We start from the raw sequence: 69049 nt of genomic DNA, 5'->3' as shown, positions 1-69049 counted from the left end.
GATACTTGCAGAACAGGAACTGACTTAGCCAAATTGGAAATCCTCTAGAAATTCAAACCATGAAGAAACTTCTGGACAGTCTACATTAGAAAATGTAGGATGGAAATGAAGGCTTGAGCCATTAGCAATTTAAGTCTAAAACATGGTGGAACCACAGAAAAGTTTGTGAGTTAATATATCAAATACACACACTGGAAAAATTAAACAATCACATTAGTTAGAGTTGCTTCAGGTCTTTTTAGTTTTTTGTAACATTTGTGGAAGAGACATTAAACAGTTTTTCTCTGTAGTTTCCCAGAGGTAAATCCTTTCATAAAATTGGAGAATATGGTCTGATGTTTGGACAATAATATAAAAGGGCAAATGAAAAATTCAAAGCAACTTAAGCACCAAGCGTTTTTAAGGAAAATCATCAGCGGCGGAAGTGGAGAACTAAGACAAACTAGTTTGCTGTTTCAAAAGCAACAGAAAAATTCAGCCCTTGACCTACAGGCCTGCCCCACAGAACCAAGAAAGATAAATCAATTAGAATCACTGTCTCAGCCTCTAAAGCAACTAGCATGTGACCCGGGGTTTCCACCCCACCCCATCCAGGGACTCTCCAGGAATGTGTGGGAAACATTTCCTTAAGATCCCTTCTGGATCTCATACTTTCAGTGGTCAAGTCTGCACATTCTGATTCGGTCCAACAAAAATAGAGATAAAGTTTATGTAAGCTTAGGTCCTGGACTAAAAATAAGGGATCTGAGAAGAATTTAAATATGGAGTTACCAGCATCCTCATTTCCCCTTCTTTAGGCTGGGCTATTTATGCAGTTTAAGTGTATGGAGTTTTATATCCTATTTTAAAAACTCCCGAACAAATCATTCTGATGGGTTTTGAACCCATTGTGAAACATGTAAAAACACATCACTTTGGGGTAACGTTGAAAGAACAGCTGATTCTCCTCAAGGAGATTAGAACTTTCCATAAAAATTGTAGTATAATTGGTGGAGGAGTTTAAAAAATAAGTTCTGAATCCTGAGAAAGAAGAATAAAGTAGGGGGATCTCACTCCCCAACTTCAAGCTCTATTACAAAGCCATAGTAATCAAGACAATTTGGTACCTGCACAAGAACAGAGCCACAGACCAGTGGAACAGATTAGAGACTCCAGAAATTAACCCAAACATATATGGTCAATTAATATTTGATAAAGGAGCCATGGACATACAATGGCAAAATGACAGTATCTTCAACAGATGGTGCTGGCAAAACTGGACAGCTACATGTAGGAGAATGAAACTGAACCATTGTCAAACCCCATACACAAAAGTAAATTCAAAATGGATCAAAGACCTGAATGTAAGTCTTGAAACCATAAAACTCTTAGAAAAAAACATAGGCAAAAAACCTCTTAGACATAAACATGAGTGACCTCTTCTTGAACATATCTCCCCAGGAAAGGAAAACAACAGCAAAAATGAACAAGTGGGACTATATTAAGCTGAAAAACTTCTGTACAGCAAAAGACACCATCAATAGAACAAAAAGGAACCCTACAGTATGGGAGAATATATTTGTAAATGACAGATCCTATAAAGGCTTGACGTTCAAAATATATAAAGAGTTCACATGCCTCAACAAACAAAAAACAAATAATCCAATTAAAAAATGGACAGAGGAACTGAACAGACAGTTCTCCAAAAAAGAAATACAGATGGCCAACAGACACATGAAAAGACGCTCCACAGCACTAATTATCAGAGAAATGCAAATTAAAACTACAATGAGATATCACCTCACACCAGTAAGGATGGCTGCCATCCAAATGACAAACAACAACAAATGTTGGTGAGGCTGTGAAGAAAGGGAAACCCTCCTACACTGCTGGTGGGAATGTAAATTAGTTCAACCATTGTGGAAAGCAGTATGGAGGTACATCAAAATGCTCAAAACAGACTTACCATTTGACCCAGGAATTCCACTCCTAGGAATTTACCCTAAGAATGTAGCAATCAAGTTTGAGAAAGACAGATGCATCCTATGTTTATCGCAGCACTATTTACAATAGCCAAGAATTGGAAGCAACCTAAATGTCCATCGGTAGATGAAAGGATAAAGAAGATGTGGTGCATATACACAATGGAATACTACTCATCCATAAGAAGAGGTCAAATCCTACCATTTGCAGCAACATGGATGGAGCTGGAGGGTATTATGCTCAGTGAAATAAGCCAAGCAGAGAAAGAGAAATACCAAATGATTTCACTCATCTGTGGAGTATAAGAACAAAGGAAAAACTGAAGAAACAAAACAGCAGTGGAATCACAGAACCCAAGAATGGACTAATAGGTACCAAATGGAAAGGGACTGGGGAGGATGGGTGGGTAGGGAGGGATAAGTGGGGAAGAAGAAGGGGCATATTAAGATTAGCATCCATAGGGTGGGGAAGGGAGAAAGCGGAGGGCTGTACAACACAGAGAAGACAAGTAGTGATTCTACAACATTTTGCTATGCTGATGAACAGTGACTGTAAAGTGGTTTATAGGGGGGACCTGGTATAGGGGAGAGCCTAGTAAACATAATATTCATCATGTAAGTGTAGATTAATGATAACAAAAAAAAAGAAAAGAAAAAAAGAAAAGGGGGTTTACTCCCTGATAGGATAAAAATAACTGTAAATCAATGATTAATGCATGCTTTAAATATCCTTAATTTTGATCACTTAAAGGGAGTCAGATGATTGGCTATGGAGGTACACTATTCTGATAATATTCCTTTCACTTAATAAAAAAAAAAAGCAGTTCCTGTGTGGTGACCTCCAATGAGTTCTACACGATGGTATAAAGGGCATATCAAAGTGTGGGCAAAGGGTCTGTTCATGTTTATACAGAGGATCAAAGCCTAATTTGGCTACCCAGAAAACGAATTAAGATACGATATGAAGAAGAACTTCCAACATCAGCACTCTCTGGAAGACTCATGCCAGAAGATGATCATCAAAAAACCTCAACAAAGATCCGGGCAATGCTGCAGTTGTAGCTGCATTCATCCCACCTGTTCCTGGACTTGCCATTGGAATGAAGAAGGAGATATCTAAGCTGGCCTGTGCATACAGTAAAACAACAAATTTGACTGGATCTATACTGTTGGAACTCAACCAAGAATTAGGAGAAGTACAAGTTGTAGCACTTCAAAATCTTACAACTACAGACTATCTATGGTGAAAAGAACATATGGGTTGTGAACAGATCCCAGAAATGGGCTGCTTTAATTTGTCTGATTTCTCTCAGACTGGTCAAGTACAGTTGGACAATATCCATCATATCATACACTAATTTTCACAAATGCCTAGGGTGCCTAAATGGTTTTCTTGGCTTCACTGGAGATGGCTGGTAATTATAGATTTGCTTAGGTTGTGTCACCGTATTCCTATTATGTTAATATGTGTGCACAAGTTAGTTAGTAGTTTAAAACCTATACATGCTTAAGGTACTCTACAAGAAGATATGTCAAAGAAATAATCAATCCTCCCATGTTTCCTTCCATATGCTACATCTATAGCTTTTCTTCTTCCTTCCTATTACAACACTTAAATAGAATTTGTGCCTCATATCGAATTTACCGAGTATCATAATTCCTCCAGGTGGTAAAGATACCTCGAGACAAGTGCTGGGCATAGAAGCCACAGGGCATAAATCTGCAAAGAAGTAAAAAGCTAACCTTTTCAAACAATATGGCTTCTCTCTCACTTACCAACTTTACATTTCCCTGTATGGCCCCAGAAGATGACTGGTTAGCCAGAGATGGGTAAGATTCCTCAAGGGAGGAACAACCTAAGACAGGCACAGTCGCAGGGGGGCCATCAGGTGAAAAATTGGGGAACAACAGTGGTGAAGCTTAGAACCTCACCCCCTCCTGTTTTGAGAGAAAGCTTCTGCATCCATGGATGTTTTATTGCCCTTGTCTAGCTTGGATTAACACTTAGTCTACAGGCACACACCTGATCATCTAAATTTGCCCTCTTACAGCACTAAACTATGTTTTCTGCCTTTATCTTGCATCTACCTACCTCTTCAGCATTTTATTAAAAATAGTAATAATAATAATAATAAGGGAGAAATGTGGGATTCACATACAAATCAAGTATAGAAATCAAATGAATATTCATATTTGACCTGATTGTTTATAGTTCATAATGCGTGATCAAAACTGAAAGTTTCTGTGATGACTGCACTTGTACTGTTCACCATATAAGAACTTATTCACTATGTAAGAATTCATTCACCATGTAAGAACTTGTTTGTTATGCTTCAGAAGATTCGATACTGATGAGTGTCGCGCGCCCCGTCCTCGCCGGCAAGAACAGCACGCAACAACAGCAGGATTCTTCTGCAGAAAGCTTTATTCTTCAGCTCTTTGTGAAACAAATGAGTTGGGCAGGACCCAGAGGGGAAGGAGAGGCTTGCTTATATAGTTCTCATGCTCTGACCTGGTTGGTGCGGCTCCATATGCCTTATTAGCATAACCATTTGGTGGGTCTCATTGGTCCTTATGCCAAGGCGCAATTAGCATGTAGTTTAGTGGTGTGGGATGATTTGTCATTAGGAAGTTCAGGGCCTTCCAGCTGCCCTGCATTGGGCGCTATTTTCTGAGCACGGCTGCCAACATCTCCCCCTTTTTTGTCTAACAGAAGCTCAAGGCGGAACTTGCCAGCAGAGGCGGAGACAGAGGCCTGACCTCCATCATACTTCCTGATGCCCCCTTTTTGGAGAGGGGTTCTGGGCATCTACCCCTATGCAGTCAGGCATGCCTCTCAGAGGGGTCCAAGACCTCTTGCAGTGCTTTGCCTCGCATCCTCTGGCTGGCGTTGGGACCGCTTGGTACAAAGGGTTTGGACCCTTTTTCTCAACCCTCTTGCACCATGAGCTTCTTAAAGAAAGCTGTGATTAAGCATTGAGGTACTCGGGCCTGGTGCAGTGCCACATGGGCTCAGGGTGCAAGAGCTACCTCAAGCTAAAGCCGAGCTTCTTTCTTAAGCATGTTGAGCCACACTTGGGGAGAGGCGCCAACGTCTATCGCCATTAGGGCTTGAGCAAGGATCACCTTGTCCTGCTTATGTTGGTTGCGGAGTCTGCATAACAACCAGAGTAAGAGCATGAGACCTCCAAGCAGGAACACGCCCATCCCAGCCATGCCCGCCCACTCCTTGACGTGGGAGAGAGCTCTGAGGAACCAGGAAGAGAGTCTTTCCGCTACGGAGATATCTAGACGGGTGGAGTTGATGTGGATAATTTCTCGCCGCAGCTCTTCTAGTGTCCCATCGAAGTCTTGGGACCAGTTTCCTGAAAGATACTGGGACAGGTCTCGTGACAGATTAGTGAAAGCATTTAATACTTCTGTTAGTGATCCTGGCTTGTTTGTGGCTCTAATATGGCTGCAGCTAGGCCCGCGTTGGTGAGTGGTCCTCCTATTTCTCTACAGGCTTTCAACCAAGCGTGTATCCCTTTCTGTTTCCAGGGTGTTATCGCCTGTCTGCATTCCTTGGTACATTGTTCAAATACTAATTGCTCCACTAGGGGCATTGCTTGTTCCTGATCTCCAAATATTCTGCCTGCGGCCTCCATCATACGAGCGACAAAGTCAGAAAATGGCTCGCTCAGCCCCTGAATAATTTTTGTCAAATTGCCTGATACTTCTCCTTTGTTGGTGAGGGCTTTCCATGCCTTGGCGGCGCACGTGTTTATTTGTGCGTATACCTGTAAGGGGAAGGCGGTCTGGTTGGCTACCCACTGTCCTTGGCCCGTCAGCATATCATATGACCACGCAGGCTGTCCTTCGGCCGCGTTTGCGCGTGCCTGGGTCATACTGATATCATGCCACAATGCCTTCCATTCTATGTATTGCCCCATACTAGAAAGGCATGCCTTAGTTACATATTGCCAGTCTGCGGGTGTCATGGCTGTCTCTGTTAATCTCTCAACTTGTGCTATGGTATAGTTAGCACTGACTCCATAAGCCCGAACGGATTCTGCTAACTCCTTAACTTGTTTATGGCTCAGGGGCTGGTGAGAGCGTACGCCATTATCCTCAAATACAGGAAACATTTGTCTAATTGCCTGAAGAGTATCTGGGTGGCAAAAGGAGAGTGCGCCACTCACGTAAGGTGGCGGGGCAACGGGCATCCGGGGACACCCTGCTTTCATTTTTTCCTTGGTCCGCTTTTCAACTTTGCTGGTTCTCTTACTTCTGCACTCTGCGGTTTTATTCTCTTCCCCTTCCTCTGCGGACGTTAATTCCTCCTCAGATTCTCTATTGGAGAGTTGGAGGTCCCTCAACTCTTTCCAGGGGTATTTACTATTTTCTCCGAGGTGATCGTCACTCGCTTCTCGGGGCTCTTTCGCTTTTGCCCTAGGCGGGCTTTCTCCCTCACTCTGAGGTTTCTTTACCTTCGTTTTTGTGGCCTTTTTTCGGCCGCACGCGCTCTCTGTTTCCCGTTCCGTTTCTGACATGCTCTCTTGGATATCTGTCAATGCTCTCTGACCTTCTTTTATTACCTTTTCACATCTCTCATCTTGCAGACAAGCTCTAATCAGTTTCCAGAGGGGCCTGGTGCCTCCCCTCAGGCTACCCTCCACCTCCTCTCTATCAAGATCTTTCCCCAGTTTGTCCCAGCTCGGGATTGAGAGGGACCCTGAACAAATGAACCAGGGGGCCACACGGTCTATCTCCTTCACAAAAGATCCTAAGACTTTGCTGGAGACCTTCAAGTTTTGCTCTTTGAGAGCTGTCTGCAGCGCCATGACTAATGACGGTGCATTCCCCATGGTGCCTCCTTATTTACAGAGAACCATCAACCATCATCCTAAAAAGCAGGGGCCTCTCGGAACTTACCCCTCCGGGCTTTCTTCTGACCTGCAGTTCTGAATCCTCTCCAGATGTCTGAAGGGTCCTCCCTGTGCCGGTGATGTTCTGGTTCCCGGGTTTCGGCACCACTTGTCGCGCGCCCCGTCCTCGCCGGCAAGAACAGCACGCAACAACAGCAGGATTCTTCTGCAGAAAGCTTTATTCTTCAGCTCTTTGTGAAACAAATGAGTTGGCCAGGAATCAGAGGGGAAGGAGAGGCTTGCTTATATAGTTCTCATGCTCTGACCTGGTTGGTGCGGCTCCATATGCCTTATTAGCATAACCATTTGGTGGGTCTCATTGGTCCTTATGCCAAGGCGCAATTAGCATGTAGTTTAGTGGTGTGGGATGATTTGTCATTAGGAAGTTCGGGGCCTTCCAGCTGCCCTGCATTGGGCGCTATTTTCTGAGCACGGCTGCCAACAGATGAGAATTAGGCTTGGGGTGGATTAATGATTGTGCATTGAGCATTGACTCCCCTATACAGAATTTTATTGTTGTTAACAAACCATTTGATCAATAAAAATGAGAGATGCCCAATCAAAAAAAAAAATAAGTGCTGAGCTTCAGTGAGAAACACCAAAATAGCTCCTCATATTTGTGTTTTCTTAAGTGAGTTTTAAAAAAATTAATTTACTTAGCTATTACAGCCAGAGAGAAACTGAAGCTAGGGAGGGGTGTATGGAGGGCCAGAAACAGGGAACCAATAGGAAAAGGTCAGAAACTGGTCTGTAAGTTTTTGGGGACAAGAGGAGGAAGAGGAAATTCATAAAGGTGTCAGAAAAGCCAGGGAAGGAGTGTAGAACAGGAAAGAGTGGTGCCCTCTGAAGGGCCCCCACCAGTAAGATGGCAAACTTCCAGCTTCTCTCCAGGGTGGGGGGGTGGGGGGGAGTCCTCGGTTCCCGCCAGCACCACCTAAGGCCAATCACCTCTCACCCCCTCTCCCAATCCCAGCACCTAGCCAACAGCCACCAGCCACGTAGAAGTGACACCTCAATCAATTCATGCCCCTTCCTATATAACCCAGCACCTTTCCCTAATAAAGCGGAATTCTCTGGTGAATTGCTGCTGTGTGTCGCTCCTTTCCTTTCATTGGTGCTGAAACTTGGGAGACGGGACACCCCAACTGGGCCCTGTCTTCCCCCGACACCAGCAGCAGCTTGCCCTCGTCCTCTTTTTCTGGCTCTGGCTCATCACACTCACCACTCCTCTCTGGCCTTTAGGTAAGTTTTCCCCCCGGAGTGGGCCACTCTTCCCCGAGCTATTGCAGTCCCATTGACCATGATCGTCCGGCAAGGCCCTGACGCTCAGGGACGAGAAGGGAACTCTCCCCGCCTCAGGCCTTCACGGCTGCGGAGGACCCTCAGGCCCCTCCTCTGGCAGCCATAAATCCCCGCCTCAGGCCTTCACGGCTGCGGCAGACCCTCAGGCCCTTCCTCCAACAGCCATAAATGAGGTGACTCCTTTGCAGATGAGAACGCTCCCTTTTCCCCCCCTCCTCCTTCTGTTCTGTCCACCGAAACCTGTTCTGTCTGCCGAAAATTCCTAGTGCTAGGTACCTCATGACTCCAGCAAACTGCCTTCTTAGGGAAGTCTGGGTGACGACCCACACTTCCTAAGAAATTCCGACTCATATACGAGTTTCCGCAGACCACCAAGGATCATTGGGGATGCCCTTCGTCTCCTTGTGGTCTGCTTCCAGTCCGAGGATCTCCGTTCGTCTTCCCCTGTTTGTCTCATTCTCTGTCCTTTAGCCATGGGAGCCTCCTCATCCCTCCCTGAAAGTTCACCTCTTAAATGCCTGCTTAAGCATCTGGCTACCCTCTCCCTGATGCCTGATATAAAACCAAAACTTCTCCGTAAATACTGCTCCCAAGATTGGCCGACATACTCCCTAGACAATAACAACCAATGGCCCGCAGGGGGAACTCTTGATCCTAACATCACTCGCAATCTCTTTAACTACTGCCCGTGCCTGAAAAAATGGAAGGAGATTCCCTATATCGAAGCATTCCGCCTCCTCCTACCCCGCCCCCTCCCACATTCTCCTAGCCTGCAAGCCGCCGCCGCCGCAGAAGCCTCCCGTTCACTCTCTTCCCCTTCTTCTCCTACAACAGCCCTTCTCCCTTCCTCCCCCACCATCTCCTCCCCCATCTCACCTCCTCCACCTTCGTCCCCTGCAGATTAAGCCTGAGCCTTTCAGCCCCCCCCTTTAACTAGGTCCCGGGGGCATCCTCTGTCTTTGCCCTCATCACCTGTTTCTCCCCTGTTAGGGACCACCTTTGTCTTCTCACATGTTTGTAGGGAAAATGGGAAAGCACCTTCCCCCATGTCTGAACGCAGCATGGGAAAGCACAAGGTAGAGAACAACCGGTGCAGTCCTTAGAAGTTATCTGTCCACAAAAACATATCTTGTCCTCGAAGATGAGCCAAGACTCCTCACTCTGAAAATAGGGAGACCTTGAAGATGTGTAGAAACACCACCCCTGCTTCTAGCTATGCCCTTCCCCCACTTGCGGATGTGGCAGGAATGGAGAACAAAGAACATTCTGTTTACGCATTCCATAAGCAATTAACTGGAGCCCTGCTGTAGCTCAGTTAGTAGAGCATGGGACTCTTAACCTCAGAGTCATGAGTTCAAGTCCAACTAGAGCCGCAGAGGGAAACAGCTGGGCTGCTAGCTGGCGACACCTGGGTCCAATTCTATCTTTCTTTATTTTCTTTGACCCCCTTCTGCACTTCAGGACCTGCTCGACTAGGCGCAGCTAGACCGTGTCACTCCCCCACAGACTGAGCCAGAACCCTTCAGTCCCCCTCAGACTCGGTCCCAAGAGCCTCCCAAAATTATCGCCCCCCTCCGGGAGGTATAGCAGTATCCAAATGCATCGTGCGCGTTCACATCCCTTTCTCCTTAGGAGATTTAGCCCAACTAGAGAAACGCCTAGGTTCCTTTCCCACTGATCCCATGACATACATCAGGGAGTTTCAGTGGACCCTCCAGTCTTACAGCCTCACACATCATGACATTTTCATGCTCCTGGCCAATACTCTCCTCCCTGAAGAGCGTAGACGAGTTTGGGACTTCACCCAAACGCACGCTACCGAAACCCACAGGACTGACCCCACCTATCCCCCTGGCCCCACTGCTGTCCCTGAACAAGACCCACACTGAGATTATAACACCACTATAGGTCTCTGCTCTCGAGATATTTTTGCCTCCTGCTTAATAGCAGGTCTGAAAAAGATAGCTCGTAAAGTAGTCAATTTTCAAAAGCTCCAAGACATAATTCAAAAGAGAGATGAAATCACCTCCCAAGTTCTTAGACAGACTCACTCAAGCCCTATTACAGTATACCAGCCTAGACCCAGAAACACCTGAAGGAAAACATGTCCTTATGACATACTTCCTAGCTCAAAGCTACCCCGACATTAAAGCTAAACTCAAAAAGTTAGAACAGGGCGCCGCTACCCCACAGAATGAGATCCTAGCAGTGGCCTTTAAAGTCTTTCATAACCGGGAGGAGGAGAAAGAACGCCGTAAACAAAAGGCTGATCAGGCCAATTTCCAAATGTTGGCCCAGCTGATAAAACCACAACCTGGGCGCCCCTCTACAAACAAGACCCCCCCAGGACCTTGTTTCAAGTGTGAAAAAGAGGGACATTGGTCAAGGGTGTGCCACTTCCCCAGATCTCCTACCACTCCATGCCCCAGATGCCACAAATAGGGCCCCTGGGGGTCTGATTGCCCAACCACCCGAAGGGGAGGCTGGACGAACAATCCCCATCCTAAGCCCGCCATAGTGGGGCTGGCAGAAGAAGATTGATGGGGCCCGGGGGCTTCTCGCCCGACCAATTCCATCACCAAACAGGAGCCCAGGGTTACTTTAACAGTAGATGGTCGCCCCATCTCCTTCCTCCTAGATACAGGAGCCACCTTCTCAGTCTTGCGAGAATACCGGGGCCCTACCATGCCAGCCATTACTCCTAGAGTTGGAGTAGGAGGTAAACAGATTTTCCCATTAACCCCCCCTCTTTTATGCACAATCCAAGACAATCCCATACCTTTCTCCCACCCCTTCCTGGTTATGCCCCAGTGTCCCATCCCTTTACTAGGACAGGACATCCTTTCTCTCCTCCACGTTTCCATAACTATATCCACTCCCACAGCCCCCAGTACTCCCTTTCTGATGGCCCTCATAGCCAATGACCCCCCTCTACCCAATGAAAGCTCTGGTTCCTCCCTAATACACCCTGTAAATCCCAAAGTTTGGGACATTACAAGCCCCTCCGTGGCCCTATGTCCCCCTGCCTCTATCAAATTACGTGACCCTTCTCAGTATATCTCAGTCCCAATACCCCCTAACCACTACAGCCCTCATAGGCCTCCAACCCATCATTCAAGATCTCTTAAACAAAATTACCTCAGACCCACTCACTCCCCATTTAATACCCCCATATTAGCTGTTAAAAAAACAAACAGATCTTTCTGCCTTGTCCAAGACCTTCGCCTCATCAACATGGCCGTTGTCCCTATCCATCCCTTAGTTCCAAATCTGTACACCCTTTAATCGCAGATCCCTGCCTCAGCCTCCCACTTCTCAGTCCTAGATCTCAAAGACGCATTTTTCCTATCCCTCTGGACCCCTCCTCCCAAGATATTTTCACCTTCACCTGGACGGACCCATACACAAGACATTCTGAACAACTCACTTGGACAGTTTTGCCACAAAGCTTCCGAGATAGTCCCCATATTTTTATACAGGTCCTAGCTCAGGCCCTCAAACAGTTTCATCATGATCACTCCAAGTCCACCTTATTACAATACATGGACAATCTTCTACTCTGCAGTCCCTCGTGGGAACAGTCTCAACTTGACACTGCCTCCCTACTTAACCTTCTAGCTTCCAGAGGTTACCAAGTATCCCCCATCAAAGCTCAAATCTCTTCCCCTCCTGCCACTTACCTCAGATTACTTCTATCTCAACAAAGAAAGTCCATTACCTTAGACAGAAAATGGCTCCTCTCTGACCTGCCCATTCCCAAAACCAAGACAGAAATCCTTTCCTTTCTAGGCCTGGCTAGATATTTTAGAGCGTAGATCCCTAACTTCTCCCTGTTGGCAAGACCCCTATATGACCTCTGCAAGGGCCCCCCTGAAGAACCATTATCCTCCTCACCCCGACACTCCTTCATTAAGCTCCGTCAAGCCCTTGTGGAAGCGCCAGCTCTCCATCTTCCCGATTTGTTGAAGCCCTTCTCATTATACATTCATGAGAGGTCCAGTCAAGCTCTAGGAGTCCTAGGCCAATATTATGGCCCATCCTTTGCCCCAGTAGCTTATCTCTCCAAGCAATTAGACCCCACAGTTCAGGGATGGGACCCCTGCCTACGAGCATTAGCTGCTAGACAGCTCTTGCAGAAGGAAGCTCATAAACTGAAATTCAGGGCACCCCTTACCATTCTGTCCCCACATCACCTAAAAGATCTCTTAACCTACAAAGATTTACAGACTCTCCCTCCCTCCAGACTCCTGACCTTACTGTCTTCTTTCCTCCAAAATCCCATTCACCCCCTTTGCCATCCATACCCGAATCATGACTTTTTCCTCCTTTACTGCTCTCTCGCTTTTTTTCCCTCATTCCTATTGTCTTCCCCACCACCCCAGCCTCCTTTGTATGGTGATTCAAAGTCAGACAGACTTACACACAGCATCAAACAAAAGTTACTGCCCTCATTGCCACACCAGACTGCCCTCTGAAAAGCTGCTCTGAGCCTTTATACCTCCACTTTCCTCCCTCCACCGAAGTGTTCACTAGCAGCTACCCTTATTCTCCCTACCTCTGCTTCCTCTATGACCAAAAACAAGCCTATTGCAGGCGATGGCCAGACACCTACAGGAGATGTCCCTACTAGTCTTGTGCCATTCACTACATGGGTAACTTCCAGTACCCACAGTATTACTCCTCCAACCATTTCATGAAATATCCCAACAGCTCATTCTCCTTATCAATCCCAGATCCCTGGGACTCTTGATGAGCTGCCAGAGTCACAGCCTCAGTTTACTATGGGGCATCCTCGACCACCCACGGTACCCTTCATATCTCTCGAAAGTATGATCCCTCTCATTCCCAGATCTCTCAAGTTGCATCAGATATCATACATTCCGAAAAAGTCCTTATCCAAACTCTTGACTGCGCCTCTTCATCTTATCGCCTCCCCTCTTCCCATTTCTCCTACTCTTCATTACAGCTCATTCAGGACACCACCATCTTTCTCAGCCACACCCTTAACACCACCAATTGTTTCTTGTGTGCATCACTACAGCGCCCACTGCTGACCGCCGTGCCCCTTAATATTTCCAACTACTCCTTCCATGCAGAAGGACAACCCTCTGCCCCCTGGCAGACATACCCCTATGAGAACCAGAATATGCAGATAATCTCACCATCCACCACTGTGTAGGCCCGACTCCACCACCCTCCAGCGCACTTCACTGCCTCTCTATCTACACCCCTACCTCCGGCTCTAAGACTTTTATGCAACCAGGACACTTCTTTTGGTGTAATGGCAGTCTTTTCAACTCACTGCCTCTCAACTCCGATACACCCTGCATTCTCGTCACCCTAATCCCACAGCTTACACTTTACAGCATGGCAGAATTTCTTGAGTTCCAACCTCCCTTGCTCTCATGCACAAAAAGAGCTGCTTTCCTTCCCATCATGGTCAATATCTCTTTGATCACCTCAGCCATTGGGGCAGGGTTTTTGGGAGAAGCCTTGGGTCTCTCTCTATGGCAGTTAGAGATCTCAACACCAAACTTTAGGGAGCCCTGACATCCACTGCTGATTCCCTAGCCTCTCTCCAAAGACAGGTCACATCGCTACCTAAAGTCACCCTTCAAAACCGGTGGGCCTTAGATCTGTTTACAGCCGAGAAGGGTGGCACCTGCGTCTTCCTTCAAGAACAGTGCTGCTATTACATCAACGAATCCAGCATTGTAGAAACTGACATCACCAAACTCACCGACCTTGCCTCCAGCCTCCACTCTGCTTCCAATTCCAACCCATTCTCTTCAATACTAACAAAACCCCTCCTCACCTGGCTCTGGCCCACTGCAGGCCCCATAATAATCATTCTTCTTGCCTGTCTCTTCTTACCCTGTATAATAAAGTTAATCAAATCCCAAGTCGGAAAAATCTCTAATCAAGCTTTCAACCAGCTTTTACTCAGGAACTACCAGCTTCTGGCCACAGAAGATCCCTCACCCTCACGTGACCTCCTCACCACACGCGGAGATGGACCCCTCTCTCCGCTGGAAACTGTTCCTAGAAACAATGGCTGCAGATGCCTGGCTTCTGGCACCTGTATCCTCCTGGCACCACCATTAGAATCAACAAGTCCTCGACCTATAGTTACAGGGAACCTTCATTGATTTCCAACCTGAAGAAGTCCACATCTACTCATCCTTACTGTGGGGAGTCCTATTAACCCTTTCTTCCCAATCCTCAAGCCCTCACTCCCTTCTCTACCCCTGTTCAGCAGGAAGCAGAGAGAAATCAACGTCCACAACCCCATAGAGGAAAAAGGGGGGAATGAAGGGCCCCCACCAGTAAGATGGCAAACTTCTGGCTTCTCTTCGGGGTCCTCGGTTCCCACCAGCACCACCTGAAGCCCAATCACCTCTCGCCCTCCCTCCCAATCCCAGCACCTAGCCAACAGCCACCAGCCCTGTAGAAGTGACACCTCAATCAATTCATGCCCCTTCCTATATAACCCAGAACCTTTCCCTAATAAAGCGGAACTCTCCGGTGAATTGCTGCTGTGTGTCGCTCCTTTCCTTTCACCCTCCATTCCAAGAAAAGAGTTTAAAGGAGGAAGTGGTCATTAGGAATAAATCCTCCAGAAAAGTCAAGTAATGGGGACACCCTCAGGGGCGTGGTGGGGGTGGAGGCTTTCAGGGATTGAGAGGTCAACGCACTGATGAAATGCTTTCAAATGTTCAGTTATAAAGAGCTGGTGAGCATCAGACAGATGCTAAAGGAGGGTGTAGGCTGGTGGGGCTGTCTTGTTAGATGCGAGTCATCTGGGCACTGTGGGCTGAGGGGCAGGAGCTGACAGAGAGGGAGGTGAGGAGGGTACAAGAGCTCACGGCTGATGGTGCCAAGGATGAAACAAAGGTCAATCCCGGGTCCAGAAATACATGTTTTTTTTTTTTTTTTTTGAGAGGGCATCTCTCATATTTATTGATCAAATGGTTGTTAACAACAATAAAATTCAGTATAGGGGGGTCAATGCTCAATGTACAATCATTAATCCATCTCAAGCCTAATTCTCGTCAGTCTCCAATCTTCTGAAGCATAACGAACAAGTTCTTACATGGTGAACAAATTCTTACAGAGTGAATAAATTCTTACATGGTGAACAGTACAAGGGCATTCATCACAGAAACTTTCGGTTTTGATCATGCAATATGACCTATAAACCATCAGGTCAAATATGAATATTCATTTGATTTTTGTACTTGATTTATATGTTGATCCCACATTTCTCCTATTATTATTATTATTTTTATTTTTAATAAAATGCTGAAGTGGTAGGTAGATGCAAGATAAAGGTAGAAAACATAGTTTAGTGCTGTAAGAAGGCAAATGTAGATGATCAGATGATCAGGTGTGTGCCTATGGACTAAGTATTAATCCAGGCTAGACAAGGGCAGCAAGACATCCACGGATGCAGAAGATTTCTCTCAAAGCAGGGGGGGTGAGGTTCTGAGCCTCACCTCTGTTGATCCCCAAATTCTCACCTGATGGCCCCCCTGCGACTGTGCCTGTCTTAGGTTGTTCCTCCCTTGAGGAATCTTACCCGTCTCTGGCTAACCAGTCATCTTCCGGGGCCATACAGGGAAATGTAAAGTTGGTAAGTGAGAGAGAAGCCATATTGTTTGCAAAGGTTAGCTTTTTACTTCTTTGCAGATTTATGCCCTGTGGCTTCTATGCCCAGCACTTGTCTCGAGGTATCTTTACCACCTGGAGGAATTATGATACTCGGTAAATTCGATATGAGGCACGAATTCTATTTAAGGTTTGTAATTAGGAAGGAAGAAGAAAAGCTATAGATGTAGCATATGAAGGAAACTTGGGAGGATTGATTATTTCTTTGACATATCTTCTTGTATAGTACCTTAAGTATGTATAGGTTTTAAACTACTAACTAATTTGCACACACATATTAACATAATAGGAATACGGTGACATAAACAAAGCAAATCTATAATTACCAGCCATCTCCAGTGAAGCCAAGAAAACCATTTAGGCACCCTAGGCATTTGTGAAAATTTATCTATAATATGATGGATATTCAGAAATACATGTTTTATCCTAGTTCTATGAGGGATTTAGATATGTCATTGTTGCTTTCTCTGGATCACACTTTTCTCAGGAATATACCCAGTTATACACACTCGACTTCCCTGTGCATCTGTGTCTGTTTTAGGGGGTATTGTAGGTGATAGGAGACCTGTTTATACACTCACGTGAAGAGAGGAGTCTGAGATTTACAGTTAAAATGGTCACGTGTTGATTGCCACGCTGTCTGCCTTCCCAGATTTTGCTGGCAATAGGTCACTTAACTTTTAAGTTGTGCCGACTGCCCTGCTGTTGTGATCTGCCATGTCTTAGAAAAGCTTCATTGTTTGAAGCTATGCCTCAGTTTTCTTTCCCAAATAGAACAGGGCCCTGTAATGCTCCCCTGGAGACATGGATTTCCTGTGCATTGAGTCTGCCTGAGAAATGTGTGACATCCCAGGAAAACGGAGAATTGGATGATCCTTGAACTTCATGTGAACTTTTGGATTTTTACTTCACACAGATCGTCAGGAAGTGGTTTAATCCAAGTTATAGATCTTCCCAGAAATGGGACAAGACATTGGTTTATGTGACAGGATCTTAATGAACTCGGGTACAGAGAATGGAGGAGATTGAAAGATGCTTGGCTAGGTCTTACAGCAGTTGATGGCTGAACAACTGCAACTATGACCCCAGCCCACTGACATCTCACCCTGCATTTCCTCACCCTAAGTGGATGTTGTCTGTAACAGGACAGTGTATAGCTTCCATTACAAAACCATTACTGAACTAAACACCCTAGCACCATGAGTTCAGAAAATCAGTACACAGGTGACAGTTTTATTGGTTCCCAGACAGCCCAGAAATAATTTCTTCTTGTATCCAAACTAGTTAGGAGTCTATAACTCAAAATAGTTATGAATTTGCTCAGGTCCCAGAGGCAAGAGGTGTCACCGAGGGCTGGGGCCAGGCGCTTTCAGAGAGCAGATCCCCATTTCTGAATCTGCAGTTTTGTCACATGGCCTTATTATTTTCTATTTCTTCATTTGTAGTTTCTCTTTCCTGTGCATGTCATGTGAAAGTATGTCCTGAAGACTATGCTAATGAAGCACACTGAGTAATGAATAGGTTTCAATCGGGACTTTAGGAAGAATTTCTCAAGGACTGAGATCTCCTACTGAAAAAATATTTAAAGGGAGAATAGTCTGATTTAGCTTTATTTTCCTTGTTCAGAAATAAACATTATTATTAAATATTCATCTTCATTTTTCATAAACAGTATAATAGACAGCTGACATTAAATTAGGTAAATATATTGTAACTCTGGGGGGAAAACATGTTCCCAGCCTGGGGCAAATTACCTCTGAAGCCAAAATCATCAAAAGGAGAAATAAAGTGGGAGAAACTTGTTTATTGCTTGAGGCAGTCATCCACTTCTGCTTGCCCCTGTCTCACTATCCCACTGCAAAAAGGGCCCTACTAAACCTCTCCAGGTCAGATATACCTTTGCTCCGCCCACCCTTGTAATCCCCTATTAATATGTAGATGGGCTACTTCTCTCCACACTTTGGAAACACCTATTAATGTGGAGATGCACTAAGGTTAGATGAGAGATTCTGGAAATACTGTCATTTTACCCACATATATAAACAGATATATACAAAGAGAGATGTTTGAAATCACTTTTTCTTATTCACCAGGGTAAGAGAATAAGAAAACACAAATGCTTATCTTCAATACTTTGTTTCTTGAGTAAAGTATCTAAGTCTATGTATTTAATATGAATATATGCCCACTTACTCTACACTGCAAAAACTAAAAAGAAATACACCGGAAGATGCATTTCCTTAAGATGCCCTTGAAGCATTTATAAAGCAATAATGTGGATATCGTTGGTGACACTTTACCATCTCTCATTTGTATCTTGTGCCTTCCCTGGATCTCTGCATTGCTTATGAACTTGAGGATGGAAAGCACAGTGAAGAATCACCTTGGGTGAGATAAATTCTGGAAAATGTTACATGACTAGATTTGTAGCAAATTACCAAATACTGACTTTTTCAGGCCCCTGAGTCAGCCTGAAGAGACAAACGTTGAGGGGGTGGGTTTGCCTCATGATGAGAGTCCATGATGCTATGGAGACCAGGTAGATGGAGATGCAAAGCTGTGGGGCAAGGTAGGGGTGGGGGGCTCTGATACTGCTGCCTGTCTACAGAAGCTTGGATATGTGTGTCTCGTTTAAAGCCCTGGGCCATCAAGAAGCTAGTTCAGCAACTGCAGTGGACATCAACTATTTTAATTTTAATTGGAGATAAACATTAGGAATGGAACAAAATGATGTGAATAAGCTTAGCCATGTGTAACACAGACAAACCATGTACCCTCTTTTTGTACACTTCTCTGATGCGCCACGTCAATTTTTTCGGGTATCTTTTTTTTTCAAGACAAGATGTCAATCACACACAGACACACAGAAGGAATACAGACCAGGTAATTCACCCTTATCATTTCCTACTCAGAGATGGCACAGTCCATGGCCACTTAAATTCTGGAGCAATGTTTAATTGATGTTTATATTGTTGTGGAAAATGATTCAGAGGTGGTATTTTCATAACCACACAGAAGCACTGGGTTTAAAAAACAAGTCTGGCCTAATAAAAAAGACCTCATTCGATCCAGGTAAAAGACTATTATTTGCTAAAATCAAACATACTCCTGATGGCTTTCTGCTTACACAGCAGTACAGAATGAGATTGTTAATCACACAGCTGTCAGAATTCAATTCCGTACCATTTGTTGGCATGCTGCTGACCAGTACATTGCTTCCATTTCTCTGTGCAATGTGCTCCCACCTTCCTTGGCTCTCCTGACCTTCTGATTTTCCTCATGTCCTCATCTCAGCAGCAGGAGCACGGACCTCACAGACTCGGTTCCCCCACGTTTGATTCATAGGTTATGCTTGACGTTTCTCAAGATGGGGAGATACACATTCGTGCTAAGATTGCAATACCCTAGGCTCAGGGTCTATTACTTACTTATGCTCCTGATGTTGGGAACTGTATTAGGAAATAAATAATATGGTGATCAAGAACTGGCAAAAGACATTTAGTAAAATGTTAGTGAATGTAGAAAGCAACTGATTGTTTGGAACTAAGCTAAAAGCTGGGAAGCAACTAATCATAGTGAAGATACAAGATGGAGAAAAGTTCAAAACCATAAGGAAAAAGGCAGCCTACCCGATGTGTAGGAACATTATTTGTAGAATCCTACTGGAAAGATTTCACTGATGTAAGAAATATCTCACTTGATTAAAAGGAAGGACCATATGTGATGGCTTTAGTCAATACTAAGTAACAACAGGTAAGTGACTAGAACAGCTGTGATGCAGAAACTGAGATTCTTCCTTGCCTGGATGCTACTGGATAAAAGGTCGTGCCATTAACAAATAATCGAGACGACCTGGTATTCTCGGTCAGTTGCTTACATTTCGTTTCATTAAAGGAACTCGGAATGGAGCCCACAGTGAATAAGCGAGGCTACCGCCTCTTGCTTTGGTAAAAGGGGAGAGAAAGAAAAAGGTAAGATGTGTCTTATTAAATGAAGCTGTTTCCGAGCTATATTGTCTGTCAGGAGAAACGTGGCTAACAGTCAATAAATCCACGGTCTGTTAAACTGAAAGTAATATATGGACAAATGCAAAATATAATTTTATTTACCTGGTTTTTTTCACATATACTTCCAGTATAAACCATAGCGAGGCCTTCGCAAGTACTTCTCATTTTCAAAAAACGAATCCAAACTTACTGGGCTTTTTGTTAACAACAATGGGAATTTACCAGAATAAGCAAATGGTCCCAATCAAACCACTATTCTTAAATCCTCTTTAACACCTCTTATTTGTGTGTTCTCTGAAGGCAGAACTTTCCAGCAATGACAGTTACACTTAAATTACTTAAGAATATAGATCTTATTAATATTTTCATAAAAATGTTTAAATGTAAATCTTGACAATTTGTCCACTTTTCCTCTTGGGCCTGCAAAGCAATATCCTGTTTGGAATCTGTTCTTCTGACATTAAGTAAAAGCCTAGAAGGCAAATGGTACTGGGCTTCGTCCGTCTACCTCTCTGGTCATATGCTAGGTGTCATAGCCTGTATGATGTTCTGCTTTCAAAGTTGCTACTCCCCCGCCTCCGTAGGGCTGGACTTGAGAAATCCTGGCTCAGAAATCCTGGGCTAGCAATTCAGCAGTAAGCTGCTGATTTAATTTGACATGGAAAAAGTAAAGAAAGCCATGTTCTTATGGCCACACTGGAATTGCATGTCATGAATGTCTTTATTTTATGGACAGTGCACCTCAGTTTAAAAGCAGAGCAAGCAGTGCCCACATGCGGGCCTGGTAGGTTGGTAGTGCTGACTAGCTAGAGACCAGCTGCACAACAGCCTCCTGTTAGTTGATTCACTAGTGCATTTCAAGGATGCAGGGTGAGAAGAACCCTCAGGTACAGTTCTCAGCACAGCTTGTAAGTAGTAAAGCTGCCGCCAGAATGCAGTCCCAGCGGGCATTCGGTTGTGCCCTCCTTGCAGAAAGCTTGGCCGTTGGTAAAGCTGAAAGGCTTTGTAGATGTCATTGTCCAAGTGCTGTACTTTTTTATAGGTAGCCCACCAATGTCCAGTGAGACAAAACCATTATTAGGAAATTGGTTTCCCCATACTATTGCCAAGGGCTATTTTGTTCAGAACCCCAAGTTTAAGTGAACAGGAATCATCTGTCCACACAACGGACATGGATAAACTCTTGTTTTTAGGTTTGAAAATTGATTTCCTTTGATGTTTGTGCAGCAGCTGTTTAAACTTGTCCTTGAAGAGCTGGCTGTGAGTGTGTAGACGATGGGGTTCAAGGCACTGTTGACCAGCAGGAAGAAAATGACCACCCAGGAAGTGATTGTGCCTGGAGAAGGAAGCAGAGAATGAAAAGCAGAAGTTGGCATTTTAAAGAGACACAAAATGCACATGACCTTGTGTAGTCAGGGGTATTTTTGAGAAGGCTGCCTAGTTCCTTTAAGTTTTCTCTCACCTTATTGAATATTTATGGAAGCTATGAATTCAAGTTCCTACCATTTAACATCTCTGAATGTCAGTAACCACTTCGTGAGTTGTTGTGAGGCCAACGGAGAGGAAATGTGTGAATGCATTTCACAAACTATAAATTGGTATGTAGTGGTATTTTTGTTATTATTGCCTTTCCTTATAAAAAATAAGAAAATGAGGGAATCATTCTTAACCAGTGGAACAGTGTTCAGGAAACTGTGGAGCTGGGTCAGATCTGACCTTGACCCTAACTGCAGCCCTGAAGGCCTTCTTGCCCCCCTCATATTCCAGGGGTTCTGAGAAGACAGGACTCTGACAGTTTGAAGGGCAGAAAGGAAGGCATCTCCAAACTTAAGGAAGTCCTTTTATGTAGAGCCTCACAAATGCTAAAAGAATATTAAGGGAAAGATGCCACAAAATGTTCTTTGTGAGGATAAAATCTGGGATGATGCTGTACCTTCCGAATACATCATTTGCTTGGTTCGGAGGAAGTGGATTTCCCTGTTACGTGCAGCTAAGACGCCTCTTAGCTATGTCACTGTGGGCAAACTGTCTCAGCTCCCTAGACCTCCCCTGCCTTCTGTGTGAAAGGGGGCCCCCGTAACTTACTGGATGGACGTCAGGGGCCTGGGCCAGTGTCAGCTCTGCTGACATCCCTTTTCAGCATCAGTGCCTGAGGCTGATTCTCCACTCCACCCCCAGTAGGAGGCCTCCTCCCCCTTTTCAAAGAGCTCCAGATAGAAGCTGGATGGTGAGACCAGAGGTACTATGCCTCTCACTCTCTGTCATCCCCCCTGTAATTTTCTTACCCTGCAAACCCCGTGACTTGTTCCTCTTTGCCCTCTTCCTTCCTTCCAACCTTTCTGGTTTTCTCCTTTTTTCTGATTCTTCTCTGAGTGCTCACCTGACCTGTCCCCAGTCTCCTTTCTCTATGTCTACCCCCCTTTCTTCCCAACCCATCTTCTCTTTATTGTCCCTATTTATTTATTTTTAACTGGAAAGAATAGGGAAGAAAAAGATCTATATTTGGCATATCTTAGACTTATTAAAGTTTCATATTAGTATATTATTTGACTTTAATTTTTAAAAAAGGAGAAACTAGGCACAGTTCATGACTGAAAAAAAAACAGGGTAAGTTGCTTTTTGCCTGTTGGGTCCACCAAGGAACCAGCTCAGGAAAGAGACTTCCCACTCAGTGTCATGGGGACACTCTCAGGACTCCCCTGATATTGCAGGGCTAATGCTGGCTTATCTTTTTGGTCTGACCCCACTGCTGTCGGTGACATGAAGCCTCCACCAGAGTTCTTGGTGGAGACCAGAATGGGCTTAGGACAGTGGGTGCATTTCTGGCAACACCGTGGGAAGCCAGGCAAGGAAGAAGGGGCTTAGCCAGATGTGAAGAAGATTTCTAGGTGCACTGAGCTGTTCAAGACAAACCTCAAAGTACACACTATAAAAATAGAGAACGGCAGTGTGGTCTGATAATGTTTTCACAAGACATTTTTTCTGATTCCAGTTCCCCACCATGATCTGAAATGTCTTAGTCTCCCAGAGGATGATGACTGCTCTTGCTGCCATCAGATACCCTTGATCACCTATCATCTCCTGATTCTAAATCAGAGAATGTTGTGGGCTGAATAGCATTCCCCCAAGTTCATATGTTGAAATCCTGCCCTCCCAGAACCTCAGAGTGTGATTATATTTGGAGATTGGGCCTTCAAAATTTTAGGTTGAGTCCATTAGGAAGGGCCTTCTTCCAATCTGATGGGTGTCCTTATAAGAATGGAAGTCTTGGATACACACAGAGACACTGAGTATGTGCACCAGAGAGGGGACCCCATGAGGACCCCGTGAGAAGGTGGCTACACTGAGGAGAAGCCAAGGAGAGAGGCCCCCACAGGAATCTGCCGACACCTTATCCTGGTGCAAGAAATGCATTTCTGCTGTGTAAGTCTACGGTATTTGTTATGACAGCCCCAGCAGACTAGCACAAGGAGAGAAACCCTTAAGGAGTTAACAGATTCAAAGAACATTAAAACTGGGAGGCATCTGAGAGACCATCTGGGAACAGCCTGGGTGAGATGAGGTGAGGTCCTAAGTTCCCTCAGTGGCAAGGTCAGGACAGGAACCCAGGACTCCTGCCTCGCCCGGTCCTTCTCCCACCACACGGGCTGCCTCTTCCACAGCCAGCTCTGTGGAGGAGAAGGGCACTGAAAGGTGTAGAAAGAGGAGCCAGGGAGGATGACACCCCACCAGCCCGATCTACCACTCTCGGACCAACTCAGCATCTTTACCTGAAAAAGCATATATTCAATAACATTATGTGGAAAGACAAACCAGACGTGGTCTCTCCTCTCCCGAAGCTTATAATCTGAAGGGGGCAATGAATACACTTAGAAAGTACTACTGATCTGAGGCAGTTCAAATGAAGCTAGTAAGTAAAATGCAAACAGGATATAGCTGACATTTAAGCAACTGGATTGAATGGGAGAGGGGTGGAGAGAGGTCCGGAAGGGGGAGTATTTGGGGTGAACCTTGAGGGATGAGAAGGGGTGTTTAGGAGGCTATTTACTGGTTGAAAGTACAATCCAGATGGAGGCAACAGCTTCGGCAAAGGTAGAACATCAAGGAAAGGCAGATTTTTTAAAAGGCCAATAATTCTAATGGGCCTGGATCACAGAATTAATGAGGGTCAGGTGAGAAGTGAGAAATATTTTAGTGCCAATCCCAGCATTTGGACTTCACTCCATGAGGAATGGAGGCCAAAGGACATCTTGGTCCTGTTGAATTTGCAGTGTAGGATGTAGAAGTTGAGATGTCCAGGAAGCTGCAGTTGACTTGAGACTGTCCATTAGGTTCCTCATCTGGGACATGAGCACTTAATTAACTCTTCTCTTCAGGGATCAGGGATCTCACACACATTCTCATGGCTTCTGCTCCCACCACCCAGGAAGGGCTTTGGAGTAGCTAACCCTTATCAACCTCCTGGATCTCCACTTCTACATCTTCCATGGCTCTAGGTCCATCTCTGCCTTGTTATGAGACTAAGCTGACAGGTTAAGGGGATGCTGTGTGTCATTTTGCAGTGAGGCATTTGACAAGGCCTCCCATGACTTTGTGTACAAGCCAGAGGGGCATAAATTGTGACAGCTGTTACTTGTAAATTCATCATTCTTTTATAAGAGCTTCCGACATGTCAACCACATGCTTGATGCCAGGGTACCAAGACAAATAAGCACAATTTCTGCTCTGGTTGAACTCTCCAAGGAGATTTGCGATAGCCTGAAACAATGAGTTGAAGATGATCACAAACTCTGGTTCACAGGAAGGCAGCCGAGAGCTCTGGGTGGCCCCTAGATGGCTATGACTTCCAGGTCCCAGAAAGGGCGACCTGATAAATTTCTAACTAGTGTGAGGGTTTGCAAACATCTAGTACTCCACAGAGTGGAGCCCAGTGTGACAACCACAGGGCTGGGTCAGACACAGACTGGTGGTTCTTAACCAGAGGTGTATGTGTGCCTCAGGGTCACCTAGGCAAGTTTTCCACAACACCCATGTATATCCCTTTGTCCCTATAGGTTAAACTAAGAAGCTCAGGGTGGAACCTGCACATGTTCATTTTGATATTTTATGTGTACAGTTGGTCAAGAACCATTATATGTCTCAGGTAGGAGCAAGACACTAAGAGTTAATGTTTTTCTAGCTCCTGTTTTTTGTTATTCTTGTCTGAATTGCACTCCTACCCAGTTGGTATCTTAGAATACTGATTATAAAGCATTGAGGGAAATAACTGGTTGTACTGAAGTTGTACGTATTTATGGAGCATTTACTATACATAAGTCATTGTATTTTGACCTTGCCAAACAAAGAGCATAAGAAGGCACAATGTACTGCGGAATAACCGAAGGGACTGACCTGGTATTTCCACCTGGAAGAGGGAAAGAATTTTAATGACAAACACAGGAATCCAGCAGATGGCATCAGAGAACACTATAAAAAAGAAGCGATTTGCAACGGCCACCTCTCTTCCAATGTGATTCTTCACATCCGAAGTTTGCAAGGCAGTTTTTTGAATGGAACCGAACATGATAGTATAGGAAAAGATGATGATGAGAAAAGCCAGCAAGTTCACACCTGTTGGGAAAAGTTCACACCTTTTAACATTTCAGGTGCATAAATCAACAGGAAAAACATTGTATTACTTAGGTGTTCAATATGGTGCCTCTTATGCTGTATTTCTAAGGAGCATTCTTTTGTATAAGCCCAGTGTTAATCAGCTAAAACCCTAAATCCAGGGCTCTGTGCTGGGAAAAGCAAAAGGAATTGAGCTTGCCAGATCAAAAAGATACCTCAAATACAAAAACGTTTTATAAAGAATTATAGAACTCCAAGATTCAGAGCTAGGTATGTATCATGAGGTAAATTTTAACTTTTTTGAAACAGGGAAAAGCTATTTTTGTTTTTAGCTCTCTGCAAATTCAAACCTTAAGGGATTACTGTAATCATATATATATATATATATATATATATATATATATGTAAATAAAATAAATATGACCCCATTCCTTTATCTTACAAATATGAATAAGATGATCTTGGAATATCAAGAAGATAATAGCCCCAGGAACAGTATTACTGTTTTTTGGTCTTAAATGAAAGTACTACATAAAACAAAAATACATTATTGTTTTTCTTCAGATTGCTTACTGTACCTTAAACTATCATAACCTGTTAGACATGTTTTAGAAAAAAAGACACAAGAAAAAAAACTTTTAAATTTAACTATATGACTTCTTCAGGGTCAGATACGTTCAGAAGACTCTCACTTAACATCACCATCCTATTATGCTGACTTCTAAGTCACTTTGTTGTATTCCTACTACAATAAAAAATCCCAGGAGCGATCATATAATTCTTCATTGTGAGCATAATACTGGAACATACTTTCAAAGTTGTTTTAAAAAAATGTTCATCTGAATCTAGACTCTGTGGAAGATGGGCAAACTCTAAGGGAAAATTCTATAGATTCACGGTGGTCTGCTGTTTTTATCCAAAACCTTCATATTCCACAGAATCTCATAGTAAAGTCACACTATAGAAGTTTATAAAATTGGTGTATCTTGGGCCTCCTGTCAGGAAGTTTAATTAATAAATAAAAACAACTGTTAAGGAGAACCCTCTGGGACAAATTGTGAAAACAGACTTACAGAAAGGCTCAAAAGTGTATGTTCTGAAAACCCCACAGGTCCGTAAGAAGCTAACAACCAAGGAGCCTGGGGGCGGGGCGTGTGGAAACTACTCTCCTCGCAGCTTTCCTCTAAATCTAATTCTATTCTCAAATAAATAATTTAAAACTGTGTTTTCTTATGTTCTTCAGGCAGAAAAAAGGGCTCCAGGAGTCATCATCCAGGTGAGCCGTGGGTATAGAGATGATGATGTGTGCGCGCGGGGGGTGCGTGGGCGCATGAGTGCACGTGTGTGTGCACATGTGTGTTTGCATGCTGTAGGTCTTTGTCTGGAGCATATCCCCTCTTAGCCTCCTCCCTGCCCCTAACTGAGTTCCAGCTGCACCCAGTTTCTTTCGCCTTTCGTCTCGGCCTGTTCCTTGGCTTTGGGCCTTGAGATCCACTGTCTTTTCCTGGAAAGGACGTCACCTGGCTAGTGCCTCCTAACCCTTTGGGCTTCAGTTGGGAGTCATTTCTGTTGGGAAGCCTGTTGGGCCCTGCGATTTGGGGCTCCTAGAATGTCCTGCTCTCCTCCTTCGTGGTTTTGTCAGCCTGTGACGGAAGGATGTTGACTTGTCTTCATCCTCCTTTCTGGCTGTAGGTCTGTGAGGGCCCATCTGTTGTATCTCCAGTCCGCAAGGGAGTGCGTGGCCTATAGTAAGTGCTTATTAAATCCTTGTTGAATCAGTGAATGTAAAGGAGCATACGTGTGTGTCTGTGAATGTGTCTGGCATGCACCAATGCTGGGAACAGCTTACCATATCCTGGTGTAACATATCTCTGAAAAATAACTACAAAACAGGGTGGTATGTGAAGAGTGTTATCAAAATGGCACCAAAAAAGTGTATTTTTCAGAGAGGGAGGGGAAGGAATCACTGGAGAAGAGATGGGGACAGTGGTTAGAACCATTCTCTGATTAGTTTAAACTTGTTCTTGCAGTAGCAGGGAGTCATAGAAGGTCTCTGAGCAGAGGCACCCAGTCTTTTTGGCACCCAAGTGGTGAGCAGATAAAGAAAAATAAGGCCCCCTACAGGCGAAAAGACCAATAAGAGCTGATGTAATAATTCCAGGCTGAGATTGTCAGGTTTTTAAGGAAGGTAATAGCAGTAGGTAGAGACTGGAAGAAATAGAAGACAGGCATATTTTGATGTAAAATATTTGATGAAAAAGAAAGGGTTATAAAGCATATTGACCACTTAGCTGAGGGGAATTGAAATGCTAAGAAACAGAGGACATGAGAATGGCCTTAACTTGAAGCAGAAGAGATACCTGTTGGAAAATAAGAAATGTGTTTTTTTAACATTAAATGCCTGATCTTCTCATTCATCTGTTACAGAGAAGGTGGGGGCTTCTTTTCTAAAAAATTAGGAGAAATTAAAACCTTGATCACTCTTACATTGCCGACTTTAGAACTACACTCACCAAGATAATAAATCTTCTTGGTGTTTCATATAGATAATCTCCTGCTAGTGAGTTTCCATAATTTCATCATTATTATTTATCTAATTCATTCTAGGTTGTAAAACAGAATATGAGTTCGAATAACTTGGTAGGGTTACAGGACAAGGCGCTAAAATAGAATTCCTTCAGCTCATAGTCACTACGTGAAAAGCAAAGGGTCTTAGAGATAATGCAAGATCAGCCAGAGATCCAGACAGTGTTTTTGTTTCCCCTGCTGAATCTCTATAATAACAAGTTTAATAAACATTTCCATACATATGCAGCAAGAACTTTTCTTTAGGAACGCACACAGTCTTGTGTACTTTCTGAGATAGACAAACATGCCTTTGCTGAACTTTCTGCTATTTCTACTGCAATTCATTTGTCCAGGAAATGAAAAAATGTAATTTACCTAGGAAAATGCCCAGAGAATATCCTTTGCTCCCGACGTCTTCTGTTTGGTCATAATAAAGGGGGAAACAGACTCCATTTTTTCCATAAAAGTTTCCAAAATAATCCTCATTCCAAAAGGGAATCACCGCTATTAAAAACCCCACGATCCAGATGCCCAAGAGGATGACCGGAGGTCTGCCGTTTTCCAGGACGAAGGTTACTGAAGGGAAAGACAATGGCCAGGAACTTCTCCAGAGTCAAGTAGGTCAGCAAGAGCACGGAGACATTGGTGGACAGCAAGGCCAGGAACCCCATGAGGCGTCACTGCAAGCTCTCCATCCACAGCAGCGCGTACTTCTGATACTGCCCGCGGTATTTTATATGGGAAAAGCCAATGAAGAACAGATAGACGCCCATCAGGCAGTCTGCACCTGTTGGGGGACCAGTACAGAGTGTGTGGTTGCCCCGAATCTCTGGTGCTCCCACCTAGATCTACATCTTTCATCCTGTATTAAATAGACGTCAGTAACACCTACAACTCTACCTGGAAAGCAACGGACTTCAAGTAAATGTAATGCTTTTAAAGTACCACCTCGGATCTTTGTTTGATCATTTAAAAGAACAGTGGTGGTGGTGGGGGTGTAATTTTGTGAGGGGAGTTAGTTTTTAAACAGTAGATACGTATTACACAGTTAATCAAGGGAAATATTTTCTGGGCTTGAGGAGCATTGGTGCTATTATAATTGAAGGTTAAACAAAGCTTAGTTTTATGACCCATGACCTGTCCTCTGCATCCATCCTTGACTCATTGGTTCCTCGTGACCCCATTTCTAAGACATAACTGCTAGGAGTAGGTGCTCGATCACTGCAAACCTATGCAATATAGAACAGAGTGGCCCAAGGGAACAGTGCCTTCATACTTAGAAAAATGAATTGCCCAGCATATATAATTCACATTAAATGCCATTGCTGAAGGCCAATATATGTCTAGTCACAGCTCACAGAAGATAAAAAACATACTTACAACAAAGGATTTTGATGGACATAGCGTGAGTCGTATTTTCAGCTTTAATGATAGATCTCATGCCAAAGATAAAAAGATTTCCAAGGCAGGTTATGAAAGCTACAACCCAGACAAATATTCTGAGGATATTGTAAGCCAAGAGGTCCTCAAATGAAGAAATGCCGTCAGTCAAGGGCATACATATTCGGACATGGGGAGCATAGGAGCAGTATCAAAAGTTTTTAAAATAACTAAAGTGAAAGGGAAAAAAAAGAGTCACTTTACATGCAATGACACAATGAGCAGCTGCAATCCCATGAGCTCTGTTAGGTGTGTGACTTCACTAGATCTGTTTGTATTTGTTTAGTAGTGATAATGTAACTATAGAGCTCTTTATTCAATACTACTCTACCCTGGGTAATGTTCTCGTTTTAAAAATGAAGAACTGAAAAGACAAATGAATTCGGTGTCTTGTCAGAGGCAAGTCAGGGGAGGACATGAGATTGAAAGTGTCTGGGACCCTGTATTTTCCCCCGCATCATATTGGACTCTTCTCTAGGGTTTTATAAAAAGGAGATTGCTACTGCTAAATTCATCTTTACCAACAGTCAGGCTCTTGTGTTCGGGGTGTAAGGGACCCAGAGTAACTCATTAGGAGCATTCCTGCATTGCACTTAGTTTTAAATAGACTCACTTAAGCCAGGCCTCCTTTTCCCTGACATGGGCAGGAAGGGAGGGTCTCTGCCACTAGGAAAATTCAGTCTCACTGGGGCTGGGAGGAGAAGCAGCGGCCTTAAACACAGATTTCTGATCAGGGCCTGGAAAGACTTAAAATAATGTCTAGAGGGAAAGGTAGGTTTACGTGTGATCACTGTATTTATGACGTAGGTGTGTGCAGTCTCGAGGTGTTTGAACTGGGAGGTCATTTGGTTTATTGATAGTCCCCAAATATCTGTGTTTAGGATTTTCTCCCATAAAACTCATTCTATGAATTTTTTTTCACCATATTTTCAAGTTCATTTCTTTCCATCTTTTTTTCTGTCATCTCCCCATTCAGTTTCTGGACCAGCAAGTTAGACAAAGCTTTATCTGGCCCTGGCGGGACTGGCCCCTGAGGCCTCACTGCCTCCCTTCCTCACTCTCTCCATCCAGACATGCTGACCGTCTAATTCTCAAGCAGGCCAGGCTCATCCCCTGCCCAGGGCAGCTCTTGGGCTGCTCCTTCTGCCTGGAAGGTTCTTCCCCCAGATATGGGCAGGGCTGCCTTCTCCCTCCCTCCAGGTCAGCTCAAATGTCACGTCTCTCTGATACCCCTTCGTCTTGCTTTACTTTTCCTCACTGAATTTATGAACTTTTTGAGCATTGACTTCTTTACTCTGAATGGCAACTCCATGGGGCAGCCACTCGTGTCTCCTGTTCAGCCCCGTGTTCTCAGATCCAGCACAGAGCCTGACCCCTGGGAAGTCCTTAGTACTCAGCAAATACTTAGGTGAACAAAGGAATGATGGGTAATTTGGTTCTGGGCATGTCAGGTAGAGAACCAGGAGACAATCCCTGACCTTAAGTAACTTCCTGTCTAGAGTCCTGATATCATTTGTGCAGTTAAATGCATTTGACATATAATTCTTTTGCTTTCCTCTTCCCTGGAGCCTCCTGGTTCTTTCAGGATTCCACTGTGTCCACTATGTTCAGAGAGAGCCAGCCAGCATCTCTCAGAGACACAACCTCTCCTCCCACTGTGGCTATGGCGCTGGTTGGAAGGTGTAACCAACTGACACATTTTCTGCCAATCATTGGTCCTTCTTGACCTCATCCTCAAGTTTACATGTTAAAGCAGTAGCTTCTCCATCAAATTCTGAAGAGGTTGCATTTCTCTATTTTAAAACGACCTCACATTCTGAGTGCAACAAGGACATGACACCTTCCTTAACTATTTATCTTCTGGTGCCACAGAAAGAGGTGTGGTGAAAACCATGTAGTGTACATCAAATGCTTGTCTTGTAGCAATCCACCTGCTGCACAGATATAAACAAAATGTTCTCCCAAAAGAGCACCTTGGCACCAACCATTTCATCCACTGGCTGCACCCAACTTGTAATCTTAGATCAGAATCCTCCCTATTGTTGTGGATAACAAGGGTTAACTTTTGAGATTATGAACACATAGATTATGCAGTTGATAAAGAAATGATCATGTCATAAGCACATATATTAACACAACTTCCATAGTGCACTTTAGCCAAATCTAGTAAAGTGACTTATCAAAAACTATGATAAAGATTAATTACCTCAATTTTGCAGTGCACTTAGTAACAGTAACACCTGAAATTTATTATAGCACCTTTCTTCCTAGGGACTCAAACCATAGAGCAGCCGACTGCTCATTCATGTGAGGTGAATTAATGATTCCAGGCCTCCTGAATACCATTTAGCCAGCGACTTCATCTCATGTAATATGTGGCACTCTGGTACCCTGATCTCTTAGTGGGCCTCAATTGGATAAACAGCGTGTTTCCAGAGAGAACTGTCATTCGTGTCAGCACATCACAATATTGAACTCTATTTGAACAGGGACCAAAGGTGACAAAATTAAAAAGTTCTCAATAAAAAGACTTTTCTTGCATAAAAACACATTGCAGTGATACATTAGACAGTTTACACTAAAACACAGGTAACATTGCATCATACTTTCTTCTCCATTTTTTCATGCATACATACATGTGAGAAAGATTCTTCATAGGCTCAAACATTTGTGTATGTATATTTGGAATCTCTATCCCTTCCAGGTCTCTGGAAAATATGCACAATAGGTTGCATGTTTTTAGGGCTGAACTTTTTAGCAATTACATTCTGTCTCATATCAGAAATGCCATGTTTAAAAATCTCATGTTACCAATTCATATCAGGATTTGAAAATTTTACAGGTAGTCTCTTAGAAAATTGCCATTTCTCTTTATGCCCCCTGTAGTTCCAAGCTGATGTGTCCCTTACTGTGCAGAATGACATTGTAATAGAATGCACTTGTTCCTTTAATTTAAACATGGCAGATGTGATTTGTGTGATTATGAAATTGGCCTTATGGTTTCATTTTATAAACCATGTGCATTTAGGGTCTCAGACAGAAGCTGATATTTCCAACCAAAGAATATCACTGAAGCAAGTATTGTGAGGATGTGGATTTAATCACATTATAATTTCATGACAGGCCTATGTGTCCTTAGAGGGAACACCAGGGAAGCAGTATGAGCAGCTTCAATTCAGGATAATTGTTCTTAAGACAACAGTGTGAAGGGTAATTCCTTTCACTCCTGCAGGCCCCATCAGTGGCTCTCAGAGGGCTGTAAGGAGAACCCCTATGCTCCTCACTTATCCAGAAGCTTCTTCCAATATGGATGCTTTGAAGACCCTAGGACGGCATGAATTAAGGGAGCCTGCCATGTTCTCAGCAAACACAGGTGGAGAGAGAAAAATCTAAAAAGGCAGAGCCTTACCCCTTTAGGGTTTATTTGGAAAGATGTTTGATTCTCAATTACTTTCTTTTTGGCTAATCCAAATAAGGATTTCTTGGCATGGCTCTGAGTTTTCCTTTGCCCACTGTGTACTTCAGAGAGGAACTGCCCTGTTCTTTGGCAGTCAGGGATGAAATTTAGGGGAGAAATTATACACTGAATCATCAGAGGGTCAGTCCATTTGAAAGGATGCCCCCCTTCTCTCTTCTGTTCCCCAGCTTTCTCCTAGACTTGTCACCACTGTTAGCTTTACAATGGATGGTGAGATTATGTGATTACAAGCTCATAATTTCCAAAACTGCAGAGACCACTGTCTCCTGGGTGCCAAAGAGTGCTATGAATAAGTGGGTGGCCAATAAATATCTGCGAAGTCAACGTGTGAGTCTTTAGGAAAAAAGGAATGAGACAATAAAGAAAGGAGAAACATTGTTTAAGTGCGGAGTAGGTCATCGCTACTCCAACTTGTAGAATGGCCTGATGTGGTGACATGGCGTCTCAGCCTCAGAATTCAGTGTGTGCTGAGTGCAGGGAAGAGTCACTCAGCCTGCGTCCTGGGGTCTGTTTTCATATTTAAAAACAATGTGTCATTTATATTTTTTGCTTTTGTATTCTAACTTCTTGAGAGCTGGAACCCAGTCTGTTCCATCAGCAGATGTTCCCTAATATCTTTGAGAGAGAACCTAAATCTTGCAGTATTTTCCAATAGAAAATGATTTATCAAGAATAAAAAAAGTATGGTGTTAAAGATGGGTCTTTGGGATGAAATGAAGTCAGACATTAGGCTGAGATCGGGTCATGTAGTAGAAACAACATGTTTCTGTGCAGAACAAACAAGCAAGCTTCAGCTCACAAGGGCTGTTTGTGGGAAAGGAATCATGAAGCTCGGATGATGAATGGCAGAATTCTTGGCACTGAAGCCAAACATGTTTGAAATTCTAAAACACTACACAAAATGAATTGTCTGTTCCTATTTGTGGGATAGTTTTTTTCTCTACTGATAGAAGAGTAAAAAGCATGCTCTGTAGATCAAGATCAAGTGGACGGTTTTAGCAAAAGGGACAAGGAAAACACAGGTGAATCTTAATTTGTTCTTTTCCAACTGTTTGGTAGCAACACTATTGAAAATTCAATTCTTTGGGAAACTTTAAGATGAGACTCTTGCATATGAACCAGTTTTCAGGAAGGAATTATATCTAGCTTCAAAAGCAGAAAGGGTCTTCACATAATTTGAATGGTTAAAAAAAAGATTCAGTACATACTCCATGGTAACGTCTTTGAATACATGTTTTATGGTAACAACAGTATTTGCAACTGCCTGAGGATGCAGGCTCAAGTCAGAAGCCTTCATGTATATTAAATACACCCACTTAAACATAAATTTGGGTCTAAGTATATCCACTCAAATGATAATCAACATCCTATTAAATTTCACTTACAGAGACTGGAGTTGTTCAAGGTTTTCAAACTGGTTCTTATGGAGATATAAAAGAGGATTGGATGACAGATTCCTTTAGGAATTAGAAGGAGGAAGAAAGAAGCATGAGAACATTATTATTTCAAAGATCAAGATGTTGCCATTTCAATCTGATGAGAGTAGGAAAAACTTACAATTTTTGTAGAAGCATGAGGTTTTCAAAAATGTGGGGTGGTAGCTCCATTATCATATTGCTAGACAGGTCCCTGTGGGTGACAGTGAAAGAGGCAATTACATTGGAAATAAATGACATACTTATTACTCTTCATAATTATCATCATCCCATTTGACATAACAGAAAATATGCTCCACTTTACCCAACCTGATAACTGGTTACCCAACTAGCCAAATGGGTGTGGTTCTCCATCATTCTCAGATGTGATACTTTGCTCATCCAGTTCCTGCCTGGAATTTACCCTCAGCCCTTCTCCAGCACATTCCTAAACTGGCTTCAACATTTACTTTGATTTATTTCCTCTGTTTTATGTACCCTATGTACACTTTGATTTCTCCATTGTTTTTGTGATTTCTACTTGGTTCATGTATGATGATATCTTGTTTATCCAACTATACTGTAAGCTTTCTGAAGTTAAGACCTTCATCTTCAACTTATTTCTCATTCCAACTAAGATAGTATTGGCCACACAGTATCTGCCCAGATAACCTTGAATGAATAAATTCACACATTTTTAACTTATTTTAATATGGTACTATTTTTCACAGGAAACTGAGAATTTAGAACTGAATATAATAGGACTGTCCAATCTGGAAAGAATCATAGGGAAGTATTTCTACAGAATGTGGAAAAGAGATGTCTTAAGACCCAGAAGAAATCAGGGATCTTTAGGGGTCCAAAATATCCCTCTGAGTCAGAGAAGATGTTAAGAGTGAAACAGATGTGAAGTTGCCTAAGAGTCAAAGAAAAGATCCTGTTTTTTGGAGCTGCTGATATGTGGGAGTTACAAACAACTAGGACTTAGGTCTTTCACAGAGGGAGCTTACAACTAGGGTAAGCAACTAGACTATAAAGCTAGGATGGAACCAAGTGCTATTACAGAAGTACAGATAAACACCAAGGAAGAAGTCGTCAAAGTGGGCCTGGGAAATTAGGAAGTGTTTGGTCAAAGCTTGGTGATTTTTATGGGTGGAATAAAAGAAGAGGATCGTTCAGGTGAGGGTTAAGCAGGGTCAGAGAAACAGACATTGGTAATTCAGGACATCTGCAGGAGTCAGCAAATGGTCCAACGTGGGTAGAGGGGGAAATGTATGGGAAGATATGGAGACAAAATGGGAAGGCCAAGGGTACATTCTGAAGCAGGGTTTCCCATAGTATGTCCAGGCGTCAGGATCAGGGAGGGTGCTGGCAAAGAGCATATTCACGGTGTCCACTCCAGAAGCATTAGGCGAGAATCTCTGGAAGGGAGCCTGGTAATCTGCAATGTAAAGCCCATATCCCGTGTGGTTCTTCTGAACATTAACATTCAAGAACTGCGTCAAAGACTTTGCTCAACAGCAGGCACCAAGGAGCGAGGACATTAAACAGCACGGTGGCATATGTCCCATGTTCTGACTGTGGGATGATGATTCTTTCAGAAGCCTGAAAAGTCATAGAGGCTAAGGAGAGAGACCAGGCCGGAGTCTCTGGCCCTGTCCCAGGGGGGACCTGCTGGGCCTTCAACGGGGCACAGGCAGGGCTTGCGGTCAGCTAGGGTATGAGGAGTAGAGATGGGCAGAGGGAGACGGAGCCGCCTTCCAGCCGGCTGCTAGGAAGGATGCTGATAGCACTAGGACAGCAAGTCCGGGGGAAGAAGCTGGCAGTGGGGTAAGGGTCATGTACAAATTACTTCTGAGGTGCTGCTTTGACATCCCAGTGGAGACATCCTGGGAATTCTGGGAATTTTGATCTGATGCTCCAGATGTGAGGAGCACACCTGGGTCGTGTGCAGAAGGAAAGCCACAGGTATGCAGGTGGAGAGAGCGTGCCAGCAGAGCAAGAGGACGGTGATCTTGTGCACCCAGAACACGTTGAAGTGTCTATTGAAAAGTCAAGTTGAAAATCAAGGACAGTCTTTCGTGGGGAACAGACTTTAGTGGCCTCACCTAAGTGTGCTTATTGCTCTCTGGGAGGGGTGTCTTGAATTCCCTCCACCCGTGTAACCCGAATTCAAGTGTCCCTGTGAGGAATGAGTGAGCTCTTCTGAGGGAGCTGTGTGTAATTTTTTGCCATCGCATGATAACATTTTCAGTTCTAATACACGGTCTTGCACAAAGTAAGTACTCCTAAATATTTGTGGGTTTGACTTATGATACTTACTTATTAGATTGAGTTATCTTAATTATTTGAGAATTACTTTTCAAATTCTCTTACCAAGTTATTTTTTTCCCCAGCCCTTTCTGGATGTCAGTACAAGGCATACAGAATGGGGGAGAGATTAATTTAGAAATTATTTTCCATTTTTAGGATTTAGATCAAGAGAATGATTTCTCTACCTTAATTGCTATGATTTGTAATGTAACAGACTTAATTTTAACTTCCAGTGATACATAATTGCATTAGTAGCAATGAATTAATAGCAAGCCAGATGCTTTTTACAAGGCTCAGATCTACAAACATATATTTGGACAGAAAAAATTACACAAGCTCTCTGAATATTTTTCAGTGAACCTACTACTACTCTTCATGCTGGATATTTGTATTTTTTTCATGTACCCTAGAGGCAATAAGTGTCTTCATTCCTTTGTTCCATTATAATTCATATTATGTCAGTCAGTCACTTATTCATTAAGCAAACATTTAGTGAGAATTAACTATATTCCAGCCATTAGACATGATGATCCCTGAGTTTAAGGAGCTATGGAAAACTCATTTATCCCAAAGACACACACACACACACACACACACACACACACACACACACACACACACACACACACATATATATGAAATAACCCAAAGAAAATAGGGAAATTTGAGTAGGTTAAATCCATATTAAGCCCACTGTCCAATTTCCATTTGCTTTTGGTGTTAGGATAATGTTGGTTTTCTTAATTGATTTTGAATATCCGGTATTCTGCAGGATTTTGATTGCTGCTAGTGGAAAGGCAGTCTCACTTAGTCATTTAAGTTTATAATCTAAGAAGAAGCAATCAGATTCTTCTGGTAGACAGTGCTACTTACAGTTCTCCTAAATTTTTTAATGAGGCAAATGTCGTCTCTGGAACAAAATCAATTTGATTTCTAGGCAGAAACCTGCAAGACACGGTGAGAGTCAGCCCTGGTATTTGCGTCTGGCGTAACCGCCCGCTCTCACTGGGAGCTGCCATTGATCTGGGTGTAACTTAATGAGCCTCCTTTGAAGTCCTGAAGTGAGGCATGTTCTGTGGCTGAGCACAGGCAGGAGTTTCTCACAGAGGATACCCGGATGTCCAGGAACTGCTGCCATAACTAATTGGGGGTGCTGGGTGTGGTCTATAAAGTGGCACCTTGTTTGGATTCTCGTTACCTTAGAAAGTGTTTATTTCCTAATATTCCCAGGTGTAATGTCAAGTCTGGACATTGTTAATAGTTTTCAGAGAGGCTGTGAGACAATCCTTGCATAAGGAATGTTCCTGAGGAGAAGATCAGGAAAAGCAATGCTCGAACCAACCTCATAGCAGTTTCTGGGGCCACAGACAAATTTTAAATGTGGTGGGGGGATGGTGTTTTTACATTTCCTTTGTCTAGAAATGTACTCCTCCAAGCATAACAGCAAAAGGACGGGGTCAGCAGCTAACTGCCTTACAGAGGTGTTAACACATAAGATGATGAGTATGAAAGTGATGCAAAAGCTACATGGAGCTATCAAAAAAAATAGAAGCTGTCAATGTAATTTGTTTGGTTTCAGTGTTCTTTCTCGTTATCCATGAGAAAAATAAATAAATTCTGCATCTCCTAAGTGGGATAGCTTCTTTCCTCATTAAATATGCTAATCTGAAATCTCATTAATAAATACACACCCTGGAAGTAGCCTTATCTCTTCCTTTGTTGGAGAAGAGGGGTTAAACCACTAGGAATGGATATACTCTTATTTTTCTTTTCCAGCCATCCACCCAGCCAACAAACTACCAAGTGCTTACTACATGTGGACAACTAAGGCTAAAACAAAGGCAAAATTCTTCACTTTCTAAGCTTACCAGTGCAAAAGTTGCCCGTTAACTCATCTTTCCGCCTTCCTGACTCCATAGAAACATAATCAGTAATCAGAATCACCAATCAGAACCTTTGGCCAATCAGAGTACATTAGACAGTCTTCCTTTTAGAATAAAATTATGGCTTTCTTCTTTAGAAAGAGAGAGAGAGAGACATCAAGTAATCAGTGTGATTGGCAGTGACAACTAATTGTCGATTAGCTAACCACTTTCACACACATTATCCCATTTCCTTGGTGATGATGGGCTGGGTACCAGTTCATCGGAGAGGATGCACAGAAATGATGATTGCCCTCAGATAAAAGGAGAGCCGCTGGAGACTTAAATGGTGGGCGATTGAGCATAAGGCTCAGCCCCACCATCAGGATCAAAACCCATGTATTCATTTTCTAATACTGCAGTGTCAGACCAAGGCTGAACACAGAACACAACTTTAAAATTCCTTGTCAATATTTTCATGTGATTTCCAAATCCTTTGGTCTTCCCCTCATTTGCTGAATTCCATTGTGTACTTACAGCACAGTGAGTGAACTGCATGACAGAAAGGTGGAATTCGTAAGGTATTTTATTCCATTGCCTTCCAAATCCCTAGAAAGTGTGGAGGAAAAACATTTTTAATGTTTTTGCACAAATCATATATCTAGAGGCACCTTTGTTGATATAACAGCTCTGAGCTTTATTTTTAATTCATTCCAAGGTTTATGTCTATCTCCTAATTATTGTGGGGCTGGTTTAATGCACATTATGCCTCCTTTTCCCTTCCGATTAATATTAGAACTTAATAAAATTGAGGAAAAGAACAGCCGATCATTTTACTGAGCGTTTCTCTGTGCTGAATACCATGCTATTAATTACTATAATATCGCCACAATAATAGCAGTAACTATAATGTATTGGGCTTTGATGGTACCAGGTGCTGTTCTGAGGGCCTAACACAGCACTCCCCCTAAGCTGGTATCATTACCCCCCTTTTAACATAAGAGGAATTTGAGGCTTGGAAGTGCACTTTCCTTCCTGTCACATAGCTGATAAGCAGTGGGACTGACCTCGTTATCCAGGTCTGTCTGAATGTAAACACTGACCATGGCATCATAGACCGTTACCTCCCTCATTTCCCCCCAACATCAGGAGGATATTTTTGTATCTATTTTGCTGAAGGGGAAATTCAGGCCAAAGTGCCTTCCAAATACTGAATTGCAGAGTCAGGATGCGTGTCCCATCCTGGGAGGTGGAAAGCCAGGGCTCTCTCTGTGGGAGGCCAGGGACGCTGTTGCTGAACACAGTGCTGCTACCAGGGTGGCTGTGGGGGGCCTCTGTTCCCTGGAAACTTATTAGAAATGAAGATTCTGGGCTCCACCGCAGACCCTGGATCTTAAACCATAGGACTGAGGTCCAACCGTCTATGCTAACAAATGCTCGCCTTGTTTGTGATGCACGCTGATGCTGGAGAAGCCCTGGTGGAGAGATGACACTGTGCCAATGGCTCCTTAAACAGGGGCAGCACACGTACCCCGGGAACGCCCTCGGCTACACTGCTGCATTGCTGCTTCCTGCAGGGCCTCAGAACGAGAGTGTTGACTTTTCTGCCAACTTGTATTTATAGTTAGTCTTGGACAGTCTTCCTTACATATGATAGTAGCTATTTTGCTGCCTTTGAACCTTACTCAAGTTCATACTGAAACCACCAATCCATTTGTCATTTCCCTTGAAACCCTATTTTAAAGCCATTTAGGAGGTCTTGTAGGAGCTCAATATTTTTTTCACTGTCAAAATATGGATTAAAATAATAAGCACTGTAGCCTCTTAAAAGTCTGAATCTCGTTAAATGGGAAAAATGTTTTTATGTCCCACAAGTGTTAAGAGAGTGACATACTCACAGTAGACCTCTATTGACTTAAAAGCCTTTTGGTGGCAGGTGTATAAATAAATACAAAAAATAATCAGTAAATAAATACAAGGTATCATCTTATAGGTACCCTGATTTCGCAATGAGCGGAGGGGACAGTACAGTCACATGTCACAGGGCAGGGAGTCACTGGCTGTGACAGTATTGCCTGTCTCAGGAGACTGAGAAGGTGAATATGACAGGGAACGGCAGGTAGTGGTGGGGAAACTTTACATAAGCGAGACTTACATAAATGCTTTAATGACGTATTGGTTAAAAGCTAACAAGGAATAGAAATGGTTTAGCACATTCATTTAATAAGGATTTGTTGAGCACTTATTATGTGTTGATCATGGTGTCAATATCAGGATATAAAATCACAAGATAGGTTTCTGCCCTCAGAATTTACAGAACCCTACAGGGAAAACAAGTAAATGAACGATTCTATGCTGATAGTACTGTGAGATAGGGGTGTGGTGTAGACAATGGGTGGCTTGCTGGAAGTCTGTTCATGGTGTAACGGGAACATGGAGGCAGCCACGGAAATTGGTTGGTATGTCCGGGGTGGCTTCCTGGAGTGATGCTTAAGTGGACTTTTGAAGGAAATGTTGGAGTTAATCAAAGGAATAACTGAGTAAGACTGTCCAAGGTGAAGGAACAGTATGTGCTCAGGAAATTGATCAGAGGAGCTGTGGATTGGTGGCACATGAGGGGGGCAGGGAAAGAGACTAGATGGGGGGAGGGACAGAAAATGAGAGGTCCTGAGTGCTTCGGGGGGGAGTTTGAACTTTACCCTGACAGCTGTGGGAATTCTCCAAAGATTTAAACCAGGAAGTAACAATGGGATTTGGGGTCTGGAAAGAAGATCATGGATGGGCTTTTTTGGTAATCATGAATTAACTTCAGGATTACTTTCCTTAATCCAGTCAAATAGCAAATTAACCCCTAAATGCATACTCACATCCAGTTGAGGTGAGGCATTTGGGTGCACATCTCCTTGGGAAGGGCTTCCAAGTGGTTATTAACCATAGACCTGAACACAAATAAGACATTAGAAACACAGTGACCTGCCACTTTGCAAACAGTATTTTTACTGTTTCCACAAATTGAAAATGTGCATGCTAAAATCGATAAAGTAGGATGAAGAATAAAAATGTAACTGCCTCTTCAGAATGGCCTCTAGACATGGATATGGTGTCGGTAAGGGAGCAGACGTCACAGAAACCACAAATGGAAAAGTACGATCTACCACCTAGGAATAAATATGCACTTTAATTTTATGAAATGAATCAAAAGTATATATTGGGTAATAACTTTGAAGTCTATGGTAATTTTCCTTGTGAATTTCAAATTTACAATCATTTCCAGCATCGTACATCCAAAGTTTCTTTTTAAGGGAAACACTAATCATTTCTAATATTAAAGTGCTGCATTGGAAACTGCATTAAATCTAAGAAGTGAGAATAGGAGGCATTTGGGGAGAGAAAACAGCTCATCAGCATGTTAAGCGGCATGATTAATTTATGATATTGTGGCTCCATTTGACAAATGGAAAAATAATGAGCTATATGATCAACTGTAAAGGAACATAATAAAACCCTGCTGATAAATCATTCCAGTGTATTAATAAGCACGGAAAATGTAATTATGAGAACAGCTCTGTAGGATGAAGATTTTAGGATTTTCAGTGACTCTTGCTGGGCACAGGCACATTTTACTCTGTTAAAAATGTAGTTGGAGCTGACCCCCTGGGAGATTCTAACAGACTTATATGTAGTCAGGAGATAAACATGAATAGTATCTTTGGTCAAAAACTGCAGATAAAAACATGCCTGAGGACTAAAGGAAATTAAAAAAGAAATCAACTGGTAGACTCAAAATATACCTGGAGATACGGCCAGGAAGTAGCAACAGTAATATTGTGGCTGGAAAGACAGGAAAGGTTTTGAGTAATACAAATTTTAACTTGATTTTTTTAAAGCCCTGTGCGTAAGCTAGTGTTTGGTGTCCTTGCAATTTATAGACAGATGTATCGAAATGTAGAGGAATACTTACAGGAAAAATAAGGACTTCAATCCTGTAAACAACCGCTGTGAAATTCTGGCAATTGGATTGTCGTCTAGAATTCTGACAAAACACATCACAAACACGTCCAGCATCAGAGACATTTGTGGAATGAAAGCAGAAAAAAATAAAAGGCCTATGACGATCCTGCTTCCCCCAACACCTGCCCTTGATCTTGCTGCCCTTCCACACTCGGCACCCTTCTCTCCCTCAAGAGCGTTTCCGGCTCCCCATGGTTGGAGCTGTCCTTTGCTCCAAATCCCTACAAGCCCCTTGCCAGCACTTGTCAGGTCTATGCTGCTTGCTTCCTCTTCCTGCTTCCACCTCCCACTGGACTTAAAGACCCAGGTCATACCCTTCACCTCTGGATACTTGGGTCTGGCACAAGCTGCACTGATTGACTGACTGAGTACGGGCTCCATAAATGCTTAGACCTACTGACTGACCAAATGAAGAATGAATGGACAAAGGCTCAGGAAATCACGAATGGTTCAGCGGTCTCATGACGTTCATGTGATTATAACGTCTGTACAAACTCATGAAGGGCTTTGAAGATGAAAGACTGAAAATATTTAAATATTCAAATCTCTGGTTTTTAACTATATATGGTGTTTTCCTAGAAAATATTAGATGAAGGGGAAATTTGCCTTCCTTCCCTTTCCCTTGGAAGCTAGGTACCATTTCATCTTCCTCTCAGAATTCCTGATGTAGGATTTAGAGAGGGAGTTAACATGAGCACCTACTATATGCCAGGGGCTCTGCATGTGGCACTTCATATGTGCACTGTGATTTAATCCTCACAACAGGACTCTTCAAAAGTAATTAGGACTACAGTTTACAGATGAGAAAAAAGAGGTCTAAGGAGACTAAGAGCATTGCCTGGAACATTAAGCATGGGGCCACGGCATATCCAAGGATCTGCATGAAGCTGACGTCCTGGCTTTGCCCCCTAGACCAGGCCAACCTATGGAAACTGGGCAAATACAGAGAGCTCTGGAACTGATGGAAACAAACACAGGTATCTGGGCTGGAGCTGCGGGCTCAGGCTGGAAAGTGGTGAAACGCCAGGAACTATCATATTTTCAGACTTTTCTATGAATGCTCTGGAAATCACAAAAGTCCTGAACTGGCTTACTTTTCTGGTGAGTGGTTCTCAACAGATGGCATTCCCCCAGGGGCATTGGAAATGTCTGGAGATACTGTGGGTTGTCACAACTCTGGAAGCGAGAGCTGCTGGCATCTGGTGGGGTAGAGAGACCACAGATGCTGCCTACCACCCTAAAATACACAGGATATATTTTCCCCACACTCCAGTCAAAGAATTATCTGGCCCCAAATACCAATAGAGTTGAGATTGAGAAAACCTGCTGTGGGTAAACACCGATGGATGGGCCAAGAAGGCCCCCTGCTGGGCTCAGAAGGCCCCCTGGAAAAGCATGGTGCCAGTTTCCTCACACACAACTTTCATTCGACATGCCATTATCTGAATTGCTTGGGTAAAGTGCTCCAGATTGTATGACAATCAGAAAAACAAGATACACAAATGGAATTAAGACCAGGATCCTTTGTGGAGGAAGAAAGAGCTAGCATACTTACAGCCAAGTGAGCTGATGCAAGTCTTTGAATACTCCAGGTCTTAGAGCTGTAATGCAGTTGTGGCTGAGATACCTACAAACAGCATGGGTGAGTTAATTAGGTAAACTCTATACTGTCTGTCATTCACATATAATTAGAATATGAGCTTCTCATGATGATTATGAAGTATGGACATCTGTTTCTGAAAGCACTCTGCCGGCTGAGCAGAAGAGGAAAAATCAAAACACAACCAAGAAATACAGATATCCCCAAGCCTAGTGTTTGCAATCCTGGGGCCAGTCCTGGAAAGTGCCTCAGAATAGTGTGTGGAATATTACAGTATGTTAGAGTATGACTGTAATAAATATGTGGGGCGATTTTTGCTTTTGTCCTTTTGGGTCATATCCCTAAAAGTCTAGCATTTTAAGGAAGTACATAGGTAAGTTATCAAGGGTTAGAAAAAATAAAATGCTCAAGAATTGTGGAAATAAGCCTCACTTGAGAAGATAAGGTTAAGGAGAACCTTTGCATCCACCTTATGGTAAAACTAGGAATCTTTTAATAATTCCTTCAGGGTAATAACTAATCTAAGTACTTTGTGATAACCTGTTCCTCCTGTTTCTTTATAGTCAAATCATCCCTTTTAAATATACCATTCTACCCTTTAATCTATACTGAAAATTGTACTCATAATATAATTATAAAGAAGTTACTCACAATATTTGCAGATTATGTAATCCAAAATATGCTTTCCTGGATACGTGTCTAATACAGTTATGCTGCAGGAATCTGGTAGGAATAAGACAAATGCCATGTGATTACGGTTTTTGTACTTAGTAGGCTGTTGGGTGGGCTCTCCACTTTCTTTACCTAAAGACAATTTATGAAACTGGTTTATAAACTCCCAAACCCTATTCTCATGTTGAACCCAGCCAATGCATGCTGTCCCCCTAGCACCCCTCCAGTGAGACTCAGGCGTGCATGATTTGGACCATGGAACTCCAGTGCGATGTGTTGGTGGAGGGAACTAGTCCTGTTGCCACAAACCGGAAGTCTGGGGGCCTTCTTGTTCTGACTTGCTGGAGTCTCACACCACGTGAGACTGGCCAGCCTCTCACTGCTGAGCTGTCTTGCTCTCTCTGCTCAGAGTTCCACCCTGAACTCCTCATTAACTCCCCAAAACAGAGAGGGCAAGTCTTAATCATTTCTATTTTGAGATACAGAGTGAGAAGCACAAAGCCAGCTAGCGAGGTCCCAAGTAGCATCAGTAGTTGAACTGGGGCTAGTATACACAGGGTCATGCCTTGTTTAACCTCTGAAGCAATTTAGCAATATAGTATTGATTCAATAATAGCACTGTTGGAAGCAATCTAAGTAAATAATTTCCATTTCCTGTGCTCATTATACAATGGGAGGTTAGCCCTGAATTCATATTTTCTGAAGACCTTTCAGGACAGGAAATAATATCACTAATAATAGTAACGAATGGCACATAGTCCTTTGAATGACTTTCCTTTCTCTTTTTTTATTTGGTTTGGCTCTTGCTATATATAATATGTAGCATTTACTTGTTACGTTACTTCACTGCAAATCTATGCTGAAACATATGCTCATTCAGCCACCTGTGAATTTTGTTATGCCACAATTATTTCCTAGCAAAACTTCCCAGCCTTTGAGTCATGAATGTTGTACCAGGTATGCCAGGATATTGAAGCCCTCAGCCCAATAGACAGCTAGGTAAAGAGGAGACGAGGCTCCAGTTACCAGCAAACCCATTTTTTTTACCTTAAATGTTGAACAAATATTGTCATTTTATCTGTGTACTGCCACGTGGAAAGATCGGTACTACAGAGCACCTGCAATACACCCATAGCAGTTCAGAAAGCATCAATTTCTCTCCTACAAAGTAGACCGGAATCCCAGAAGACCTTGTGCCATTCATTCCAAACCCACAGTCTCTGGACGGTGTCTGTGAGAAGATGCTTCCCATTGCAACATAAATTCTGCCTTTGGTTTAAAGTTCTACTATGAATAAAATAAACCCATATAGATCATTATCCATTTCAGCATTTTCAAAGCCCTTGCAGTGATGTAATGAAAGTTAATATGATAAATTATGTTACAACAGCATGTGAAAAAGGGAACAGCATATATTATAAGAAAGGTATATTGAAGTTCCTCCTAAATATAAAATGTACTACCTATCTAGTGCTGTTTACATTTTATTCAGGGTAAGTAATTCAAAAGCACCATGCACATTTTACCCACATGTTGTCAGTACTGAAGGGATGCATGTAATCGTGAGTTCTGAATTTGACCTTGTGCATTTGATCTGCATGACTCATCTGACATGTACAGCCTAACTGCCTTCCTGACCGTGAGTTAAGATTCCAATGCCTACAATAATAAAGCCTCCAGTCTTCTATTTAGTCAGCTTGCTGGCACCCTGTTGAGAACTGGAGTCCCAGATATCTTGTCTCAGACTTAGGCTGCTGCATTTTCACTTGATCCCCTAGCACCTGCTTTCTTCTTTGTGGAATAGTAGCTAGGTGAATATAAGGGGAAACTCAGAAACATGACAATTTGGCAATGGTGTCCTCTTTTTATACAGAGCTGAGATAGGAGCCCATTTAATATACTTTACATGAAATGGCTTTTCTAAGAATAACTTACTAGTTCATGAATTCCTGCTGTTTCAGCTGTCAGGGATTTTCAAGCAGAAATGCCAGGAATTTATGTACCTGAAACTAGAGCAAATAAATGCTGTAATGACATGTGTGTTTATAGGCTATTTTTTAATCCAACATTTTGCATTCATGAGTCAGGCAGACTTGAATTACATTTTGCTGCCAATAATTGCATTGAATAAGAACCAGTTTAAGAAGGAATTCCTGGTTTATGTAAGGTTTATATTACAATGAGGAGGAAAATTGCTGTTGGTTTCCATGGTAGCAGTGATAAACTATTATAGTCAATCTCCTGAGTTATATTTTATTTCTCTGAAAGGTCATCTGAAATTGCTCCCCTCCATGCAATGTTAGAAAGGCTGGATATAGTAAAAGATTATTAAAATGAATAAACTGATCAGTAGTAAAAGCATTCAGATAAGTTGAGCAAGAGTTACCCATCTGGCAACTAGAATTTCATTTTGATTTAGGAATTTGTTTTTCTGGATGCCTAAATGACCTCTATTCCACTGTGAATATTTACAGCATTCCAGACCAGAGAGTTACTTAGCATTAAATATTAAATTTGGTGACCTCCTAGGATCTATCCCAATACAACTTAAAAATGAATATTAAGTTTATTGGTTCAATACAATCTAAACCACACCTTTGGGTAGGCCTTTTCCTTGGTCAAACAGAATAAAACTGAAATTCTTTAGCCAGGAATTTAAAGGTCCTACAATTATGATTCAATGATTTCTCCAGCATATGTTTCATTGTTTCCTATGGGAACCCTTTTCTCTTATAAAACTGCCCTTTTCTCTCTTGTCACAATATCCTTTGAGGGTTTCTGATTATGTTTTTCATTCTCCCTGCTGAAGATGCTCCTCACCTTTGCTTTAGTCCTGTGGGTTAGTTGTACACATCATTCCTTCAACAAATAATCATTGATCCTCATGTGTGTTTGACATATGCAACATTGAGGGGTGGTGGTACATGGTACTGGGAGAAATCTAGGACCATCCAACTCAGAAGGAGGTGGTCAGTGGGGGTGGTTCTTCAAAATTCAAGGTTTAATGGGAAGGGTTCATAAAAATGGAATCGTAGTCCAAATAATGATCTAAGTCATGTTCAAAATCAAGAGAGTAAAGAATACTGTGGGAAATGGAAATATATTTCTAGTTATACTTTATAAATAAGAAAATGTTAAGGAAATGACCAAGCCTAGGGTATGGGAACTGTTTTATAATATGATGAAATAATATATAAATATAAATGCTCAACTCCTACATTATTCCTGTCATCTCAGTCCAAGAGATAATCTCAGGATGGCAATGAATAGAGAGAATACAGGGTCAGGGCAGTTCAAGCCCAGACAGTAGAGTACATTCATCAAAATGAGTTAAAGCCCTGTGGCTTGGGCAATTTCTCCTAGAAATTGAGAAACACCAAAAATGAAAACACTGAATCATGACCAATTACTGAGGAATCTAGAAAGGAGAAGATCAGCTGGAAAATTAAAGATGGAAAGCATAGTTTTCATTTTTCAAAAATGGAAAAAGTAGATTTCACAAGCTATGGCTGGATGAGCTTGACATTTGTTTAAGGAGAGATCATAGAGCAGGCTCATAGGACACCGCTCTGTGAGCGCCTCAAAGAGGGAGAGAACAGGGCATGTCAGATCCTCCTGACCTTCTTCTCTGAAAGACTGATCAACAGAAATGCTCAGTATAATGTCAACCAGACACTGATCATGTGTTTTCATGATGTGTTTATGGATGAAACAGAAGACAATACTTATTGTCTGAAGGATGATGATCACAGGCCCTGGAAAGGTGACTTGGCCACATCCTCTCTGGTATTTCACACCAGATCTTGGGTAAAGATGGGTCATCTTATTTTCAGATGACAGAGTTTCTGGGAGGATAGTGAGTAGGTGGAGTTTTGCTACCTTGGTTACTTGAGCTGTTGTAATGCAGAATTTGGAAGAAAAGGTAATGTTTAAGGACAGGAGATACCAGGGCTGGGCTGAGCCCAGGGGTTGGAGAAGAGTGGCAGGAGCTGCTGGGAGGCGTGAGGGGAGCGGCCGTAAGGAAGGGTTGCCAGGCTTATGAGCGGCTCTACGAGCTTCTAGTAACACTTGTGAAGAACTTGAGTCATTCTCAAAGCAGAGTTTGATTCCTGGACATTTTCCTTGATGGTTAACAATATTCTGAGACTGGACCGTGTGGATAAGCTTCCAAAGGATCATGATCGGAGGTCTGGCTTTGAGGCCAAGCTCTGCTATTCATCAGCTGGCTGACTCCGGGCAAACAACCTCTCTTTCCCGAGTATGTTTCCTCATCCTGAAAGGGACCTTCATGATTTCTGCCTCACCTTGTGGATTTTGAGGATCAGATAAGAATTCCAAATCTTGGAACCCTTTGTAAACGTTAAAAAGTGACATATGAATATAAGGCATTGCACCTTGCATGGCATAGACACTTAGTGAATATTCATTGATGACAGTCTCCTAGTCTCTTTCTCTGAGGCTCTAGGAGAATCAAATTGCCTAGAAAGCATCAAATAGCACCTTGCATCAGGAGAATCCTTGCTGGATGATACTCCGGTTATGATGTGGTACCTAAGTTCTCTCAAAGCAGACTTAAATATTTATATGGAGAAGTTTCCAGCTGATTCAGGCAGTTAAGGTTAATCCCTACTCTTTTTAACTAGGAAAAACTGGGGCCTGAATTAGCAAAATTAGTGATTCCATATTCTTCCATTGAGTGGAATAGCAGATACTATGAGAGATAAATACAGACGTAGCACAAGGCTTTGGGTCAGAGGTCTGGGAAAGCACTTGGCCTGAGAAGTCTAATTTTAATGCTCCTTTGCTTGATCCTCAATTGATTCTTCTGCCCCCCGAAAAGATGGTTTTCCCCAAATTAGAAGGAAAAACATGTATACAAGTGGGGGGTGGTCTGTGTGTTGAAGAGCAGTATGTGTTGGTAGAAGATTCAATTAGATGTTAGAACAATTTCTTTCCATCTCTATGTTTCTGGTTATTGTGAAATAAATGCTGCATTAGGCATCCGAAGACAGGCTCTAATTCCAGCTTTTCCACTAACTAGTTCTGGATCTTAGGTAACTCATTTAACCATTGCAGACTTTAATTACCTCATGAATAATGAAAAGATTTAATTAGAGATTCATAAACTTCTATGACTCCAGGTAATAGAATTTCAACAGGTGCTCTAAACTGTGAATCTTTTCCCTTTTTTCTGCTAGTGCTCTTTTTTTTGTCCTCCCTTGAGTGTAAGTGAGGCAGTGCAAGGACAATATTGATTCACAGAATGAGTATGTGGTGATCCTAAGAATTCCCAGTAAGATTAAAAGCAGTGTGTTCTCTAGAGGAATCTGGAAACCCAGAGCTAATGCACAGCTACTCCTGTGTGACAATGACAGTGTGACCACATTTCCAGGATGGAGAAGAAGGTCCTGACTGCAGATGAAATTCACACAGGCTATAGTCAAACCCAGGCATGGTTATCTATGTTCACATAAAATTCTACCTCACTAATGGACCTACGTCAATGACTCCCTTTCTTGTACTGGGGATTCTGGACCTGGATTCTTTCTTGTACTGGGGATTCTGGACCTGGATTCATGAACAGCACACAGCTGTCGGTGGGATCTGAAACCAGACATGTTTGTCCAGTATCAGCAAAGGATCAGACTTTTTTCATTCCTGGTTTTGACATATTCCACATTTCTAAAAACTCTTCCTCTGTGCTGAATGTTGATGGATAAAATAAGCTGATGGCCCTGCCAAGGGGCCTTACAGCGTAACTTGGCTAATTTTTAAGTCTACTCTAATGACCATCTTGGCAAGTATAGAAACTTGATCTCTCCATTAACCCAGAGTGACTGGGCATAGAGGCACTGATACACAGTAGTCAAACTCATGAAAGTTTGAATAATCTCATTTTCTTTACTCAAATGGGAACTATCTTATTCCACAAATAAAAATGTTTCCCAAATATGTTAGTATGAGTAATTTGGAAAGTTAATGTAGTTATCATAAAGTTGTTTGGTGAGCTGGCAATCAAAGCAAGGACTCTCTATCAAGAGACAGTTACGTAAATTGTGACAATTAGCAGTCCATCCCTGTCCCCCCATAGAGGCTGTCTCTAGGTCATATACCTCCGACCCTGGCTTGCTTTCTAGGATGATATTGGCAACATTTTGACACTTTGTTCATTACTGATTACCATTTTTTCACTGCTGACTGCAACCAATTTATTAACATTTTATTTCCCCCGATATACTCTTATCCCTGATTTCACTCACATTGTGTTTTTGCTCCTATTGGGAGACAGCCTGTAGCCTGTCATGTGTTTTAAATGATCTGATCATTCTTGCCTATGCTAACATTTTTCGTTGAAGTTAAAAAGTGCATCTAATGTCTCTGAATCTGCAATGTCATTTTCCAAATATCTTGGAGAAATGCATTTAACTATGTGTTTTCTTATTAAAATGCCTGTTCTCAACTCTTAACTCTATAAAAGTAGTTTAAATCAAAATTAGCTCAGCTATGTTATGAAATGTAAAGGTACTACTTTTCAATGCTTTCTTTTCTAATCTTCACTATATTTAGAAAAATTAATTTAATGATAAAGGTAATCAACATTGTATTTCACTTTACTTTAGGATCAAAAACATCTTAAACAAAACATCGCAAGGATTTCCCCCTAAAAAACACTATTAATAGCTACTTACATCTTTTTAAGTTCTGTGTATTTGATTAAACTTTATCTGGAAGACTGAATTTTTTTTCTTAAGAGACCTAAAATAACATGTAAATCAGACTTCATTATGGTTGTTATGACCAACCAAACTCTTCCTTAGAAACTGTGCTTGAGAAGAAAATATCTGGTGATGTTCCAAGCTACTTAACACACACTTGAAAAAAACAAAGTAACTTAAAACTTCATCATGGCAGAAGAAAAAGCTTAGGAAGCACAATTAAAGCAGTTTGCAAACATTTGACAAGTCTAGTCAGCTAGTTAATAGTCTGGAATGTCTACAGTGATTTAACTTTTTTACTCTACTTAACAAAACCAAAAAGTCCACAAATCCTAACCAACTCACGCATGCCCAAATTATGACACAACTGAAATTCCTGAGGCTCTCAAAAGGTTTTTTCACAGCACAGAAAAACTCACAGGATGATGACATAGCTAGTTTCATAGCTCTTATATCTCTGCAGTCTTGGCCACCATTAAAAATGAGATCCACTATGTGAGTATTCTTCCTTTTTGAGTTTTCTTTTTAGTTGTACAGATCTGGCATTTTCCTAATAGTACATACATCAGAAAGCAATTAAAAATAAGAACTCCGGACATCTGTGAACTAAAGCATAACCTGGCTAATTCAACATAGAGTGTTGAATATGTTTTTTTCCCTGGAGAAGGACTGGAATTCTCTGATGGCTGGTGGTCTTAAAAGCAGGTGCTGTTATTTTGCCAATATACAAGTAGCATAAAACAGAACAAAGACACATTGGATCAGGTTACATGGCTTTCATATGACTTTAGGGGCAAATAGCATGAGGATTTGACATCTACTCACAGTAATGTGGCATTGCTGGAAGTCAGGGGCACGAACTTTAAGCCAGCATCCATGCATTCCAGCTCAGTTTCTTTGCAGTCACAGCGCTGTGGAAACTGGTCTAGAACTAGGGGCAAAAAGAGTGAGATTTCACTAGGGCAAAAATACTTTGCTTTAATTATGACTTTGTCTCTAAGAACTGATGTTGTTCTCTTTGCATTGAATGTATATGACATTTATGTCTTGTTAAAAGGACTAACTCAGCCCTATGCTAAAAACAAGTCAGAATCCTTTCCTAGTCAAATATAGACTGATGTGGTGTTCATCTCAGTTCTAGCTTCCAGGGGTCACTTCATAGGCATATAATAAGTGATTAGAAAGAAGCCACAGAAAAATTTAAATATCAGAAAAGTATCTAGTAAAGTAATATTAAGTTTTCCTCAATGAAAAATGTTACTATAATTGCATGTATCTCTATGGTATAATCTTTAAACTTGAATGGGTATAATTGAGGCAATTTGATTTAATTGAATGGCACAAAGAGCTTGCTCAATAAATACTGTTAATTTAAATTCAGTTCAGTTCTTTTCCCATTTTCAAACCTCTTAGAGCTGTGAGAAGTTGCAGGTTTTTACAATAGACACCATTGCGCCTTATTAAAATAAAAAGTCAGATACCCTGTCATTTTGGTTCTTGTTTTTCCTGGCTAGGAAGTTAAAGTAGGTCGTACAAGTTGTAGAGAAGCTGTAAAGTTGAGAAAAACTTAGATCCAGCTATATGAAGCATTCAGAAGAAAGAAGAAGGTTTCAGAATTTACTCTGAAGAAACTTACATAATTATAGAAATAATGGCATATAAAGGTGTGAAGAATCTGTGGAGAAACCAGGCCAAGTCACTCCATGGGACAGTCACTTTGTGTGGATGTGTTTGTGTTTGTGTGTATGTGTGTGTGTTTGGCAGAGAGAATTACCAGGCTATACTAATGGAGCATTTGATTTTGTCTCTGATTCTATGGGTATTTGTTTTGATGGCACTAAGAAAAATGAGAATTATTTTCAAATTTTAACTTTTTAAATTTGTTGAAATCTGATTATAAGTTCTCTCAAGTTGCTCTGCTTCTTCTAGATCACTTTTAAACTTTATTTTAAAAATTAACTTCACTGAATTTTAGTAAATTCAACACACTTATTTTGAATGCCTGCTCAATTCAAAAGATGCATTTTAGCATACAAAGTTTTGGGAAATAGTCAATGTTGTTTATAGGTTTATGCTAGGTAGCTCAGCTTCCTAAAGATAAGTTCAAAATGTTTACTTTAACATATATTGGCATTGAAAATAGTGGTTATTAGATTAAAACCTTGAGGTTGCAGACTTCTATTTACCGATAAATAGATGTTCTCTAGGGGCAAAATTGTCCCAGGGAGAAAACCACCATCCTAACCCATTCTCTACAATTCTGGTGGAGGGATCATTTTCACATATATTTCTTATCCTGTGCTTCTCCTCCTCATTGAAAGAAAATAAGCACACGACTTGGGGGGCTGCCCACTGTGTACAGCAGTGACGGCCACATGGGACATGTGTAAGGCATCTGGGAGAGAATATTAGGACTTCCAGTTCTGTCTGTTTGTAATCTTCTTCATTTCTAAATTTATACATGATATACTTGTGAATAAGTCTATAATAAGGGGTAATTATAAACTGGTATTATAAAGTATGTAAGATATTGTCAATGCAGTATTTAATACATATATACATTATGTATGTAATCATATGTAATTACTAATGTGTATATAAAAACATATATGCACCTACATAACTATGTCTATATTCACAGTATACATATATAATACATGTATATACATAAACATATTTCTATCTCCAGCATCAAGGCCAATCTCCAAAGTGTGTACCCAGAGCCCCTTAGGGGCTGGCCCCTCTCTGGGTTCATGTCCTTCACCTCGTGCACTCAGAACCATTGCCACAGGCATGGGGAACCATGTTCTTTACCTTCCCATTCCAGCACTTTCCTGGCCTTGCTTTCCTGCTCATCCTGTTACCTCCTACCCTTCCCTCCATCTAAGGATTTCAAAGTCCATCTTATTGTCATCTTTTCTGTGGATCTTTCCCCACTCCCAGCAGGGCCATCATTTCTACCAGTGGGCGTCCACGTTGCCTGTGCAAACATCAATCTTCCAATTTAGCATTAATAGTGTATCCTTCCTGCCTCTGTAAGGACATGTCTTTCTTACTGCAATGTGAACTATGTATTTGTGGGTTGGGACCACATCTTACGATAGTCTCAGTGTCTGATGTAGGGGCCGGAAAGTAGTTAGTGCTCAATATCTTTATTGAAGGAAATAATTAGAGGGAATAAGATCTTTATTATTTGCCACAATCATTCAATGCCTATATATTCTTGCAATGATAGACTAATACATAAAATGATCATGAATTGAGAATGTCTTTTTCTTCTTTCTTTTCAGCCTATGGGCAAACAACAGATGAGTTGACCCTTGAAATACTCTGAACTGAAATTGAAATTCTAAAGGGAATTTATCACACTACCCATATAAATCCATAAGCCACAAACCATGTTGCTTGCAAAGCTGATAATGAGTCTTTGAACCAATACCACTTACAGCACTCCTGTGTTAATGTCACATTATTAGCATTTCCATGGACTGTGCCAAATATAGTTGCCCATCCACTTGTGTCTCCTGTGAAATAGTTATGAATATGTGTCAGTTATTCTATAAACCAAATATCAAACTACAAAGCAAAAGTATAAAAATTTGATAATGAAATCAATTAAAAATTTTAATTGAAGTATTAATAACATCAATGGTAAGGGACAAGGAGCTAGGTAAACATTTGGAGTTTTGCCCTTTTTCACAGTTATAAATATTTCAAATGTATTTATCTTGAAATATATAATGGAAATCAGTAATTATTTTACATACACGTATCCATCTTGGAAACTGTCACCTATTTCTATGCTGACATTTTAAATTATCTTAATTTTGAGGTCCTCAGAATAATACAATATAATCTGAATTCTGTTTTGTCAAATGCATAAGCATTACATATTACATTGATAGATGTAATGAGTTCTGATAAAAGTCATGTCTCCTGATCTTTTTAATTAAGCAAAAATGAAATTCCTTTTCATGAAGGCTATCCATTCCTGTTGAAAGAAATAATATTTTCTTAATTTGTCAGAAGATATGATTTTGCTTATTTGCCAAGGTTCTTTTCCTTTTTTTGCAATAAAATCATATTCATTTTAAAAAGGAGGCATCATTTGAAGTATATTTACTTTAGCATATGCTCTTAAAAAGGTATACACATCGCATGTATGAGAGCAAAGTCCACACAGACAGAAAAGTCCGTTTAAAATGTTGTCCACAGGTGCCTTTGAGCCCTGCGATCTTTAATTAATTTCTGTCTTATAATACTCTCAATGGTTTTTTAAATGATTCAATTTGATGCCTTTGTAGGAATTATCTAATTTGCATTCAGAATATCCTCATGAGGCAGATAAGCCTGCAGAATCTCTGATCCCCGTGCATGAGGAGGAAAGGCCAGGAGCTTGATTGACTTGCCCATGGGCATCCGGAGGGCTGCCCCCTATCACCGATTGAGAACCTGCGATGGACTTCATTGTTTTAGGCTCTGGGACAGCAAAACAAATCAGCCACAAATAAACTCTTCTCGAGGAACCCATGTCTAGTGAGATAAGTATGTGAAAAGACAAGAAGGTCCTTAGTACATCACAGCAAATACACTAGGATGCTGTGGCCACAGACCAGGTGCTCATCCTAGACTGATGGGGAGCTTCCAGGTCAGGGCACATGGCCAAGGCAGCCAGCCTCTCCATGAGGAGGGGACACCTGGTCAATGAATTCATTCTCAGGGTGGGATTAGGATATTCTTGCAACTGAACCATATTAGTAATCCTTAAGGAGGTAGCCACAGGAAGCCATTTAAAATCAAAATCTGGGGATCCAAGGAGATTTCAAAATACAACTTCAATTTTTATAAAATATTTTTAATTCTACAGTACTGTATTTTATACATGTTGTTCTGTATTTTATAATATATTTTATAATACTGTATTTCTGGTTTCAGCAACCTTTATGAAAATTCAGGTCATCACGACAAATCAATCAGGGATCAATTACTTGTGTTCCCTATAGAAGAGCAGATCCGCCCCGCTCTCGGGTGAGCATTACTGTTCCGTGTGCAGGTATCAGGCGGACTCACCGCAGTTGCCCTCGTCAGCCCCGTTCCCGCAGTCGTTCACGCCCTCGCAGTGGAAAGCGCGGGGCAGGCACTTGGTCAGATTCCCGCAGGGAAAATATCCTTTTGGGCACAAAGGAGTGACTGTACCGCCTTCAGTCAGTGCAAAATCTAAGGGAAAGGGGACCAAAATGTCATGTAATAGCATGAAAGTGCTAATATGGCTGAGCTCTTGTCATGATCCCCCATTCAGTTTACTTCCCCAGGAACACTCTGTGTTGAATCTGTCTCATGTTATTCTCAGTGCACAATTTCTTTGAAATTCTTAATTAGAACGTTCTACCCAATCACCATCATGAACCCAACACCAGCCGTACCAGCAATGGAGTCAAGGCCCATTTTGACTCCACTTGATGAAGGCAATAGTAAACAAAACCCAAGCTACTGTGCTACTTTTGTATGAAATCAAAGCTAGCAGAATCCAACAGAGGGATTTGCTTACTCATTAGTCCTTTACAAGGATTTGAGGTGACATATAATAATAGACGCATAGGCAAAAGGACGGCTGAAGCATGAATTAGGAGTGCAGAACTACCTCTGAATAAGGAGAGCTAATAGTAATAATATCTGACACTCTCTGAGTTTACCGTGTCCTTTGCATAATGGTTATCTCAGCTATTCCTTCATCCATGTCTGGGTGATACTGTCCTTTATGTTTCAGGAGTAAGGAGGTCGAATGCCATCACCCATCTGGAAAGTCACATATGGCTGGTTTAAATCACGCCCATCCCCAGTCCCAGAGACCCACTCTTAACCACTCTGCTCTGAGGACATCAACTGAGTCAGGAACCTACATTTCAAGAAGCATATGTCCCCTGTGAGTACGAACTGACAACAGTCTCTGTATTGAGAACGTAAGAGAAGACAAGAGTTGCACAACTGCTGGGTTGAATGAAGGAATGCGGTAAGGACATATAACTAGCACTGAGAACATGTCCTGCTCTGTGGATAGGATGACCAAAACATGTCAGACATTTAGACGTAAGAGACAGTCTTTCAATTTTGTAACAGTACTTTTCAGAAAATAAAGAGGTATGTTCTTTGTAAATATTAAAATTGTGGAAGTTACGTAGTTTTAAAAAAGGGGGACAAGGTGAAATGTCACAGAAGCTGATTTAAAGAGACTGTAGACTCAGGCATGGCTACAGGTCATTATGAGTAATTGAAGGAAGAGAGGGGTGTTTGCAAAGTTCCTAACCATGCCCCTGAATCATGGCCAGAAATTTCCTTGAGTCAATGGTAAGATGTTTGTTAATATACTGGAAAGATAGAGAACAAACCTTCGTGCAGCACCATCTTCTTTGTACTGGGCGTATCCTAATTATCTCACTTTAATCTTAATAGCAATTTTGTGTGGTTGGTGTTATTACTTCCATGAAAAGATGACAAAATGAAGCCTGAGACTATGACGGCACTTCTGACTCTGGTTCTTCAGGAAATGCCCTTGTTACATCTGGGTCCTTCAAGAAAATGCTGACGTGGAGTGGTCTGCTGCCCCACCCAGGCAGGCTACCAGGCTTTCCTCAAGATAGTGGAGCCTGATGGCCCTTGTTGGTTAGCAAATAATGCCCCTTATCACAAGGCAGGAATTTCATATAGGCACTAAAGACATGTCTGAGCTACATGTGCATGTTAAGCTTTTAGTGATTTCATTAGAGAGGAAGAGTAGTGATCTCATTACTTGAGCTTTAGACCTTGAGTCATAATGACCCTCAAAATCCCATAAATGCAAAGAAGGGGAGTCTGGCCCTCTCCGGGGGACAGTCAATGTGACAGTGACACTGTCCCCCAGAAGCTGATGCATCTGCTAGGCCTTTCCTAAGTGGGGATGTGGCCTATGCTTTCTATCCACTGGATTTTTGTTCTTACAAAAGCAAAAAACATTTTCTCTGCTTCTAAGGGAGTGACAGATGAATGATTTACTACCAGCAACTAGGCACTAGAGACCAGTCAGATGTGACTATTTTAGGGACCCTCAGCTGCACGCCTGTGGAGTTTGGCTTGTGAAGCCTATTCACCCAGCAAGAAGCATACTGAGTCTTAGATTTTTAAATCTCTTAATTTCTTTTGTGTAAAGATTTCTGTAGAGAGCAGAGTCATAAAAACTAGTAGTCCTTCTATGTTTGGGACATGAATGAATGAGAATCAATACATCTCAGTGCAACAGTTTTGGAATTTTTTAAAGAGAGTTACTCACAGCTAGAAATAAGTTTTGTATCACAAATAAGCAAGCTCGCACATGCACACCACTGAAAACAATTTCTCAAATACTCCTTGCCTTTTACTATGTGGGATGTGCTCTGATCATTGCTCTTCTGACTTACTCAGTTGAAAAGGACTCATAGGCCACTATGTTGATCTGTGACCCACTATTCAAAAATGTACCTTATTGAAGTGCTCTGGAAATTATCAGACCTGCCTGGATTAGAATTCGCTCTGCCACTCACTAGTGGTGTGACTTTGAGCAAGATACTTGATCTCTGAACTTTTGTTTTCTCATATTTAAAATAAAGTAATGATAAGATCTCCCATATGAGTATGTTTCAGGAGCTGGCCAAGCTAAGGCTTGTGAAGTACTGGAGACTGCCGGGCTCTCAGTTAACCTTGTCATACAGGCAATTTCAGCACAAGCTCAGAAAAGAGGACTTAAGGAAGGTGTGGTGCAGAGGGAGGCTTGCTGCGCCTTAGCATTGCACCATGTTTTGTGACCTCTATGAAAAAATAATAGGAGCTGTAATAAAGCTTCCTCTACTTCTCCACGTTTTTCTCTCTTAACTGCCCTAGGACATTACAGCTTCTGTTTTAAGCAGCCTCAACTCTCTTTTGAAAATTAATGGGGGTCTTTAATGATAAATAAGCAATGAAAATGTCCTCATGAACTTTTAATAATAATACTTTCTTAACGATCCAGAAAAATTGCTCAAACATTTGATCAAAGACAATTTTGCAATAGAAGGCTGAGGCCTTATAAGGAATTTTGAAGACAGTATTTTGTGTTCCCTTATGAGATTTACCATGAAGATAACCTTGAGTTCTTTGAGGGCTGGATCCAAGTAATGCCCATCTCCCAGCGACAGACTCACTTAGGGGGAAACAAACATTCAACTGTTACAGATGAGAGGGATCAAGATAGTTTCTTTTTCTGTGGAAAACCTGGGTCACACCTAGAAAGGATGCGTGAGGGAGGGGAGGAGGAAGACTGGCCATGCGCAGAGTTTGTCCATTGCGTTTCTCATAATTCCCCATTTCCACCTCAGAATATCTTCCTGAAGACATCTTAAGGTATAAATTTTATATGAATTGAAAGTAAATAAATAAAATCTATCCCCTACCCCTTGCCCTCTGCATCCTAAATCCCCATCCTGTAACTTAGGCCTGGGTACATGATGCTCAATAACTTTCTAAATTAATGAATGAATTAATGGATCCTTTCGGAATAAAAGAGGAATCAAAGGAAGAGGCCCTTACAAGATTTAAACCTCCCAAAGTTTCAGGCTTACATTTTTATTCCGATGACAAAATATTGTTTAGTCTTCTATTTACTCCATTTATCATTCTGTTCTGTCATACAATTTAAAAATAATTAAAAATCCCTGCTGTATTTGGCACATAATGAAAAAGAATCAATAGACATCTGTGAAGGGTATATTCGGCTATCTATTCTTCCTGCCATCTGTGGGAATGGAAAAAATGAGCTTTTATGGAAAGTTGGGGGTTATAAAAATCGAGGATGCCTACATTAAAGCTATGTTGATAGCTTCCGCAGCAATTTCTGTGGGGTCCCTGCCGAACATATAGCCGAGGGGAGGTGTGAGCACTGGAGAAAATCACTTAGGAATAGTCTCTCTTCTTCTCTCTTATGGTCAATATTCTGGACATGTCTGTGCAAAGGGACTTAAAATGACTCTTTGATAGCTTTTTGAAGCCTGCTGGGCTGCTGCCCAAGGACGTTTTTTTTTCCTGCCCACCAACACCTTCCTTGTGTTACTGGGAAACAATAGGTGAGAACGACCTTTTAGGTTCTCAGTTTAAGAATCCAAGGAGATGTACACGCCCTTCTTTGCTTTCTCTGATTCTCTTCCAGGGTTAGTCCTGCTTACAGCTGGCCAAAACCTTTACCCATCAGCCTGCTGTTCTGGCTGAGTCTCTCTCCACATTGAGGCCAGAGACGACGACCCCATGGTCCCAGGGATTTGGGGACCACAGAGGGTCCAGGCCACGGAGGCCATTTCCCAGAGCGCACCACTCCTAGCGGAGTTCGGTCCTGTTCAGATGCAGATGAAGCCTCTGCCACAGATGCAAGAGAGCCAGCCGCTCTTGAAAGAGCAGCACCAGGGGAACCGCTCATTTAGCGTCAAGAAAATGTTAACCGAATGCCCTCTAGGTGCTAGGTCAAGGGTCAGACAACATCCATTCCCACCTGGGACACAGGATCTCTAAGAGGGGCAGCCACACCATTCAGTGCAGCCCCCACGAGAAGCAAAGGCGATCCAGCTCATTCGAGTCCACCCACTGGAGACCCTCCCACTTTGCGGAAGTGTCTGAGCCTCACTGAAAGCCCACCGTGGTGGGGCAGATGATTCACTGTTTCTGTGAAGGAAACCAATAAAGTCTTGCTAAGAAAGCTTTTATGTGATGGTGAGTGGAGAGGAATTAGCCTCTTGTGTGTTGTTTCCTCAGCTTAGAAATCTTACACCTTTATTCTACTGTTTGCCCTGACAGGATTGCGTGGCCACATCAGTCAGTAAGTACAAGATCCAGACCCCATTTCATGCACACTTTTACCCCACCTCCTTCCCATTTCAAAGATGCCTGCCTTCGAGGAAGGTCACCGAGCCCCATTTCTGTCATGTTTTTCAGGACAAACCAAATGCCTGTCAATTTCCCTCAGGCTTCTTCTACTCACAGATTTTCTCAGAAAACTGTCATCCCACTCCCTCTTCAGATATTGTCTGATGTTTAGACAAACTGATTTATGGTAATGATACATACCTATGTGGAATAAAGTATGGGCTGGATACATGTTGACTGATAGTAGAAAACAGGTGAATTTCAAATTGTCAATATCATTCTCACCAGGGGTAGATTTCAGCCCCATGTCTCCCCTAGGCTGGTGCATTTATGTGGATCACACATAAATCCACATAAGGGCACAAGGAATGCTTGTCTCCCCAAAAGATCTCTATTACTGACCAGGAAACTGTATACACTTCACCTTGAGAGATGCTTTCTTTTAGCTGAAAGCTTGCCTTTTAGTCTTCAAACACCTGTCTTGTTCTGCTTGAGTCTGAGAGGCTATGTTCTTCCTACAAGCTGCCTGAGCACAATGAACTCAGAGAATGAACGCTGTGGCGTGTGAAGGTTAGGTGGATATGGGGAGGGTGTCTGTGCAGGGGACAGGGTGCAGCCTGATGGGAAACGTGGAGAGGACAGAAGGGGACAGTTGTGCTCTTTGCCTCTCCCTTTATCCCTCTCGGATTCGTTGACTGCCCCATCCCAAGGGACTTTCACTGGCTATTATTCCTCTTGGTGGTCATTCTCCCCAATTCGAGTCTCATTGGATTACAGATTTATGTGCATCCCAGACTTCGGTGGACCTGACACGGGCATGGGACCCCTTCACACTGGTGGACTAGTACTGAGCTTTGTAGACACTGCACAGTCTTGGCTGGAGTTCTGAAAGCATCTTTTCTGGTGGACCAAGGACACAGGTCTCCCCTTCTGCCCTCAGTGTAGCCTCTCCTCTGTGTTCTGCATTCCATCTAACTGCCTCTTCTCAGAATCTCTCTTCTGCTAATTATTTCCTTTACCTCTTACATTTTCAATATTCCTGTCTTTCCCCTTAAGGGATTTTCTGTTAACATTAATCTTATTCAATCTCCTCCAGTCCACCAACTAAACCAGCCAACCACTCAAGCAAGCAAGCAGCCAATCGACTCAAATCCTGGACAGAGGCACACATTTCTCCTTTCAAAAGTAAATTCCCCCAAAAAATCAGTCAAGTCAGTGTCTCCACGTCCTCACCACCCTTTTTCCTTCTGAAAAGCATTCTGTGTTGGCCCTGCTGCTCTGCTGTCATTCTTCACACCGGAAGCACTAATATCCTCTTTGTTACTAAATACAGTAAGCATTTCAGAGTTCTCTGCAGCGCTAACGCAGCCAACCGCAGTCACCAAGTAGAAATCCTTCTCTGCCCTGGCTTCGTGGTGTTGCACAGCCTTGCTTTACTTCCTCTTTCTCCATAGTCTCCAAAGGTTCCCTTATCACCACCCCTTTTCTCCGTAATGCTCTGGCTTCCTTTCCTTTGCCAGTTCTTTGAGGGTCACCGATACACAGATGAGGTCCGAGGTTTCTGACACCAATAGGATGAACTGAAGAAGTTAGAGGGACCTGAAAAAAGTTACTAATTTTTAGTTTTGAAAATAAGAACATTAAAAACCCCTGAGTGACTGTGTTTTATAATAATGGTTTGTTAGAAAAATAGTATTTTATTGTTAAAATGAGAGAGAACATACCCACAGAAGAAAAGACAATCCTTTGAAAGGAAGGCATTTAGCTTTGTGAAAACCTAATTTATTTAGGCTCATGGACTGGTAAAACTTACATTCCTGACAGCAGTGGCCTGGAACAGTGCTCTAATATGTGTGAGAAAATGGAATCTGGCAATGTTACCAGAATTCTCTGGGAAGGTTAGCTCTCTGTTGTATAACTCACAGATATTTTCTCCCAGTTTGTCACTTGTCTTTAACTCTGCTCATGACAGGGGCTCCAGAGAGAGAACTATCACATCCTGACTTTAAAATAACTATGCAAACTGAAAACAGAAGGTAATTTACTTGATTCAATTAAGGATATGTATAAAAACCTATAACAGAGTATACTCAATGGTGAATTTTTTATGGCTTTCCCTTTGAGACTAGGAACAGCACAGCAATATTCCCTATTACTACATTTCTTTAACATTGTGTGGAAGGGCTTAGCAAATTCAGTAAGGCAAGTAAATCAGTTGTATAATTATTGGAAGAGAAGAAATAAATCTGTCATTATTCATGACTGGTACAATTGTGAACATAAAAAATCTAGAATAATAAACTATTAGTGTTAATGAGTTTAGCAAGGTGTCCACAAAATCAATTTAATTTCTATATATCAGCAACGAACAATTAGAAAATGAAATGTTTAAAAAAATACCCTTTACTATCACATCAACTGTTTCATATATTTAGGAATAAAACTAACAAAAATCTGCAAGACATTTATGCAAAGTATATAAAATTATTAAGAGACATTAGAGACTTAAATGAATGGAGACTTACTATTTTAAAGATGTTAACACTTAAATTCATCTATAGGTTCAAAACAACAAAAATCCAGGAGTGTGCATGTATATGTGAGCAGAAATGGGTAAGTTGCTTCTGAAAGGCACATGGTAATGCAGGAGAGAAAGAGGCAGCCAAGTCAGCTTTGAAGAAAGAGAACACATTGAGAGAACTCATCTGTGTGTCAAGACTCACAGTGGTGCAATACTCTAAGCAGCACGATATCAGGGCAGACTGAAACCTAGATCAATGGAGCAGAACAGATAGCTCAGACACACACACATATGGACACTTGATTTATGACCTGGTGGCACCGCAGAGCACCGTTGAGTATGGTCACTTAGAGGTAGATTATGCTACATATTAAAGGTAAACCAAGGAAATTTCCAGAAGAGAATATAGGAGAAAGTCCTTATGACTTTGGGGTAGAGATTTTAAGAAAATACAAAAACAACAAACAAAAGCATCACTCATAAGAGAAAAGAGAGAGAAACTAGACTAAACTTAGGAAATGTTGAAAGATAAAATGTCACTATTAAGAAAGTATGAAAGTAAGCTGCAGAGGAGATGTTTCAAAAACTTTCAAAGTCTATAGTTAGAATACATCCTAATACTCTCTAATACATATGTATTCTATATTTATATTTATGCACATTTATATTATCTATATACATTATATATATGTATATATATATACACACATATATATTAGAGAGAGAGTAGTCCTACTTATTAATAAAGAAAAGATTAACAGTAAATAGAAAAAGTAGCAAGAGCTTGCTTGAATGGACTCTAAATATAAGAGGATATCCAAATAGCCAAAAAAATCTGAGAAAGTATTAAATCTAATTAGTGATCAGGGAAATGCAAATTTAAACTACAATGAGATAGCACACAGGTTACCAGCATGGCTATAATTTTAAAAAAACAATCATACACTATTTGACAAGGCTATGGAGCTGTGCAAACTCTCACACATGGGTGGGACTCTTAATTAGAGCAACTGCTTTAGAAAACAGTTTGTCATTTGTGACCTACGAAACTTGAGGCTCTGGGAACCTTATGAGTTGGCAGTTTTACCTCTAGATACAGATCCGCAGATCCCCGTAGAAATGCACACCCAGGTGCCCCAAGAGACTCAGACAAGGATATCACAGAAACAGTACTCAGAAAAGGACAAAACTGGAAACAGTCCAACTGTCCTTGCAAAATAAAATGGCTAAGAAATGGATATATTCATCGATGTGTAACATATGGTATTGAAAATGAAGAAACTAAATCATCCAAAGTGATTTCAGATCAAGCATAGCCAGTGGACAGTTCTCCTGTACTTCTTATAATTGCTCTGTGTTCCATCAGGGAAACACGCGTTTTATGGTAATAAGACATTTAGACATTAGTTTGCCGTGTTCTGTATGTCCGAAATGCAATTTTTCTCATTTTGCACTTCATCGTTCTGTGATATTTATCTCAAAAATCATTTCTCTGCAAACTTTACTGATCCCTCCACGACCACTCCAGAGGATGAACTTCTCTTTTCTTTGCAGAGCATCTTGCGCATACATCTATTGTAGTATTTATGGCATTTATTATAATTAGAGATATTTTCATTCTTCCTGTAGTTTACTGTGCCCCACCTATGGAAAGGAACTTACTTTATTAATTTTGAATCTCCTGATGCCTAGAAAAGTTCTCCATTTTTAGCACATACCATATGCCTCCAAATTGTTATCTAAACTTAGTTAACATTTTCAAGGATAATAAAATTGTTTTCATAATTGGCCTACACATACCTAAATCCCTATATGTGGAAGTGGGGAGCATACAGGTCCTTCAATGATCATGTCAGAAACAGACTAAGTTTGTGTTGCATATATGCCAGTGTGGGTTAGGTGCACACACAAGTTCTATGCTCTTTTCCCTTTTCTCATTTGTCTTATATTAATGCTTCTTTTTTTACTTTGGCCTTTTTGCTTGAAGCTATCTCCCATACACAGCAGAGGTAGCAGAGGAGAAGTGGGAAATTTCCAGGTGAATTCTATGGCCCACACTGGCTTATTACACTCTATGCTCTACACCTACAAAATCAGGTTATAGGACAAGGAATTGCCCCATGCTTTTACTCCTTGTAAAACCCCTGCAACATATACATACAATGAATGAAAATAACACTGCACTGCAAAACCCTGTGCTCTTACTGAGGGCAACCTATTTTCAAAGAAGATAATTTTAGCTTTAGTAGTTACAGCTTAAGTAGTGTCTTGCCAATGGGTTTCAGCCCCAGGCAAGTTCACTATGGATTCAATGAGGCCAAAGAAATGATAGTAGAACAATCTTGGGGTGAAAGGGTTATATCTAACTTTGTTTCCACGGTGGCAGGTCAGTCACTAAAATCCCATCCACTCAGAGTGAGTCTGCACACAGCAAGTCAGACTCTGCCTCTGGACCACTGTGCCCACACAGCTGTCCTCTGCACCTCTTTCCTTGGCGCTGCCACCACTCCAGCCTCTGCTCTGCTCTCCTGCAGCCTTGCAGCCATGCCACCATGTCGCCCATAGCACTGGGTGGAGCTCTCTAGAGTCAATAATGATGTATTGCTCACACATGTGCAGTGAGCTAGCCAACCAGGGCCAGGTGAGAACCCTGACCACAGGAGCTTTCATTTTATCCACCGTAGTTAAGAGTGGCATTTTTTAGTGGGAAGCAGGAAAAAACCATGAAAGAATGGCTTCTAAGCAAGGGAATGGAGTTTTTCAGTACCACTCAGCACATATTATTTTTCCTGACAATAGGTAAGTTTACCTACAACTCTTTCACCTCATTCTCAGATAGGATTTGAGGCTTTTGAGGGAACACTTTTTCAGTGTCCCTCAAAGGCAGAATGAAAGCGAATTAATATCTTTTGCATTTCTTACATTTCATGAATTTACATGAAAGGAAATTAAGAGTAGGAGTATCTGCAACAACAGATGCACTGCTTTTAGCCTGTGCTGATGAGACAGAAAGTCTCACTCAAAGTGTGAGTAAGAGATGGGGGCTACAGGGGACAGAATGGAGGGGGGAAGGGGGAGAGAGAAGAGGCCCCTGAATTAGCACTCTCGTCCAGCAAATGACTAATTCCAGTGTCCACTGGCTGGATTATAAACAAAAATTGGATAATGAAATCCAGGTAATGATTGAGAAAGAGAATCTCTCTGCAAATCAGGACTCTTCCCTGGCCACACATGTCAGGGGATTACTAATTCTTCCAAAGAAGGGAGTGGTAATTAACATCAAGACTGCCTTGTAAACATACGTATTAATTATACTTCTAAAAATTATACCATCCCTTAAGAGGCTGTATATTGGTCATTAGACAATACAGGTTCAGCTATCCCCCTGCCAACAAATTTAATTTGTCCTCATAATCCCCAAAATTAAAAAAAAAAACCTTTTCAGGTAGAATTAGTAAGTTAAATAATCCAGGTGAACCAATTAGCAATCCTGGTACACACAAAGAATATAACAAGGAATTAGCATCTCATTTTTTAAAAAGCCTACTTCTATTTTGATATGTAACCTGTTAATACCAGCTTCCAGAAGTGTGATCCATGGGACAAGTTGATCAGACCCCTGGGACCCTTCTAGAATGGGCAGACTCCCACATCCCACCCTAGACCTATTGAATCTATGGGGGCTGGAGTCCTAGAATCTACTTAATACCATTACAAGTGGTTCTTAGAAACTGAACAATTCTACCAGTGCTTTGGCTGAGGCTGAGAGGTTTTTTGGTATGAGGCTGAAGGTCAAAGGCAAGTAAGGATAAGGTGCTGTGACGAGCACAGGTCTACCAGCCCTGAATCCAGCATCCTGTCACTGCGCCGCCTCTCCTAGCCTGTCCCTTATGCTTGTGTAACCCTTTACTTCATGACCACGTCTCTGGTGTGTATGCCTACCCGGGTCCAATCTCTACGAAGGCAAAATCTCAAGGATAAAAACCACCTTTTCTTAGCTACTGGGTCCAGATGACCTATTGTGAGCAAGTCTTGGATATGCTCCCCATGACATATTCTTTCCCACAGACACAGAAAACGTTGATGTTATGTTTTTACATTAAAACCCTTAGCTCGTGGAAGAGACCACTCCCCACAGCATAGGACTAGAGGAAACGCACTGTCGGGAGAATAACTGACCCGCTTGGTCAACAGGAGCTGGGGCTGATGAGCAATGAGAGCTGGGTTCTTGCCTGTTTGAGAAGGGACTGAGTGCCACCTGCCCAGGTGACTCTAGGACCTACAGGAGCCACATGCTGGGACTGAGCCCCTGGGAAGGAATGAGGATTGAAATAGCTCTGCCTGACCACTCAAGGCTGTGATATGCATATTGCCCATTGCCCATGACCAGCAGGGAAAATCAGCAGTCACACCTTTGCAAAGTGGGCGTGAGATTTGGAATTGGATCACCCACGAGGTGAAATCCCTGAGATACTGATATAAACTACAGCCCAGATCTGAACACTCCAATGGCTATATTGAAGCAGTTATGGGACCATTCATAGAGAGACCGTGCAGGAAAATATCCCTCCAAGTTGATGAAAATGTCCAGGGCTCCAAAAAGGGGAGAATTTATACCTGGGGAACTAAATGATGGTGCTTCAAAGAGCTGTCAAAAATCTGTGCAATTTAAAATTCTCATAGAAATAATGGAAGGAATAATATGAACAAAACCAGATATAATAGTATGATATAATAATATCATTATAAAACCAGAACAGATTTAAATACAGTTGTAATTATTAGAAAGAAAAATACAGTCACTAACATTTTTCTAAGAATTTTATTGAATAAAAAGTAAACTAGAGTCAGAGAAAGAGAGAATTGGTTAAAATTATCTCTTCTTCATCAAACATTTATTCTGTTAACACACAACTTTCATGGGCAAAGAAGACAATCAGATATTACTAGTGAGAATAATATGACACCAGACAGTGGGTGAGCTAAACAGGGCGATGGCTAGTGCAGATCTATAATTCCTTCACAGGAACCCTTTGGAGAGATGTGTTTCAGAATTTATAATTTGTTTTATTTTAGAAAGTTAATATGATATGCACACTAT

The 69049-nt window shown here is 41.9% G+C and overlaps 1 pseudogene; it reads right to left on the bottom strand.

Moving 5' to 3' along the window:
• Positions 1 to 20547: 20547 nt before the first annotated feature.
• Positions 20548 to 64422, bottom strand: LOC140845487 (relaxin receptor 2-like; annotated as a pseudogene).
• Between the last annotated feature and the right edge of the window lie 4627 nt (positions 64423 to 69049).

Source organism: Manis javanica, chromosome 1 (assembly GCF_040802235.1).
Source record: "Manis javanica isolate MJ-LG chromosome 1, MJ_LKY, whole genome shotgun sequence".
NCBI lineage: Eukaryota > Metazoa > Chordata > Mammalia > Pholidota > Manidae > Manis > Manis javanica.
Note: the sequence above shows the minus strand (reverse complement) of the source record. Positions and strands in the feature narration are given on the sequence as shown.